At 40.6% G+C, this 72,089-nt stretch overlaps 2 protein-coding genes and 1 non-coding gene across 6 annotated transcripts; all 3 read right to left on the bottom strand.

Annotated features, from left to right (window-relative positions):
• Positions 1-30,957: 30,957 nt before the first annotated feature.
• stk33 (serine/threonine kinase 33) lies at positions 30,958-45,555 on the bottom strand. Its single transcript, XM_040011752.1, has 15 exons — positions 45,464-45,555; positions 41,708-41,840; positions 40,650-40,766; positions 40,037-40,150; positions 39,806-39,910; positions 39,490-39,628; positions 37,326-37,408; positions 36,636-36,723; positions 34,832-34,907; positions 34,640-34,752; positions 34,422-34,507; positions 34,275-34,347; positions 33,774-33,919; positions 33,034-33,129; positions 30,958-32,677 (listed from the first exon to the last, which is right to left on the bottom strand). Exons 2-15 carry the CDS (start codon positions 41,714-41,716, stop codon positions 32,600-32,602), a joined length of 1,323 nt encoding a protein of 440 aa, XP_039867686.1. The 5' UTR covers positions 41,717-41,840; positions 45,464-45,555; the 3' UTR covers positions 30,958-32,599.
• Positions 45,556-50,078: 4,523 nt separating this feature from the next.
• trnag-ccc lies at positions 50,079-50,149 on the bottom strand. The gene has a single exon. It is a non-coding gene; the product is annotated as a tRNA-Gly (tRNA).
• A 2,438-nt stretch (positions 50,150-52,587) lies between these two features.
• trim66 (tripartite motif containing 66) lies at positions 52,588-70,708 on the bottom strand. 4 transcript variants are annotated; one of them, XM_040012154.1, is made up of 21 exons: positions 70,484-70,706; positions 66,644-66,859; positions 66,340-66,396; positions 66,162-66,198; positions 65,274-65,487; positions 63,849-63,978; positions 63,406-63,522; positions 63,183-63,297; positions 62,784-62,930; positions 61,574-61,691; positions 60,530-61,359; positions 59,193-59,231; positions 58,503-58,712; positions 57,554-57,662; positions 57,376-57,457; positions 57,102-57,282; positions 55,678-56,537; positions 55,456-55,579; positions 55,106-55,180; positions 54,301-54,453; positions 52,588-54,187 (listed from the first exon to the last, which is right to left on the bottom strand). In XM_040012154.1, exons 3-21 carry the CDS (start codon positions 66,375-66,377, stop codon positions 53,951-53,953), a joined length of 3,816 nt encoding a protein of 1,271 aa, XP_039868088.1. In that variant the 5' UTR covers positions 66,378-66,396; positions 66,644-66,859; positions 70,484-70,706; the 3' UTR covers positions 52,588-53,950. The 4 variants fall into 4 exon arrangements, with proteins under 4 accessions (XP_039868088.1, XP_039868086.1, XP_039868087.1 ...); XM_040012152.1 differs by lacking the exon at positions 66,644-66,859 and having other exon boundaries at positions 70,484-70,708; XM_040012153.1 differs by lacking the exon at positions 66,644-66,859 and having other exon boundaries at positions 57,557-57,662.
• Positions 70,709-72,089: the final 1,381 nt, after the last annotated feature.

Here is a 72,089-nt window from a genome sequence, read left to right as displayed (position 1 = left end):
AAAGCACTCTCTCAACCACACAACAAAGGCTGTCTGCCAGATGCTGTGAATACCAAAAAACCCCTGCAACACAAAATATATAAATTAATCAGAGTGCAGGTAAATAAATAAATAATGTATATGAGGAGCTAATTAAATGTGTTTATTCCTGTTATCATATGCTGCCCTCATTTCCACCACTTGAAGTCATGAATCATTAAGTGGCTGCTAAATTGGTCTCTGGGGCTGTCCTAGTGGCAGGGGGCGGTCAGATCCTGTCTGGCAGAAGGCAGGTGTGCAGCGGACGGACGGATGGCCTGTGCTCCAGCAGTCCTCGGACAGTGGCGCCTGACAGAGGGGAAGCAGGCATCATGCTGGGAGGTGAGCGGCCAGAGGAGAGCCTGTAGCAGAGCGGCTGACAGGACCGCCCGTCACCACGCTGGCTCCGCTTTGATTAATGAGGGCATTTGAAAGACAATTAGTGGGAGCAGATTTGCCTTCAACTACCTTATCAATCAGAACTCTTTTAATTCAATGTGTAGCACCCTCTGCACCAAAATGAGTGTGTAAGCATTGTGCATCAGGGCAGGAACAGCCTGCCAGTCAACAGGAGGTGGGAGAGGAGAGCCAGAAATACAAATGACAGTTCTCCCAGGACTTTAGAGACATACGAAATGGGGTGGGTTGTTCAGCTTGTAAATGTTCAAGTGAAGGCCAGATTTGTCCTGTACTCTGCTACTTATTTTACCATCACATCTGCAAGAAATCATCACTCATGATTCGACTTCCCTTCTAAAAACCAGTTGGTTATTATAGCTGGTTTTTACATGTAGTGGATTAAATGCTGCTATTTTGTAGGAAACCTGGCATTACAAAGAAATGTGGTATCCTTTTGCCTTTTATTAGCTCTGTTCATGTCACGTCTTTAAGCTAAGTTTTGAAAACCCAAGGTTAAAAATAGTAACAAAAATTAAAGGAACAGTTTAAAAACACATCAGATCTCAATAGGGGAAAAAGGTCATGCTGGATTTCTATACTGATATCGACTGGGTAATGTGTTAAGAATGAAAGGATGCCACATCTTTTCATGGAAATTACATTAATCATTCTACACAAGGCTAAATTCAAAGATGCCTGGAAAATCAAAGTGGGAAAAATGATGCAGCAGACAATTCCATTTTGACGAAATTTCACTGCAGCAACTAACAATGGTACTCAGTAGTTTGTATGGCCCCCACGTGCTTGTATGCATGCCTCATAGCATTGGGGCATATTCCTAATGAGACAACTGCTGTCCTGGTGGATGTCCTCCCGGGGCATTACTGAGCTCTCGAACAGTCTGAGGTGCAACCTGGTGCCTTAGGATGAACTGAAACACAAAGTCCCAGAGGTGCTCTGTTGGATCAAGGTCATACCTAATAGCAACCAGGGTGCCGCTGGCTAGCCTGTAGAGGTTTGTGCCTCCCTTCTTGGAAATGCCGCACCATCGATGACCCACCACCAAACTGGTCGTGCTAAACAATGTTACAGACAACATAATGTTGTCCACGGCTTCTCCAGACCCTTTTCCGTCTATCACAGATGCTCAGGATGAACCTGCTGTTACAGTGGGGCAAAAAAGTATTTAGTCAGCCACCGATTGTGCAAGTTCCCCCACTTAAAATGATGACAGAGGTCAGTAATTTGCACCAGAGGTACACTTCAACTGTGAGAGACAGAATGTGAAAAAAAAATCCATGAATCCACATGGTAGGATTTGTAAAGAATTTATTCGTAAATTAGGGTGGAAAATAAGTATTTGGTCACCTCAAACAAGGAAAATCTCTGGCTCTCACAGACCTGTAACGTCTTCTGTAAGAAGCTTTTCTGTCCCCCACTCGTTACCTGTATGAATGGCACCTGTTTGAACTCATCATCTGTATAAAAGACACCTGTCCACAGCCTCAAACAGTCAGACTCCAAACTCCGCCATGGCCAAGACCAAAGAGCTTTAGAAGGACACCAGGAAAAGTATTGTAGACCTGCACCAGACTGGGAAGAGTGAATCTACAATAGGCAAGCAGCTTGGTGTGAAAAAATCAACTGTGGGAGCAATCATCAGAAAATGGAAGACATACAAGACCACTGATAATCTCCCTCGATCTGGGGCTCCACGTAAGATCTCATCCCGTGGGGTCAAAATGATCATGAGAACGGTGAGCAAAGATCCCAGAACCACACGGGGGGACCTGGTGAATGACCTGCAGAGAGCTGGGACCAAAGTAACAAAGGTCACCATCAGTAACACACTACAACGGCAGGGAATCAAATCCCGCAGTGCCAGACGTGTTCCGCTGCTGAAGCCAGTGCATGTCCAGGCCCGTCTGAAGTTTGCCAGAGAGCACATGGATGATACAGCAGAGGATTGGGAGAATGTCATGTGGTCAGATGAAACCAAAGTAGAACTTTTTGGTATAAACTCAACTCGTCGTGTTTGGAGGAAGAAGAATACTGAGTTGCATCCCAAGAACACCATACCTACTGTGAAGCATGGGGGTGGAAACATTATGCTATGGGGCTGTTTTTCTGCCAAGGGGACAGGACGACTGATCCGTGTTAAGGACAGAATGAATGGGGCCATGTATCGTGAGATTTTGAGCCAAAACCTCCTTCCATCAGTGAGAACTTTGAAGATGAAACGAGGCTGGGTCTTCCAACATGACAATGATCCAAAACACACCGCCCGGGCTACAAAGGAGTGGCTCCGTAAGAAGCATTTGAAAGTCCTGGAGTGGCCTAGCAAGTCTCCAGACCTCAACCCCATAGAAAATCTGTGGCGGGAGTTGAAAGTCCGTGTTGCTCGGCGACAGCCCCAAAACATCACTGCTCTCGAGAAGATCTGCATGGAGGAATGGGCCAAAATACCAGCTACTGTGTGTGCAAACCTGGTAAAGACCTATAGTAAACGTTTGACCTCTGTTATTGCCAACAAAGGTTATGTTACAAAGTACTGAGTTGTATTTTTGTTATTGACCAAATACTTATTTTCCACCCTGATTTACGAATAAATTCTTTACAAATCCTACCATGTGGATTCATGGATTTTTTTTCTCACATTCTGTCTCTCACAGTTGAAGTGTACCTCTGGTGCAAATTACTGACCTCTGTCATCATTTTAGGCGGGGGAACTTGCACAATCGGTGGCTGACTAAATACTTTTTTGCCCCACTGTATCTGTGAAAGACACAGGGCAATAGTGGTGGACCTGAATATTCAGGTATTCTATGGCAAATGCCAACTGAGCTACATGGTGCCAGTCAGTGAGTACAAGGCCCACTAGAGGACACTGGGCCCTCAGGTCACCCTTGTGAAGTCTGTTTGATCAGAGACATTCATACCAGTGGCCTACTTTTAGGCCTTTTAGGCCTTTTAGGCCTCTGGCGGTGCTCACCCTTGTCCTCCTGCTAATGGGTTAGGGTCCTGTTTAGGGTTAAGGGTTCTACGGTCCTGTTTAGCTCTCCTGTGCTTGGAGACACACAAACCTTCTGACACCTGGAGGTTTGTGTATTGCCCCATGCTGCCACAAGTGACAGTGACCCTAGCCAAATATAAAATTACTAAAAAAAAAAAAAGCAGTCAGAAAAGGGCTCCACCTCTAAAATAGTTCATGTTGATGGTTGTCTCATTGTTGCCCTTCTAGTGCACCAACAGCAACATATACTATACTCTGATTAAAAAGGTGTTCCTTTAAATGTTGCGCAGTGTATGTCAGCCAGCACAAATCCACCAACCCTCCAATTGCAGAACCCTCTAATGGTAGAATATGGTATATCATCTTTAGATGGAAGCTAGCAAGCTAACTTTTTTCTGTACTTTATTGTAACAGCAGGTAGAACAGCCACACTGATCATTTTATTCGAATTTAAAGAATTTGGACTGTTTTTAACTCCGAGTGGAGCCTCAGTCTTCCTTTTTGGGAACTGAGGGAGTCTTTGAAAATGGCTAATAGCGTCAAACTGGTTTAATGTTTACAGTGTGGAGAATCAATATAAATGACTATTTAACAAAAAAGCATGATCATTACCTAAACCTAACCAAAGAGGTTTGGTCCCTTAAAATTAGAGAATGAAAAGAAAGCAAACAAAATAAAAGAAATAAGATCACCAAACTGGAAACAAGCATGTAATTTATGCCTTGCCAACCTCCTTGCCTCCTTATATCGACGTAGTTGGACTTTCTAACAGAACTGTTAATGGTCAGCATTCAAAACTACTAAGCTGTGTGGCGAGACATTGATGCCAAAGGGCACCTCGTGAGTAAATCTCTTGACGACAGCAGCCTCAGACGAAACAGCATTTATGTGAAGAATTTGACGCCCTGGGATGAGAACACGTTGATTATTATGATGCTGCTTGTCAACTGAAAACCTATATTTTGTTGACCTATTCATCAACCCCGAGCTCAAAAGACAATTTATAATGTCTGAACCCATATTTCGGAACATGATGTTGACATAATGACTAATGCTGTTTGGTGAGTCTGATTTTAACCCATCATAATTACTTCGTTGTTGCTTTAGAAGAAAGCAGGATGTTTCATTTATATTTGCTGCCATTAGTGAGAGAAATAATGGTCTCAATCAATCTTTTTTACAAGGTTTTCTAATTGTTACGACTTTCTGAAATTAAAAAATCAAACCACTTATGAAACAGTGGCTGCAAAGGACATTATACAGGATATGTTTTTTTCTCCATTTCATGGTGGCTCAGAAGAGAGCTAAACAAATATGTATGCAGACTTCATCTCAATGCTGCAGCATTTCTTTTTATTCTTTAAGCCGTCTTCTTATACAATTACACTTGTCAATCAATTGAAATGAAATTTTTGAACTACTGGAGAAATGATGTAGATCTACCAATGCGCTTAAAAGTCTAAAAGATATGTTTTCATAAAGCTGAAAACAGGCAAGTGAGGAAGTGTCTCTATTGATCCACCTCCCTGTAAATAAAACAGGGGCAATGGGCAAAAAGAAACAAACAACCCTGGCAGAGGGATGGGGAGAAAAAAAAAATCAATAGGTTCCCTCACTGGTGGGTCTTCTCTGGTCAAACTATTCTCTCTGGGTTTGACTTTCTGCAGACAGGAGGAAGCACACAGCCAACATTCTCTTGATTTCCACATTTCTTTTATAATAGGACTTCACTGTGAATGCAGCTCGTGTGCATTTAATCCACACAGCTACCGGAGAAGACTGCAGAATTGTGCGGTTCGGGGTTTATCACACAAATGTTACTGTGAGTTTTCAGAGGGGCTCGTGTGATTCTATGCTTATATTTTAAAGGAGCACGTGACCAATTTCAAATATCAAAATCAGTTTCTGAACAGTGTGATCTGTGAAAATAGTTGTGAAAATGCTTGTTTGAGTTTGAAACAGTTACTCAAACAACTCAGTTGATTATTTTTAGAGTGGGTCAATCATTTAAAGACACTGTGTTGCATTACTGTAAATCTAAGATACTTGGTTGTGTAAAACTCTCTACTAATATTACATAAAAACTGCAGGTAGGGTGAAGATAACATGGTGAAATATATATAGTAAAGCTATCTTAAATAAATACAAACAGTGAACAGACCTCAAAGTAAAATTCTATCGGTCAACCCTTTTTTTTATTGTTAATGATTGATTAAAAAAAGAAACTGCACAGTGTGTGGACTGAACTTTCTCAGCTTCTGGACTGAGGCATGCCAGAAAAAAAGTTTGAGAACCTGGACTAAATTAAAAACTCAAACCCCCGAAAAAGCAGATCAAATTACTTCATCCATCTTTTATTTACAGTCTGTGGATTCCCAAGAACTTTTTCAGTGAACTAAAAAGTTTCTTCAGACCCCATACAGCAAAAACAACGCTGTATATAATGTAAGAGATAGGAGATTTTGTGCTGCTGCTCATTGATATTTAATATTTGCAAATGATGTCACTCAGTCAGTGCATGACAAGACAGATATGCAGGCTAAAAAATTATTGACTTTTTCTTTCTCATGGGTGATGGAAAAAGCAATTGCTGAAAGTCCGTATTCAGCACTGCAAGCCATAAACCCAAAGTGCCTGAGCGTTGTGCTGTCCTCTCCACATGTGACTTTCTGAATACAAGACACTGTGGCAGGTCCTACAAGGGAGAGATGTATGAACTATGCACAGTTTTTCACCTAAACTGAGAAAAGAAGCGCTGTGCAGTCGGTCCTTGGTGTGTCCAGACTAACAACAGATCATTACATTCTTACAAGTGAGGCTCCTCTGGTAAGTGAACTCTGCTGGATCCCTCTTGTGTCTGACCTCTGTAACCCCATCCATCCTTCCATCCAATTTCCAAACAGCTTATAACAACCCCCTAGTTTAGGGTCGCTAGTCTAACCAGGGCTAACACAAACAAACATTCATAATAACATTCACACCTACGTCCAGTTCAGAATTGCCACCACACATTAACCTAACCTCACCTCACCTGGAATTAACCTAACACATATGTATTTGGACTGTGGGAGGAAGCTAAAGTACCTGGAGGGAACCCACACAAACTCCAAACAGAAAAGCCCTCTCACTGCTAAATTTGAACCCAGGACCTTCTTGCTGTGAGGCCAGTACACCTTCCTTGGTTGGTATTATTTTTCCCTCGTAATCCCATCCGGGGGGGGGAGATGATGCTTTATAGTTTTGTGTCACAATCATAACATCATGGATCTAATTGGGGCACAAGATCTTGGTTTATTTGCCATCTCCCTGTCTGTGTTAAATGTGTGAGCTTTGTGCCAACAGATTGTTTTCAGTGATGAATGAAATTATAACCAGATCACATCATAAAGCATCAACAATTAAGCCATGAGTTTAGAGCCTTTGCTGAATATAGAAGAACGCGTGACATCATCTTGACGGGGCAAACGCATTTAATCGTCCTATTTCTGTTATCCCATTTGATGTATTTGGCTGCAGAGTGGGTAAAACCAGGACAGTTGTGGACATTCTCCTCTGCATGCCTCTTTTTCTTGTTCCAGCTTAGTGGGCAATAAGCAATGCTGCCTGTTTCCCATTAGCAGTTTTATTTCACGGGAAATTTGCTTCCTGCTTGCTGTAATTGGTATGTAGGCACCTCCTGATGTGGGCATTAGAATTTTTAATACAATCTTTTACACAGGTGGGAATGTGCATATATTACCCTTTTACTTTACTTCCACAGTATTTGATTGCCATTCACAATTATTTACACTTATATTTTGTGAAACAAACCTGGAGATTATGGCTAATGTTTTTTTTTTTTTGTTCAAACGCTTCACAACGGCGATCCTAATGCTGAAAACTTTTTTTTTCTACAAAAAAGCAGAATGGTTTCAACAAAAGACACCGCTGTTTAAATCTCAGCAAAAGCAGACTTGTAGTAAAAGGCAACACACTGAGACGCTTCTCCCTAAAGACACAGTAACAACAGAATTGGCAACAACAAAAGGGCCGCATACAACATGTTCTTTTAAGATTATTTGTCCGTGTAGCAAGAAAAAAGGAGTTACTTACATCCTGCTAATTAACTCTACTGGCACCCTTTTAATTCATAATATTTCTAAAGGTTTTGGTTACTGCAAATTGATAGTCAATTGTGTGGTTGGAATTCAAGACACATGTGGTACTTAATGGCAAAACTGCAGCAAGTCTTTTATCCAGCAAAGGCCAGAGCTGGGTGCCATAATGATATTCATTTTCAAACAGGAGAACATTCTAATGGGCAATTAAGATGATCAAGCCTGCCAAGATACACGTGAGGAACGGTGTGCCGGTGCCAGTGATTACGTGTCCTCCACCCCTGCCTCCTTCCTCCGCTGGCCCGGGCTTTGTCTTATATGTGTGCATAATAGCAGGAAGGGAAAGAGGGAAAAGGCTCCAAAAGCACAATATAATTGAACTTTCCACATTATTTCTCACTAATATGTGCTGCCACTTGGTCTCATTAGTGGAATGATGTGCTCTGCCATTCTGGAATGAACTCTTTGCCCAAGTAATTAAGGCTCCTAAAGTTTCTAGTCCTTTGTTTAAAGAATTCGTCCTTGTGCTCTCCATGCCCCATCAGCTGCCTAATTAGCAGGGCCTTTGTGTGATTAAAAATTCTCACAGAGATTCCGTTGGATATTTTCCTCTGTTAATGAGTGTTTGTGGACAGCTGGGAATGAGCGCGGGCTCCCTCCTCGTCGGACCTCCTGTGCATTGGGCAGACCTCTGTCAGAGCCCAAGAGTGAGAGCTGTCATTTTCGTAATGGGGATGGAAATTGGTCAAAACCTACCAAGTCCCCCACAGGAATGGAAATGCCTTGAAATATAAATGAGGATGAATATTCATATTTCTTTGACTTCAATAAAAAAAAAAGTGCTGAGTATTAATATACATGTCTGTCAGTTAAGGCAGCACAAGGAACTCGCTGTGCCGTGTCTGCCCATTAACGCAGCCCTTGGCTTCATTTGCTATTATCCTCAGGTTCTTTTTCTCCCTAAAGTTAGGGTCAGCCCCTTCCACTGAGAATTGCACATTGGAGGCTTTCCTTTTGTTACAGTTCTCCCACTTAGTGGAAAGCGAGAGAGAGAGCGAGAGAAGGAAGGCCCTGAAAGAGACAGAAAGACATTTAATGAAGCCCAATCGGAAGTAAAGTAAGCAGGGGTCAAATCCAAATGAAAGGAACAAGCCAGTTATGTGTGCACTTGGAGGACAGCAGAAGTCCAGAGGGAGAAAAAGGGGAGAAAAGCGGCGACACTGAGAGGAACGGGAAGTAGTTCACACCGGTTTAGCTGTCTGGGACAGAAGCACTTCAGCCTCGCAGCCGATTCCCTCCAAGCTGTCTTCATTTGTCTCATGATGGACTCACAATGCAGCGACAAAAGAACGTTGATGTAGTTGTTCATACGATAGCTCATTTCTGCATATATATTTAAATAATCAGCTGAATCTGTTTCACACATTGCCCCCAAAATTTCAAACAAAATTTGAATTTGCACACTTTGAACCACAGTCAGCATATTTTTTAAAAGATCCGTGTAAACACAAACAAGTGTAATGTAACTATACACTTCTCTTGTACTCATAGTGCTACTGTATGATACGACATCTCCTAGAAGAATTTTGATTATTAACCTTTCAATGTGATTTTCAGACTCATTGAGGATGCACAGAAGTGTCCAAAGTGAAGGTTAAAGAGATTAGGTTGATTATCAAATAATAAATCAGCCAGCGATTTTCCGGCCTCACATGATGTATTTGTTGATGTTTGGACCCTGTCTCCCTGCCATCTTATCATATTAAATTTGCATGTTTTTTTGATCTATAAAAGGCCTTTGATGTGTTTACTCCCCTCTCCCCGCATTAACCGCTATTTATGTATACCTGTAGACCTCTCACAGGAATCCTTCCATGGTGAAAAGTTGGGTCCTATTTGGATGGAGTTAAATTTCCTGGATGCATTGAGCTCTGGGTAATTTGTTTGTTTTTAATTAAAATCTAATGTAGCTTTCTCAAGGCCTGGAAACAGTGCAGCTCTGCCCAGTGACTGGGGGATATTTAATAAGCTGCAGTGCTGAAAGTTGTTTCATTAGGTGTGAAAAGGGCTGATAACTCAATAGCCACCAGCCAAACATCCTCTCTGTGTTGGTTTCCTGCCTCTTTAATCTGTTTTTTATTCTGCTTGGCATGCTGTAGCAGTAAAGGGGACTTCACAAAAAGGAAAAGACATTCATCACCATCGGGCCTCCGACAAACCAGGGTGACAGAGCGAGCCAGCTAGTTTGGCTGCGAGAGGAGATGATCAGACTGCAGAGCACCACAGCTACAGCACCTTGTGTGAACTTAGGGATGAAATTGTGTGTTTATGCGCTGTCATTTCATTTGTGCATCGTGTCCTTTGAGTATAATCAATAATTGTCTCACTTTTGAGTTAATAACATCAAAGCCCCATAGCCATCAACAACATGTTCCCCCATCTATTTCCCCTTATTTATTCCATCCTTATCTTTATACACCAACATGTTGTCAAGTAATAATAATATGTGCATAAAGGCTGCAAAATCACTGATATTTAGAGATATTCAGTACAGCGCCCATCACAATCAGTCATCTTTTAACTCTTTACCCCTTGAAAAACTATTAAGAATAACCCTTGAAGCTCTTTTCTGAAATGAGTGGGTTTTGTCATATTTCAGACCTGCTTATTAAACAAAATGACTGGGTTTGCATCAGAAGTTAGTCAGGGTGGGCTCTGCCTGCAGCTGCCTTTGGAAAAAAAATATCCTAATGGTCATCAAACCACATCATTGCTGATATATACTGAGGTGTCAAAACTTGTCATTAATTATTTCACTTCAGTGAGGTTTTCAGGCATTCATTTATTCACAGCTCTCTTTAGGTCGTACCACAGCATTTCAATCAGGTTGAAGCCATTACATTTTTCAGCCATTCTGTTGTAGATTTGCTGTTGTGCCTAGGATCACTGTCCTGTTGCATGACCCAATTTCACCCAAACTGTAGGTGTCATTCAGACAGCCATACATTTATTTTACTTTAAGATTCCTTAGTATAAAGAGGAGTTTATGTTTGCCTGTGGCTTTTAAACAAGCATAAATCGTCACTACTCCACCTCTGTGCTTGACACTTGGAGGTGTCGCGTGTATGACAGAAGCTGGACTCTCAAAGCAAAATTCAATTATACCAAATAAAATACACATATATATAAAAAAAATCTAAACAATGAGTTCATAAACTCCCCGAGCTCCAGAGGCACAAATCAACACAAGATAAACAGGCTAGAGATTGGAGCAGTAAACAGTCTTGTGTCGCAGGCTTGAGACACAGATGATCTGACAAAGGCCAAAGGGAAGACTACAACCATATATACACAGAAAGTAATGAATGTAGAGTGGAAACACTTGGGGAACAAAACACAGCTGAACCAGATCAGAAAATGAAACACGGGGAAGTAACACTGAAAACAATGCACAAGAGACGACAACTGAAAATATAACATGAAGTGAAATGACAGAGACCTAACACAAAGACAAATATTTGGCAAGATACGAGAGATTTGCTGGGACACCCACTCCTGAGAAGATTGTGGTATTTTGTTAACACACACCTGAATGCCCCAGACCACCAGTTTTTATACAGGTGGTCACAGGTATGATCCAAATGTTCTATCATAACATAAACTGTGACAAAGAGTGGTTAAACCAGCAGGAGTGTAACATACACTTTTTATGCAAACAACTGGTACAATAAAATCAGAACAGACAACATCAAAACATCCCAATCCTGCGTACACAGTGTACACGGTCGTCAGTTCTCGTAGAGGAGTTTCTTTGCCATGTTGAGCCATTAAGGTCCTGGGCATTTAATCAATGTGAAAATCTACAGTAGAGGTTTTTTCCCTCTACCTGAAAAATGTTACAGGCCAAGTCTCTTTCTTCGTTCCATACTGAATGTATAACACAGTCCCTAATTTGCTGCCAGAGATCTGTGGCATACTTGAGTGTTCCCCCTCCCTCATGCACTCACTCCTTCAGGGAGGACTTCTGAAGCTTACAGTAATAAGGCGACAAGTATGCCTTCGTGTGTTGAACTACATCAAGCCCACTAATCCTTATAGAGTGATGCCGCCCACTGATTTAGATTGCCATTATGTGTTTCATAAACGTTCCACTCTGAGGTTTTATATTCAAAAAATCTGGGGAGGTGGAGGTGGAATAGACAATGTAAATGGTCCTTTCATTACCATTCATCCCTCCGCATGCCAGAGTTTAAACAGGGCAACATAGATGTGCTCACTCAATGGCTCTGTTCCACCTGAGATGAAAGGCTATTTACATCCAGCGATGATGATGATGATGATGATGGTGATGGTGATGGCGATGGCTGTGGGAGCTGGCATCGTTTCCAAGCGACCGGGTTTCCCAGCTCGCTGTCATTTGCCAGGCTCTAAGAAGCATACTGCTAGAGCTTTGCGGAAACTGTGGCCAACACACCTAATTGACCAGAAGCACTGTGCCTTTAAGTGAAAAGACAAGTAGAACACCTGAAGAAATGAATCTCCTCCTCCTCTGTAGATGTATGTGACCGCACAGAGCAATCCCAGGTCGCCGCTTTATAACTGTGAAGCCCTATAATTGTCTAATTTGAGATACAGTGTAGCTTGATCTGTAAATGTGAAAACCTTGGGAAAGTGGACCACAAGAATAACTGTAAAGCCAGAAGGAAAGTTTTTTATTTCATGCAGCCCTGATAAGTTGATTGCTGATAAGTGTTATTCATTACAGTGAGCAAGCCAATTAAAAAGACAGTTTTATCTAATTTGATAGTTAGACATAATTTGAAAGAATTTAGACTGAAAACTCTCAGTTAATAGTGTGGTTTAATTTAATTTTACACTTTCTTTCCAGAGTATTGGATTAAAAGGATTGAAACTTTGTCTTCCAATTGCACAACTCCATTGGGCTATTTAATTAGCCATTTTGCTGCTCAGACATGTGCATAAAGCAAAACCCCATACTCCATATCCCAGAAAATAAATGAATAATTAAAATAAATGTATGCTTAAAGGCAATTAAAGCAGTAACTGCTTTAGCAGCTACATTAGTACCACTTGTCCCGGAAAGTGTCTGTGAGGAGAGTAAATGCGCACACGCTAGTACTGCCTTGTGGTCTTCTGGGTGGAAAATGGCTCCACAGCAAACTTGAGGTAAGAAAATGGAACAACTGAAACAGGTTCCTCTATTTTTCATGAATAAGGTCACTTATCAGTGAATGTAATGTCACCAAGTTCTCTTCATCAATTCAATAACAGTGTGAAAGTGGAAAAAAAATAGTTGGGTCATTTCTTTGTAATACACCCCTGGGCTTTTTATTATGACTTCATTTCCCGTTGTAATATTGGGACGTCTCTATAATTGTAAAAGTGTAATAGACTCTAATATAATTTCATTTTGAACCCTGAATGGTCTATGCCATCTCTGCTCAATTTGAGTAGAATAATGATTTTTAATGTCCACACATGGCTTCCTGTGACCTTATTCAATCTCTGGGCTGATCAGGAAATATATTGATTCAATTACAGTGCTGATGACAGGCGAACAGAGGAGAGGAGGGAAAAAAGGTCAGCATATATTTGAAAATGTAAATCTTAACAATGTCTTTTAGGTTTGCCGGAGAAAAAAAAAAAAAGCCATTATCAAATGCCATTTGGCTCCAGTGGCATGTAGCCTTCTGCCTTTTTCTCCCACACCGATGGGAATAGTTAGAATATTTAGGATATCCATAGTGGATTTTTCCGTTGTCAGCATGTGAGTTATATTCAGAGCATGTGCCTCTATTTTGCTGTTTGCTGTGATTGTAGTGGAATATAATGATTCGCATTACTTCTTGAGCATTACATGTCCACAACTGGCCTTTTGGAGACTTCCTAATGACCTTGAGGTAATGACTTTACAGTGCTTTTGTATATACCGCACAGCTCTTTTGCTGCATAAGCTTCTCTATAAGTAAGTTAGTTTAGGCTGTCTGCACTCAAACACTGAACAAAACCCTCAAATTCATGCCTTTTCAAATTACATGCACACCACACCAGGCTCTGCTAATTATTTGTTTGGTCATTAAAAACTCATTAAATTTAAACTGTTCATTTGCATACCGCTGTGTGTTGCATCATAAATTATTAATTGTAGATAAATAAATGAATTCAATTAGAAAAGTAAGTAATGTAACATATGCGCCGGCAGAGATCTCGTGTTCGTCTTTCTTATGACATTGAGGGTTTTGTTTTTTTCTCTCTGGCTTCAGATAAACAAAGTGCTGCGGCTCCTTTTTCAATTGTCCGCATCAAAAGCTCGTCATGAAACAAATGAAAAAAGTTATTGTTGAAAGGGAATGACTGAACAAAATGTGAACTCCAGAAAGAAGATTTGAGGCAGTGCTGACGATTGCGGATCACAGCCGCTTTGCCGAGATGAACATGCTAGTAAATTCTTTCAGCAGACAAAAGTGGAAAATATTTTTCTTTTTTTTTTAATGTTTTCTCCGATTAACTCCCCCCTCCTCCTCTGTTGTAACTGTTTGGCTTTGATGAATATGAATAAATTGAGTTTTTCTCTTGCTGACAAATATTTAAGCAAACCAGCCAAAGAAAGGCAATTTTCTTTAACCCAACTCATTACTTCACATCTGTATGTGTTTTGTGGTTGGATCATCTTGTCTCAGGGCTCAAACAATATCCCATCTCATTTTAAACAATTACTCCGCAGCCCAACTCTCGTGCTTTTACTTTGTGTGTGCGTGTGTGTTTTATAACTGCTGCTGTTGCTGTTTGTGCTGTTTCACTTACTTTATATGCCCACTATTTTCCAGTTCCAGGGATTGGTAAATGTTCACCCTTTTTCAAATCACTTCATTAATTAAATGGGATTGGGAAAGGTTCTGAGCTAATGGATTAGACTGGGGCTGGCTGGTTCAGGCCTTTTACCAGAGGTCACATTTCATTTGCTGCCTATGTCAAGCGACCAGCAGCAGGGCCTCAGAGGCAATCTAATCAATGTCTGCGTGCCATAGCCCTTGAATGAATCCATTAAAGTTATGTGGATGCATCCTGCACAGAGGAAAAAAAACGTCTCCAGATACCTCTGATAGAAATTAGCCATGAATTAGGAGAGAGGCTGGGCTCATTCTGGATTCCAGCCAAAGCAGAATTAATAGGCCATCAGAGCCTCTTGTGTGTTAAATCCCATTTGTTCGCCCGTGGTTTATGAAAGTGCCTTCTGCATTGCTCCTGGCTTGGTGAGACCCCCGAACACCCACCACAAAACTTCGCTCATTAAATAAATTTCTGGGAGGAGACGAAGCAGGGAGGGCTGCAGATCAGGGACAGAGCTGCAATCTAGGCCTGTCTTGTTGGAGATGATCATTCTGAGGGGCCCGGCTGAGTCGGGGTTGTGATTGCATTTGGGGTTTGAATGGTTTTAGTCTGCAGCCAGGAATGGAGCTAAGAGGACTTTAGCTGGACACTGGGGGAACAGCAGCCGTGTGGGCTTCTTCTGCACCAACTTTATCTAAGCAGTGTCCACTAATCCCGCAAATTGATCCTCAGTGTTTCTCTGTTTAAGCAGAGGAACAGCTCTGACCAAATCTCTTTGGAAAAGAACGTCTGAAATGCCTAAACCTATCAGAGGGAGAGGTTTCACCACTTCGTGGCACACCATCATTATTTTCTGTATGCCTGAAAACATACTGCATCATATGAGATAATTACTGGACATATTTTACTTAAAGAGTAACAGCTTTTGGCATGTCTGACTCACAAGTCAGAGTGTGCAGATTGTTGCTTATAATGCACTTGCGCATTGTTATCTTCATCCCTGTATGCTTGTTTGTCTGTGCAAGTGTACACACTTCATTTTAATTTCTATAAAAAAATTCAGTTGGACCAAATAACCAACATTATTACAATTCTAACTCAGTCAGACAACTACCATTTCCATCTGTCCGTCTTATCCATTTCAGGGCCGCCGGAGCCTATCCCAGCTGTCATGGGGCAAGAGGCAGGGTACATCCTGGACTACACGCCAGAATGTAGCAGAGCTAACACAGAGAGACAGACAACCATTCACACTCACACTTACACGTCCTTCTTGCTGTGAGGCAACAGCGCAAAACAGAAAATAGAGTTTAGTAGTTTAGCTCTAAGATCCTCCAAATATTGTTACAGGCACAAAATGGGGTGTGATGAGCATTTTTTTTAGCAAATAGCTACCTGCTTTGAAACAATTGCTGACTAATACCAACCAACCAAAGTCCAATCAGCTCTCCACATGCTGAAACGGTGTGCATGACCTAATCGTAACATGAAAATTATGCACGTACACGGCTGTGTGGGACCACAACATATGAATTCAGGATACTTAGATAAAGACAAACAATAAGAGAAGACAGAGTTGTGCAGTGTAAATGTCAGTGTTCATTTTTCAGCATGACAATGGTCTCAAAAACTTTGTTAATATGGTACAAAGCATACTTGGATAGAAGAACACACAATGGAACACAATCAGTCTTAGACTGGCCTTCTCAGAGCCTGGACCTCAACATTATTGAAGCAGTGTGGCATCATCTTAACAGAGAACAAAAGACAGTCAACATCCAAAGAAGAGCTCTGAATGTCCTTCAAGAAGTCTGGAGAACTATTCCTGAAAACTACTTACACAAATTACAAGAAAGTTTGCCTAAAAGAGTTCAGGCTGTGCTGAAGGATGCAGGTGGTGATACAGAATATTAACTTTCAAATTTGTTAGACTTGTTGAAACTCAGTTTTTCCCTTTTACACTGTATTTGCATTTGTATCTTTGCATGTTTCAATAAATCAGTGCATATCTTTGCCATTTTCTTTACAAAATATAAATAAAGGAGAGAAGGCTCGTAAATTTTGCACAATACTGCAGCTATTTCAAAATATTCCGTTTGTGTTACTCAAAAAAGCAAATAAATACAAATTCTTTTTTTTTCATTTTCAGGTTCGCGTGTTAGCTTAATTAGCTAGTTAGCAACAAATAACACCTGCTGGTTACAGATGTCAGATTCACTATCTGAAGCCTATTTTTGTCTGCTGAATAATTACTTAGAATAATAAGTGATAAATCATTTTAAAAACTGTAAACTGCATGTGTGCCATACGAGAATGGAAAGTTAATGAGTGCAGAGCCTCGCAGACAGTCGAGTGGGCAGGATGTTTTCAGTGGCAAGTTAATTACGAGTCTTGTGATGTAGCGTCACAGACGGCAGATGTAGTGATTTGCTGGTAAAAAGCAGGTAATACTAACACGGTTATTGAATGTCATGATGTCACAAAAAAAAGTTGGAAACTTGGAGGTTTTTAAACTGAAAGTTTGGAGTCAAAAATGAAAATAAATAAATAAATGTAGTTCCACGTTCGTCTGAGCCACTGTATGCAACAAAAGGCACACATACTCACCTTGACAACACGGCAATAATCGCCAAATGAACTGTTCCCAAACAAATCAAGCATTCAACCAATATAACATGGAGATGTGCAACTCAGAGGGGACGACTCAAACTGCTGCTGCACAGAGGAGTTTGCATACTGAAGCCACAGGAGAGCCATTACAGCTCAACCGTTCTCTTCACTGCACTGATAAACAACAATTCCCAGAGTCCCCTAGTCCTCCATTGTCCGAATTTACATGAGGTTTGGGGGCTTCGGCACATGTGGGTGATAGAGGTCAGAGCAAGTGTGTATCCACAAACACACGCAACACAAGGTGAACGAAAACTTCCCCTAAAACGCCACTCGATTCAGAAACTTTTAAATTGCTTGGATGCAGAATTACACCTGAATGTACACATATACTGTACTGATACCTATGAATGCGTGCATGAAGCATGCACATGGTGCGTTCATGTACACATGCACACGCATGCCAGTGCAGTTATTTTCATGCTGTTGTAGACACACTATATGCAAATGAGATCTAAAATGGCTCTCATGCTTGCCCTCTTCCTCCGGTGCCAGAGTCACGCATCATTGTCAGCAGCCAGCAAAACAAGATGAAATAAAATTCTAAGCCGTCCTGGCAGTCAAGGACACCATTCCCTCACCGTAATAGCCTGTATCGCCTAGCCACTCCATGTGTAGCTTTTCTTCATTGCTCTGGGCTTTTATTCCTGGCAATAAGCTCTTTATCACTCCTCAACACAATTCATTTAAAACCACCGTCAAGAAGCAATCAAACCTTAAGTAAGAGGATTCAAAGTCAGTGTGTTATTGTTAAGCAAAGTAGCATTACTTCATTTACATAATGCACCCAGACAGAGATGCCAAATAGGTAATAATAAAGAACAGCATGAAGGAAAATAAACAGTTAATATTTGTTCTCGATGATGGGGCCCCAAATTTAAATTCAACACTTCATGCGCCCGTGTTGTTTCCTCTTCTCTTCTTTCTCCGGATTGCCTCCGTCCCTGCCTCTGGAATGGCATTATGTTTAGGTTAGTTGTCTTTCTGCCTTGGACACCTATGATTTAGCAATTCTTGACATATCCATTACGCCACACAGATTGGCTGTTGTCCGTTCCCTGTGTCTCGGAAACCTATAGAAATGACATCTACCCTTCCATTTTTTTCTCAAATGTCCTCGATTCACAGGTGGTGCATTTAGAAAGAAGTGGATTCTAATTTCAGGAGTGTTCTCTTACTATTAACTATAGCTACAGGAGGAACATCAATCTTGACAAGGTCTTTTTGAGCCATGTCTAAAAATGCAATGCCATTTTGTGTTTTTCACCTGCTCGCCACAGTCTGACCGTAGAGGGGCATTTCGATTGCCGGTTTTAAGATTAACTATCTGCTTTATTTTTCTCTCTATAACAGTGTTTGGGAAATGGTTCACATGTCATCACTGTATATCTTTTGTATGTTGATTGCTTAGGTAGAACAACCCATCTCATCTCTCCCAGAGCAGAAAGTCAGTCAATTTTATAACAGGTGCAATCAGTGTCATCATCAGCACCATCATCTTCTTCATCCCTGCAGTGTTTACTTTACTGTGAGCTTCATCTTCCACCTCCAGCACCTCTCTCATTGATGTTTGCTCGTGGATTGATCTTCATCCTCACATATTTGCAGTTCTGTTGAATCCTAATTTTTAAATTCATGACTTTCTACAATAATTGATCAGGTGAAAGAGGAAGTTCATCAAGCAGCAATTGCATCAACCTGTGAAAACAGACACACACACAGCTTAAAGTGTCCTTACTGATAATGCTATAATTTTCCAATTTCTGCCCTTTTTTTTATCTCCATGTACCGTACTGTGCAAAAGTCTTGAGCCACCCTTAATTTATGTTTTGCAAAGAAAATGGGAAAGAGGTGCTAAAATGCAGAAATTGTGCAAACTTTCCTGTAATTTCCTTTAAAGTAATCTTCAGGGATATTTCTCCAGGCTTCTTGAAGGGCATTCAAAGCTCTTCTTTGGATGTTGGCTGACTTTCCTTCTGTTCTCTGTCAAGATGATCCCACACTGCTTGAGCCCCAGGATCTGGGGAGGCCAATCCAAGAATGATAGTGATCCCTTGTGTGTTTTTCTGTCCAGCTATGCTTTTACTGCACAGACAGTTTGTTTGGGATCTTTGTTGTGCTGAAAAATGAACAGTGTTTGCCCAACAAACACTTTCCAGATGGTACTGCATGGTGGAAGCAAATCTGACGGTACTTTTCTGAGTCTATAGTTCTATCAGTTTTGACAGGATCTCCAACACCACGGCTGAAATGCAGCCCTAGACCATGACAGAGCCTCCACCATGTTTTACAGATGGCTGTAGACACTCACTGTCATACCTCTCTCCTGACCTTCTCAGTGCATACGGAGGACAATTTCACATTTGGATTCATCACTCTATGTGAGTAGTTGCCACTGATTTTCACCCTAGTCCTTGTGTAACTGCATACCTCAGCCTGTTCTTTCGATTTCCCTTACTTAAGAATATCTTCTTGATAGCAACTAAGACCATTTCTGATGAGACTTCAGTGAACAGTAGATGGATCTGTTGGAGGACCAGATGTATCTCTCAGATCCTGTTTTAGGCCTTTGCTGGATTTTTTTCCTATTTCTTACGGAAATGACTTCGATAGTACTCCACTTGGCCAGTTTCCTTAAATGTTTTAATGACACACTGGACACAATGCCAAGCTATGCCAAGTTTTGTGGTAATGGATGTTTGGGGTTGCTGGTTGGTGTATATCTGCCAAACTGTGTTATCATTGGCATTTTTGTAGCTTCAACTAAATAAATTGGAATAAATAAGTGTTTTTGAAACAGGTTGCCCAAATACTTTGTAAATACTTTGTCATCCCTTGAGTTGCTTGAATGATTCATAGTTCAGTCTAAAGTGGAACAAACAAAAGAATATGTTCAGGTAAAAATGTCCATGTACAAGGAGTGAAAATGAGTTAAAAAAAAAAAAAAAAAAAAAAAACAGCCAATTTCCAAAGAAAATTTTCAAAAGAGCCTCAGAAAGTCTGAAGAACTATTTCTTAAGATGGTTTCAAAAAGTTATAAGAAGGTCTGTCTCCTTGGAAGCAAAATCTAAAGAGATATATAAAGGGGGTGGCTCAAGACTTTTGCACAGTACTGTGTTAAATGATCCTTTTCCATAAATTTGTCTTCTTGAACGATGACCTTGAGCTTAAAACTTCCACTTCACTGTATTTGTTTCATTTAATTGGATATAATAAGACGGTCCTTCACAAACGCAGAGGTATTTAGAATTAAGTCACAACTTGTGAAGCTGTTTTGATTGAAGTTATTATCCACCTAATAAATTGTGGTGTTTGTTAATCATAGTTATATGTGTGATGGTTTAATTCCATGTCCACTGTCCCCTTGTTCTACTGCTTTCCATTTAATATGGCAACTTCATCACCAGGGAGATTAAAGCTAATGCCTAAAGGAGCACAGCCCAAAATTGAAAAGAATTAACTCTAATTAGCACACTGACAAATGGCTAATACGGTGGCAATTGTTATATTTTTATTATATAACCTGTAATCGTACCCTTGAGAACCTCATTTTAAGTTATGCTGAAATGAGGTTGAGGGTCATTTTAATATAAAAAAATTCATTTTAATTTAGTAAAATTAAAAACGCAGGGTTAAAAAGAAGCATTTCTTCTGTCACAGCTCTACTCTTGCCAGGGTCTTCACCCTTCATGTTGCATCCTTTAGCAAGTGCGGCACAGCACCTAACGATAGGTAAGCCCACCACATCAAGCTCAGCATCATTACACCGACACCACAACCCCAGCAGGCAGTACAGCACATAAAAGACCCTGCAAACGGTCCCGTCAGCCTGTAAACTCAGCTAATTAACAGTAGCTTCATGCTTTTTGTACGTTGCCAGCTCTGCGTGCTTCTTCAAGGCCACAGGATGTAAGCCATGCAACAATCTGCAAGCCAATTGTCACACACCGAAAAAGTGAGACGGGTAGTAGTGAGCAGGGATTTACTGGCTGTGATAGTTATTGAATGGAGTATTTTTTTTTTCGCCTTTGTCACCTGCTGCTTGCCGTTGTCACTGCCCTCGCCAGCGTCTTTCCTCACACAGACAGTAATGAAAATAATAATAATGATAAGAATAGCATCACTTCAATCTCACTTTCAGTGATTACATTGTTCCTCCCGTTTCCGTTTCTGCTTAAATTATATTTAACTTCATCTGCTGTGGTCCGCAAACAGGATTACTGGTACTTATCTGAAATGAAAGTGCATTTTTAACGCAGTTTAATAACGAGAGTGGAAAATCCAGTCCATAGCAATAAAGCTGAAACTAATTCATTTCGATGGCTGTCGGCACAGAGTGTTTCCATTCTTCCTCGCATGCCCATTCTTACTGTTTAAAACTGTAAAAGAAAGGCGGCAGAAGGCCATTTGTGTAATCTGCCGCTGCCTGACACGAACATGGTGATCACAGAGCCACTGAGGAATCTTCATCCAGCTTTTAAGAGGCTCTTCAAAGAGCCACTAAAAGGCTGGCTTAAAAGCAACCGAGATCATCAAACTCTGCAACTTTTCTTAAGAGTCTTGAGCAGAGTGGAGGGTGAAGGGTGTGGACCGGGGGGAATGGAGGGCGGGGGGGGAGGAGAAACTACCGCATGTCCTCGTGCATCTAAAGTGGTCAGCAGTTTGAACCTGTCCGTGCCTCCTGTTCCATTATGGAATAGTAACACAGGGGCCTGTTTGTTCGCCAAACACAATTAACAAGGTTTCTGCTGCACATCAATACTGCTATTTGCATAGGGTATTGATCTGAAGTCCTTATAATCACAAAATGTTAATTGCACCAATTAATTCTCAATCTGTTTGTGCCCTTGTCTGGCCGCCTTGAGCCCTGAAGGTCAGTGTGAAAATGAACTGCTCTTTGATTCTCCTCCAGGAAAAGATTTTTCCCAAGACAACACACTTTGCTACTCTGAAATCAAAAGGCCCTACCATCCTTTATCATTATTATCATTCCATGTGAGTAGCAGCTAATGGGTTTAAAATCTTGTGATCTGATTTGTCCTTTTAAGCAAGGTTTTTCTTGTCTCGTTCATTAACCAGGGCTGGCTCCACTTCTCTGCAGCAGAGCTGTGGCTATTTACACCTCAAAGACACAGTATCCCCTTTATATTGACTAATAAGTCATTTTCTGAGACAATGCATTGCCCATTTGATTCATAGCCCATACACACTGTGTGTGAGTTTCCTCTGTCTCTGGTCCTGCTACACCATGTTATTACATGTTGAAGCATGACCTCCTGGTTTATTGTCTGTTTGAGATGATCAGAATAATAAGTCAGAGCTGTCTATTCGCTTCTCTTCTGTCTGTAATATGTAGGTAGGCCTCGCTCCTTTCTTCTGTGCCACACTCATATTTTTTCTACCTAAACATCACAGCGTATATATCGCTCTAATTATCATTTTAAATGGGGTATACATGCATTTTGCATATACTGTATACATAGTGAAGATAAACAAATGTGAATAATAACACTACACATTTAATATGACTTATTTAAGCCACAGGAACTAATTATATTTTTTGCACTGGCTGTATTTACCAGTATTGATTGCAGTCTCCGTTAATTGCTTTTCCCTCTATCTTGATACAGTCAACAACAAGAACGCAATTATAGGTTTTGCAACGTGTTTCGCTCGCTGATATCTGTACATAACAGTGCACAAGGACCTCTCTTCCAGTCCCCGTCATCCATGCCTGAGCACAGCCAAATGAAAAATGAGCCACCCTGTGTGAAAGATGAATTTCAATCCACTACACCTGTGCCACCCCACCAAATGAAAGGACTGATTGCCTCCAATTGCATATTTAAAATGCTTAATTCCTCCATTAAGGAACCTATTTACATGAATTAGGGACAATTAGCATTTTCAGACCCACTTCAACTTTGTTCGCCCCCATCCATTAACATTTGAAAGTGTCGGCTGCCAGACACAAGAAAGCCCCTCCATCTGATTTGTGCTGACCCCCTATGATGGCTGCCTGAATGGACTTTTTTATCTGTACCACTTCACTAAGGAGGAGGGAGGGGTGAAGAGGATAAACTGGGGGACTATAGTAAGTCACCTCATCGTGGTTAATCAACAAAAGCCAGTGAATGAAAGACAACAAAGTGAAGGGCAAAGGGGTGTCTAATGGAGGGCAGCTAAGGTCCAGGTCTTCAGCATTACACACCTTTTATCTAATAGATACTACATTCATTTAATGCAGTCGAGCTCATGTTTTGTCCCTCTAATAGTGGGTTACACACTGAACAACGGTGGAACGCAGACCGTTGTTCAGTGTGGAAATTATGAAGAAAAAAGTTTCTAAAAGAGAGGAAGATGAATTTTAGTGTGTACACCTCTCAGATTTGTGAAATTACTGAACCTTGTAGCCAAATCCAGTCGACATAATGGAAAATGAGGCCTCTGTGAAGACTGTTTGTGCACAGCCTTGAGTATTTCCATCGGTCAGCAATTACAGCTTGTGATTCAAAGCGCTTACACATCCTTAAGATGAGCTTTTTGATGGAAGAAAAGCTGCCATCCTCTAATGAAGATGACAGAGGCCGCCTTATTCTCCAGAGAATTTATTAGAAGGGGAAAAAAAGTGGGGCGTCGCATCATGTGAGTCACATGTAATGCGTTTTATTGTTGCAAGAGAGGAAGGGAGAGCTTGAAAATACATTAGTATCTCTTTGAGTTGCATAAACCTTTGTGTGTTTGTTTTTGGTTGTGTACTGTATGCACGTGAGAGAGGGAGAAAGCGAGGGAGTATGATTCTGCAGACATGTACGCTATGTTTTTACGGGTTATGGGTGCAGTAAATCATATGATTTGCTCTAAATCAACATCATTTTTATTATAATGTACTTTTTTTTACTACAATGACGAAAGGGGTTTGAAATATCACCTACACGTTATCACATTTAAGCAAAGAACATCTGAAGATTTGGAAATATCGAGTCAATGTCACGTACTTGCATTTAACTTTTCTTATACTGCCGCATACCTCAGGCTTTATGCTACTTTTTGCTTCATTTCATCCATTACTGACTGTTAACCTAACAGGCTAATGCATCATATTGACTACACTCTGTCTCTCTGCTTGTCACACTGGGCATTTGCATATTGAATTGTATCACATGACACAGATGGATGCACTAAATTGGCACAGTCAGCAAGAACAGAGGAGAAATTTCTTCATGAATTACATTTCAAAATGAGCAAAACACCACTAGATCTGCAGCTTTGTCAGGACTTTCTGAGTTTGGGTCAGATAGCAGAGCTCTGTGTGCCACATGGTCAGACCATGTAGGAAGCTAACATACAGGTGGTAGTGCTGAGTATTTCATTCTCGGGGAAAATTGTTTAACGTATACAGTTTGCAAAAGCAGAAAAAGAAATATTCTCCCATTGACCTCAAGTGGTATTAAACCAAGAAAACACCAATGAAGTCCACGATTCACTTTAACCATCTTAAATTCAAACTTGATTAAAAATTCAAATTAAATGTAAAGAGGGAAAGTGCAACAGAAGCAAGCTGAAAAGGCCATCCGTTAACTCCATGGCAGAGTGGAAAGAAGGTTGTTTTCTGCTCTGTAGCTTCCTTAGAAAAATGAATTTCATCTGACCAGAAGTTTTGCTAGCTAGAGGGCTTTGCTCTTGAGCTGAATTTGTACAGTAAAGGGAGTGGGTCGACTTGAACTGGCCTCCTCGCCGGTTCAAATACCACTTTGTACAACAAGAGGTAACGCTGAGATGGCTGACCCTAAGTTTGAAACACTCTGCTCAGCTGCAGGAGTGTCTTTGCAAACACCATGAAGAAATCACACTAGCTGCGGCAGAAGGAGTGAAAGCCTATTCATGCAATCATATGTAAACATCATCACATGCTATGAAATGTACAGCGGGAAACTTTTATGCCCCGGCCACCTGTGTTGCCTTTTTCCTTTAAATCTTGATTGGAGGTGCTGAAGGTGACTAACAATCAGCTTCTGCAGAACATCCGCTGGATTTTTGTGCTCGCTGCAGCTTTAGTCGATAGATTGCATCTTGTATATTCCTTTGCTTGTTACATCCAGTATGACTTCCCGAGGCTGACTGATCTAGCCACATTCAACCTGAATGTTTGAGTACCTCTGTGGGTCGGGTGTCAAACCACATTAAATGGCCTTAAGTTATTCTATGTGAAATTAAACTGTGGACGGCATTGTCGCCTCACAGCAAGAAGGTCGTGGGAATCCACCACTGAATCTATTGAATCCACCAGCTGACTGGGGGTGAGCTCTCTCTGAATACTCTGGCTTTACTCCCCTGGTCCAAACACATGCATGGGGTTAGGTTAACTGGCAATTCTAAATTAGCTGTAGGTGTGAATGTGAGTATGAATGGTTGTCTGTCTCTCTGGGTCAGTCCTGTGATAGAGACTTGTCTAGGCTGTACCCTGGCCCAATTTTTATGGGCCATTAATTGCTGTAGCTGTTTTTTATGTTGATATATATATATATGTTAATTACTGAATCTCAAAAGGTGCACCACATCACCTTCTAGTGCTATATATATATCTGCTCTATCTGTCTATGTCATTCCCAGATTTGATGCATACATCGTGAATATTTGAAGCTGTTCCTGTGGCCTGGGCCAGGTGTTTAGTGTGTGCAGAAATAAAATAAAAAAACAGCAAACCAAATATACTGAGAATCTAGTTTTAAAAAACTAATTACGTGTGGGGTTATTTTACTTATTTTTATTACTGTTTGACCACCGACATCAGATGGAGCCGCCATGTGCCACTCTCATGAAACACCTTGCAGTCCTTCCAATATTTAAGGGCACGCCAAAGGACAGGCAAATACCATCATCTCACTGGATTTAGCAGCCTTATTGTACTCCCTCTGCACAAACTCCTTCTATGATATTTCAAAATTGGTAACTTCCATACTCTCCAGCAATTCATGACAATATAATTCTTCTTCCCTTACACTACACAAAGAGCCCGTGATATATTGATTAGGACTAATATGATCGGTCCTGTTTTATCATCATAAATGGTGCATGAGATAGTGTGCAGATAGCATAAATCTCACTCCTGACAACAGATGCCAGTTTAAGTCCACACTACACAAGTTAATGCTATGATGAACACAGCCTCTTTGAATGCACATATTGTCTGTATTGCTAAGGACAGGTCCTACTCACTATCATAATTGTGCTATTGATTACACATAACTCATTTTGTCTGATTATGATTACAATTTCACATTGACTTTCCGTGTGCGATGAATTCACTTTCCTGGTGTCACTCTTGTTGACTTGTATGATCTATGATTCATCGATACCATCGACTCTCCCAAAGTTCATCCATCCATATGTGACTGGCACACCAGTATTTTACATAAAAAAAAAAGATTGAGGGGAGGCAATCTGCATGTCAGCAAAATGTCACCATAATTGAGCTCGGCTGATGTTATTGTCCCTTAACGAAGTTCTGGCTGTTTTATAAACAGGGCTGGGACAAGAGGCATCAGTCACAAGGGAGACTGTTAACATCACCAAGGACAAGAGCACCTCATAGGGAGGGCCACTCTCCCTCATATCAATTTAAATACATTGATTTATTTATCTATCTTCAAGGTGTGGCTATCTATCTATGCATTGGCTCACTACAGCGATGGCAGATGTGTTTACAGTTTACAGAACAAAAGGAGAACATCTACTATTTACAACAGCAAGAAAGACAGCACACCGAGGCTAATTGGAAAGGGCCTGTCACTGATTATAGACACACTAATGCACACCGTTTGCGTGTGTGTTTGTGCGCGCACGTGTGTACACATTGCCCATCTGTGCCCTGCGTGGGTGCATGGCTATTTGGTCCGCACACACCTGTGTAGCTCTGGCAATTGCTCCGCTGGTGGACACCGCTGTGACAGTGAGCTGCCCTCAGAGGTCTCTGGATATCCAGTGTAAATCCAGCCCAGTGGAGCTGTGAAAAAAGCTAATAATATGTTATTGCAGTCTAGGTCCCCCCGTCGCCTCTCCATCAGAGCACCACTGTCACCTTACACATGGACCACTGTGTGATAATGGACAATAATGCGGAGTAGCTGAGAGTGAGAAGTCCAATCTGCCTCCTAAGTGGTAAAAGGGCTGAGAGGAAAGCACAGCCCATATGCTGCGTGAGCGCTCCTGACTCTGAGGCCGTGTGTCATCTTATCATGAACCTGTGGCCACCCCTTTCCATAAGGCGATCACGCTACCGATTATTATCTTATTTCATCAATCACAAAGGTTCCATCTTAACGAGAGGGGGGACTGCGTGAGATTTCTCAATGCAAAACTCACTAATTACTTCCTCTTTCCCTGAGAAGTAAGGCTAATTAGCGAATACAACTCCTCAGCTTTGTTTTTGTTATTACCATTTCTTTTTTTTCTAGTGATGCAGATACTTAAACCAGCAACACTTAGGACCATTGCCTAATTGTTTCATCATGATGTGTTTATTCATATTTAATGTAGAAGCATTTTCTCCTGCAAAAACACGGTCATTAGCGAGAGCTCTGCAAAGAAATAAATAAGCAGATTTGTTGTGAGAGGGTTTAAATTTCTCAAAGAGAATCTAAAATGATGCTATCAGTTGTGACTTTAGGCATGTTTGCGGCTAGTGAAGCACCGCTGCCCGTAATCCGGTGAGCTATTGTTGTGATTTCTTTGTTTAGAGCAAAGTTTTAAAAAATAACCTTCAGAACATAAATAACAAGTCCGTTTTAAAACCTAAACATATTAAACATGCTTCCTTTGATCAGGCTAGTGTATCTGCTGTTGCTTGCAGTGAACCATTTCCCTTTAGAGGAATGTAAAAAAGCACAGTGGTAGTGCTTTCAGCCAGACTGAGGCCTCTAGTGGCAGCTGAAGGTAACATCCTCGCCAGTAAAACTTCTCTTAAACTTTCAGTATGACTTCATTAGTTAAAGGTTAACGGCAGTTGTTGAATTGGTTAATCTTCTGAACTTTTATAGTCTAGCCTTTTATACCTTGCACCTACAAAATACAACTAATTTTCCCATCACTGTACCTCTTCAATGGGTGCTTTGTGATTAACACACTGCCAGCTGTCACACAAGCATCACAGCCGCATAACTCCTCAGGTTAGAGTGCATTTAAGACAGCAAATTACGGTCTGCCTTTCTAATTGTAATTTATTTAATGCTGTGAGGGCGCAGGGGGCATTTTATTTTCCGTCCGATGATTGAATTTCTGCCTCCTTTCCCGAGTTGTATTTTGGTGCGTGACCATGAGCTTTGTGGTTTTTCAAGCCTCATGGGACCAATTCCTATTATTTACTTGACTGTGACCCTGTAACGTGACCCTTGAAGTCTCTCATTCTCCAGGAGCCTTCTTTTAAATTGCTCATCTAATGGCGACCTGCATTTTTACTGAACTGTAATGAATGTTCCAATTACGCTGAAGGTGATGGAGGCGATTTTCGTATGATGGAAGAGGTGATTGGATCTCCCACACTCCATTTCACTATCTCTCTGCTCTTCAGGCATTCCCACAGACCTGTGGTCACCGCTAGCAGTTGGGAGGAAGCTAAGCCTCCACTTGTGGTAATGCACCCTCTCAGTGCACTGCCAAGCCGTGCACCAATGAGGTGACTACAGAATTAAGTGCTTGAAATAAATGAATTCATTCTGGCAGAAATGTGTCAAATGACCTTTCCGCTGCTCATTACACATGGTCCACATTACACCAGAGAAATGCTCCTGTTGTCTGGGGCTCCTTTGTCCCCCCCCCCCCCCCCCCCATCTGCCTTGTCAAAGGGGAATGGTAATTAATTGAAATCATTTCCATGTGTTAGGTTGTGTGAATCCCTCCTCAAGGTGTGTCAATGGGTCGATAGATATTTGGAGTGTATAGTGGAGTCAGGTGATAAGAACTCCAGTCATACTGTGCTAAATGACTGCCAAAGCTCCATAAAACCAATTCAAGGGCAGATGAGTTTGAGGGCAACAAGTAACAGAAAGAGAGGGGAAAAGGCATTGTCCCCAGCGGACTGTATTCTGACAGCAGACGATGGTCACTATCCACAGAAATTGCAGTGTTTTGGATCATTCAAGGCTGGGCACATATTTCATTTTCCACTCTTTTTTTCCTTCTGATTAAAAGGTTGTTTGTGAGAACCCAAGAGTCTCCTTGGAGGTGGCATCCGCCTGCTTGACTGAATGCGGGGCATTTCACCGAGCTCTGTGCACAAGAGAAGGGAGCTTATCCAAATGCAGAGGCTTGCCTGTCTGCCTGCCAAAGAGAGATGTGGCTTTAAGAGGGCCATACATGGCGTTGATTAGTTTTACTGAGCGGTTATGCAGAGACCAATAAATTAAATATGAATAAATTAAAAATGTACTCTAGCAGAAAATTGCTTGGAAAACAACCACCTCCCCATTAAAATATGTATAGTAATGCCTTTTATGTGAAGTAACTTGGGATTAGATATCACTGTAAATTAACACACCATCCAACCGTAGTGAAGAACTTTTCACTTTTAACAAGGACTTATAAAAGAGGTATTTACTCCAGTGTGTTCAGTAATTAATTTGATATTCAAATGAGCTTACAGTATGCATTATAATTGCAAATATCCCAAATAAGAGTAGTTTTAAAAAGGGGGTAGTGTCAACAAAGATTGATGAGGCATGCTTTGAAATTGCCATCTGTTTCAAATGTTTACTTGACGCCGGCACTTCCCCTCCCCTCTTCTTCTGTGGAAATAGAGGCATCATGGCATCCTCCCGCCATCCGGGCCATATGTATCTGTTATTTTACGAGGGGAGGTACGCTGCGGTGTAATACAGCCGCATCTCCGCACACATCGCAAACACTGAAGGGGATCGAGAACATCGGCATGTGTGATGAGCTCCCGCAGATAACGTCTCTGCAACATTTCCATGACATTGTAGCTGTGTTCCCTCATTACCACAATGTCATAGCAGCATTGTGAGGATGTTGGGTTGGGGTGAGGATGGAAGGGTGTGTGTGTGTGTGTGTGTTGGAGAGTGGGGGGGGGTCAGCAGCAGGTATCGGGCTTCTGCAGATGAGCTGATTAATTAAAGGGAGCTCTATTAAGGTTATTGAAATGAACCCTCCCCTCCTCTCCTGGAGCAACTCCCTCTACACTCCTCAATGGAGAAAGGTGGATGAAGAAGGGGGTGGGGAGGGGTGTTTGAAGAATCCTTGCCTCTTTTGACATTAGCCAGCGTGCACACGTCACACAACTACTCGCCACAAGTGCCTCTTATGCACCCCACCTTTGCAGGAGTGACACTGTTTCCCCCCCAAAAAATGGGGCTTCAGAGTTTTAATCCCTCCAGCCCATCAACCCACCCACTCTTACTTCCATCTGTCGGGAGCACTGCTGGAGGGAAAAGGGGTGGGGGAGGATTGGAGGGAATGAGGGGGGGCATGGGGCGCATCCCTCGTTCCATCCCGACGAATTTTCTAATTTCCTTTGCTTCCATGCTTTGTCCCAAATTCACGCCCCTAACCTATCCACCATACAGCCTCTCATTCTTTCCCCACCTCTCCCACCTCTGTGCTCTGTTGTTTTGGCAAAAGGAGTGAAACTGGAGGCTGCTGTTTGCTTGAAACACCATGACAGTGTTTTAACAACATCTGACTTTAGCAACATAGTTATGACTCTTCCATGTGTCCTTCATGAGTTTCACTCTGTTAGAATTTGTCCCAACCGAAGACACATATAAGCACTCCTATATCTTGCTGTACGTCAAATATCCACACCCCACTGCTGTCCTCTTTTTCTCAACTTATCGCCACAATCATAAGGCAGAACCCAAAAGGAAGTATGTCTCAACATTTTATTTATTTTTCCTCTATGGACCACGCAGATATAAGCATACAACATATTAATTAGTGCCACATCACATGGGTGTCACAGTTTTAATGGGCAGTGGCTCAAGCAATCAATTCTAATTACAGAGCTTCATGCACAAAACTAGGTAGCTTCAGGGACGACACCCTGTGTCAGATTAACTTCAGGGAATTATTTCAGAATCAATTCAACAACTCACTACCAGCTACCATCTGCTGTTCAAAGCAGTGAGTAAACCAAAATCATGTTTTCAGGAATCACCCAGTCCTTTTGGCAAGCAGCTTTAATCAAAAATAATTCACATCTCATTTGCATATCTACTCACTATGTTAGGGAACATCACCTGAGATTACTGTAGAATGTCTGCCTGGATAAAATTTGACTTAAAAAAAAGAGTCCACTCATTCAAGAAAAAGTGCAAACTACATTTACACATACACACTAAAACACAGAGCCTGTGCATGAAAACGGGGCCCCATTGTTGGCACTCATTCACTTCAAGATGCAAATGGGTGGATTTGAAATTCACCCTCTGTGTGTTATGCTTGGATACTTTAATGTTGTATCTATGCTGGGGATTATTCTCTCTGCAGCGGAAAAACCTGTGCTTGAATGGCAGTGCCCTCAAAGTAGCTCCTACTGCTTTCAATGGCCTCCAAACGAGATTAGACCCGTGGCTGCCCCCAGTCCCAATCCTCTGCATTCAGATGGAGCGTAACCAGCCTGTGTGACAGTTTTTCTGTTTTGACACTGAGAGGGTGCAGTCACTGCATATCGGACGTTTTGGAATTGAGAGGTCAGAACAGAAAGAAAGAAAATCCCTATTGCTCACTCTTTTTTTGTTTGTTGTTTTTTAAATAATATCCAGTAATCTGCACGAGTGTTTTCTCTCCTATTTATAAAGCAAATAACCTAAAAGAAAAGTGACAAATTAAAAAAAAAAAAAAAGACAAAAATATATACCTAAACAGTTTACAGCAGCTAAAATGAAGACTTAGGGAAGAGAGAGATGTCAAGATAAAACATCAAAATCTTACCTAACCTTGTTGTTGCTGTAAGCTAAAAGTATCAGTGTTACACATCAGGCTCATTCAGGCTCCACATTTGGCAGCAACTATAGAAATGCATGAGTCTTTATGTTAGCTGTTTGATGTTCTAAAACAATTGGCTATTTAATACAAATAATTTCTCCAGGAGTTTCTCCCCATGTGGGAGATTATCTCAGACGGAGTCTCTTTCTTTTGGCACACGGCAGTCCTGAAGCTGAAACTGAAGCTGAATCAGCTGCAGTGGTTTTCGGCCTCTTTGTACTATTTTCACAGTTATGTGACACTGTGTTTGCTGCTTAGTGTCCGGCCAGCACAAAAAGGCTGCACCATTCCTAGTATTTACATTCACATTACTGTTAAATAAGAGATCTCAATTAAATAACAGAATGAAAAACAAAACAACAAATGTATGTCCAACACAGCCACAAAAGGTCAGGTTTGTTTTTGTTTTTCTCTCTCTCTTCATGTTTTATAATGGGATATGGCTCATTTTTTAGTTTTATTCTAAATGGTTTTCAGTCTTGGAGCTAGCTGGTGGTTTGCAGGGACCAGTTGTACTTTACTGGGGGTAGAAAGTCTCTGGTCGTCTGCCTTACTTGGGTTTGGGGGATTGTTTCTGTCCTGAACTGAGGTCCTTCTTGTCTGTAGGCCTACGCTGCTTTGCACTCGGCTGTGTGGAGAGTTTAACAAGAGCATGAGACTGCAGGCATAAGACTCATATTAATCTTACATAACAGAATTAACAATGACATCCATATAAAAAAAAACAGCTGCATGGCTACACCTTTATTAACATCTTCTAACATCTTTAAGAGGTGAATCTGGCACCATCTAGTGGTAGTTAAACATGAAAGCCAATATGCAGAAATTCAGCTATAAAGAAAACCTTTTTTTTTTATCCAAACGGTAAATCAGTAGACATTTGTAAACTGACATTTTAGATTAGACATGTATGCTGCTGAAAATACACACTAAAGAAAACTTTAAATTAACCAAAAAACATAGGATGTAGGAGGTTCAACAGACCTGTGTGGTTGCTAGCTGTGCTGGGGTGTCAGAGCTGTTTATTTGTTTGTCCTGCTGAAGACTGCCACTGCTTTCTTTAGTCTTTATTCCACCGTCCTATGATAACCACAGGGAAAACACGAAACATGGACTTCATGACCACACATAATGGCCTATAAAGAGGTAGTTTAAAGGAAAATTCAGGTTTGTCTTGTTTCATTTTAAACCTTTGACACACACACACACACAAACACACACACACACTGAGACTCAATTTATGTGAACTATTAGCAGTATTAATTGCTAACAGGAATAAAAAGAAATCAAGACGCTGACGACATTACAGTAACTTTTAAAACTGTGTATGAGTGCTTCTAAAATGTTTTTATATCTAAAAGAAAACATGGAGCTTTTAAGGAACCAGGGAAATTTTTTTAGGTGGGAAATCAGAGTAAAGGAAGCACGTGACAAACACATCACACCAGCCATTATGATATAATACAGATGAAATCTAACAACTCTGTAACTCTGTTGTGCTGATCATAAACCTACAGCGATGACTCAAGATAAAACCCAATAATTGCCAAAAGGGGAAAGTGGGGTGTTTAATAGTGAGTGATACAAAACCTACATTAATCACATATAGCACTTAAGTAGATAATAAGAGACCTTAAGAAACACACATTTGGGGTCCTAAAACACACACATAGGCAATTAATGTGAAAATGTTGAGAGAGCTGTGCTAAAGAGAAACACATTACCAGTTTGGTGGATGTGGAAGATATGTCAGAGCTGCTGTGTCTCATGCAGTTGCTGTTAGTTTCTGCTGAAAATGCCGGGTGGACCGGGACTGAGTCCAGGTTTGCCTCAGAAGTGATGAAGGGTGAAACTTCTGAAGTCTTATTTCCTGTTTTGGAAGTTTTTTAGCAACATCTACATTAGGTAGATTCACATGCCTTTGGTTTATCACTGTCATCTGTTTCTTTATAGTCTATGCTAAATGAAAACAAATGCCTCACATTTAAATATTACATTACTAAGTCAATATCACTGCCTTGGCCTTATTTGGCAACTTTTCCAGATCCATTTGTACTGTGACCTGCGTGTCTGCTCAGTTATATATCAGGAGAACTCAAATATAGTAATCAGCATATTAAACTACAGCTTATCAAATGATAGCAACAGTACTAATAAAGTGATCAAATCAAAATCAAAATGATCAAGTGATGACTTGGAAGATTTAATTTAATCTTCATTATTACTTTCTTCCTGCTCCAGGTACTGACGCATCATCTCCAGCACATTGGGTGGTACAACAGGCATAGTAGAGTCACCCTGTTTGACAAAGCGCACTATAAGAGCTCTTCATGCGACTTATCTGAAGTTCATGAATGCTGAAAGTGCCTTACTGTAATCCAGGGGTTCTCTAGTAGCTGATTAGCAGACATTCGGTATGCGGGGTCCACCTTCAGTAGGCAAGTCAAAAGATTTTTAGCTGTTGAGACAGACTCAAGACGATCAGTGAGTGTTCGTAATACCAACCTGCCCAGTAAAACTGCACATATGAAGCATTTGCGCTGCTACTTTATATTACCATAAGAATGTGATTAAGATCATGAAGTGTTACCTGCATCACTGACTGAGGCCCAGATGGGTTGAGAAAATTTGACTCCAGTGTTCATTATCTTCTTAAGTAGGTTTTTCCTTGTTTTGGAGACAAATGGAGGTTCTCCACACAGTCTACAGGGACACATACCTCAGACATGTGCACTCATGAATCGTGTACATGTATAAAAATAGTATGTGTGCGCCTACTTACAACATATACATAATGACTCCTATGCTCCACACGTCGCACCACTGGGTATAACCTCGACCGCTCATCATTTCAGGGGCTGGAAACAACACAAATGCACAAATGTATGACTTGGTCTGCATGAGCTACAGAAATTTGTGGTGGAAAAACACTTTGTTAAATGATGTTTTTTAGCACCAGCAGCACTGCTGAGCCCCATTTCAATAAGTTAACACTATAATAATGTGTGTGTTATGTTTTGTCACCATATTTGCAAGGACACATACACATGCAAGCTGAGTGACACACAAGGTGAAAGTGCAAAACCACAGTTAGAGGTAGTAATGAGCCATAAAAGTTAGAGATGAATAAATAAATGTGGAAGAGGCTCATCTTTTGAATATATTATTATATATTTTTAATATATAATGATTTATATCTTTTGTAATGTATTTTAAATTATATGCTGGATCTACAAAACATCCTTTGTGCAACCATGAAACACTCCAGAGACATATTTATATGCTGAGAAAGTAACAAAATAACAGAAGGAATTTGCAGGCATATAGCCCAGCACATAATTGAACAATTATACCAAACAGGTGCTAATGAATCAAATCATTAACGTGGCTAAACCAAAACCATTAACTGTAACAGAAACAGCTGTGTAGGAAGGATTAAAGTGGCTGATACCCTGACATAATAAAAAGGTAAGGATTCTGAAACAGTGACAGTTCGAGCTAAAAATCTTTAACCGTGAAACAAAATGAGCACAGCAGGAAGACAGAAGGTGGTCAGCCTGCAATGCTTGGTCTCTCACAGGCCAACATTTTGTGACAAACAGGTTTTTCTGGATGTGTAGTCCAAGATCATCTGTAGAACCACACAGAAACGGTTACGGTTCAAAACAAAGAGGCAAGTCAAGGAAATAGAGTGCAGCAAACATCTGAGGATTTTCCAGAATTGCCGTCATGGAAGACTTCCAGCCAAATAGCCAATCCTCTGATGTAAAGACAAAGCCAAGTTAACTCACGTATGCAGAAAAACAGGAGATGTGGAGTGCAGAAATGGAAGAGCGGGTGCTTTGGGACAAGTCATAGCCTGAAATATTTGGCTCCAAGAGGAGGCGGTTTAGTCGTCTGAGTGTTAACAAGGACCTGAGAAGTCCTGGCATTAAACATCATCAAGAATAAATTTAATTTGTCCCAGACTGAGTACCTCAAACGTACAACCAAAGTTCTAAAGATAAAAATTCTCCTAATATCTTTGATAATAAAAGGAATGAAGGGGCACAATCTCAGAAAACGCTGATCTTAGTATCACAGAGTAAGTCAAGGATTACCAAAGAGGAAGTGGCAGCTGAGGAAGCATAAATTCACTGAAAGACTGGCAATAACTTTATTCCAACTTTTACAAACAGTTAAAGTGAAAATCTGCCTGTACAAGAATCGGTACTTTTTAAAGGCATAGGGACACCACAGTTTGTATCCCGTTAAGTTAAAAGATAAATATTACTTTTGAAAGCATGACCACTTTACTGGTTTTTTCACAAGGACTTATAGCTTTTACACTGCATTGTAGATATAAGTATGTAATAGCATATTTAGTCATAACATTTAACAATATACTTTTTATATAAAAACAAAAACAGCATTTTACAGTCCATTTATGAATTTTGCAGTCTGTATTTAAACTTAAAAATGTCATAAAAATACTTTGGCGCCCTCAGTGGTAGAATCAAAAACAGGAGTGATTTCTGCTACTCTGTTCATCCGCACTGTCATCGTGTTGGTCAACTAGCATGCTGCAGGAGATCCAAATATCTTACCCATATAGATAAGGGTCCCACAGGCGTGTGTCATTATGTTTTCGATCCCGACACCACCTGTCTTCACCGATAATCCAAAGTCTGCCACCTAGGTGGAGAACAGCACTTAGGAAAAAGGTGTCACAAATAAACATGATTCAGTCATGCTGACAAAATCCATATTAGATTCTTTGTTAAAGGTGCTTCAGTAAGGAGCTAGGCAAGTAACATCAATACAAGCCGACACTATACAGAATTTTTCTAGAGGAAAAAAAATTGCAATACTTGCAAAGTTTAAAAAAAAGAAACTACTCTGAAAAACAATTTATGCTCTGCTATGACAAAACTTTCTAACAACATGTACTATAAGTGTGTGTTAGTGTATGTGCAGCCAAAGACAAAGACAATCCTGGCCTTGTTTTAACTCATACACCAGGTATCTGCTTTGTCTGGCTCGCCATCAATACAAGCAACATGCTGTGCTCAGCGTGTCATCTGTTTAAAGACGCAGTTTAGACTCCATTTGTAAAGGTGGACTATAAAGGAAGACCAGGGGGAGACTATCATAATGAGATAGTATTTAAAGCCTTTACTAACTATAGAGGAGACAGTGGGCGAGGAGAAGGCGCCTATTTGAGGCTTTTTCTCAGTGTGGCAGAGAATGGATAAGATGCATTTATGGAAAGCTCTCAGTTTGGTTCAACATTTTACCTTGACATCGATTTTGTCACCATCCTTATCAGGAGAATTTTTCACAAGAATGTTCTCAAGTTTCAAGTCCCTGTGTACAATATCTGTAGGATGTGAAGAAACGGGAAATTTTACACGGACATAAAAGCTTCAAATATTTTTATATATATTTACAGGATTATATTTACAGGATTAGGTGCTGCAATAAATATCTCAATCATTTTTTTTTTAAATTAGAAGTAGACCAGTGGTTGCTTAATGATGAGACCAGTGATAACTATTTAACTTTTCATGAGTCATAGATAAAACATCAATCCCAACATAATTATTGTAATATTACCTGTGCAAAAGGCAGAAACAAAAAGGTGGCTGCATTTTGGAGGTTACCTGCATTTTCTAAGTAGTTAATGCTAGTAAAGCAGGGGGGCAAATGTCCCCAAAGGGGGTTATAAATACTAACTTAACTAAGCAGATTCATGGGCTGGGCCAGTGGAACATGACAAAACCTTTATGTTAATATTTTGACTTCTTGTGTTGAATTATAAGCCAAGAATTGAAGAAGCGAACAAGAGAAAAATACATATGTAGCCTTTCATCAAGGTATAACTTTATGGTCAGTCACTAGAATAAATTACATGTTCCATACATGCTAACACAGTTATGTTTTTCCTGCTTACAGCAGACCAGGCTGAAGGGCCTTGTTAACTTAGCACAGAGAGGGAAGGCAGGAGGAAAAATACAATTTGCCCTGGGCAGTCCTATTCAGTGCACTATTTGAAGCAACCAATTATACAATGCAACAGTGCTGATGGTGTGTGAAAGGTAAGTTAGAACAAATGATGTGCCCAAAACAAACACCTGAAAATGTTTTTTTTCTTTTGTCTATTTAACATTTTTTTGGTATGGTAATTATTTTTCTTTAAAGTGCTTTCTGTCACCTGAACTCTCAATTTCTTTTTTCAGTTACGTAACAATTATACACACACTAAAACAGAAGTACCAGTTGTTAAATACTCTACTTAGTTCTGCTTTTTTTCTAGTTACTTAATGAAATACTAGTGCAAAGAAATTAATTTCGAACTATAAACTACACAATATAAGGTTTGGTGCATTTCATTCCATTAAGGAATAAGAACAATAAGAAACAATACAGTTCACAGATCCACACAGCAAGCAACTACCAGTGATGCGGGAACCAGAGACCACTGCTGAGGTGAAGTGGGCAGCTTATTTGTTAAAATTTTCTCAGCTTCAAAGCGAGTGATTGAGGAGACTACCAATAAGACAGAAGCATACCACTGACTGACATATGAGGGGTAATTCATTCGAGCAGGCAGTGGGCAATTACTTTTTCCAAGGGGCAACATGAGAAACTGGGACTGTTTTGGACAGTCGCACCAATAAGATGAACTAAACTCTGCTCAATATTAACTTTAAATCTTCAGAAGCTTATTGGCGTGGCCCACCCCAACAGTCCCAGTTTCTCATGTGGCCCATGGGGAGCAATAATTGCCCACCCCTGCACTAGAGTGTTTCCTAGACAATCAGAGCCTGGTATGTCCGCTAGCGACAAGCGAATCGCTTCCTGTGTGGACGCCCCTTAATGTGCCGATGGTACTGACAAAGGTCAGAAAAAATGTGATCTACAAATTTAAGCCAAGTTATGCAACTTGTCATTTGACAAAGAAAGGTTTCTGGAGAGCTCATTCAAGCACTTTCTCATTACTATCATTAATAAAAATGAAGCCGAAGAACACCACCACAAAAGGACTTTCCATGTGAAAAACTCCTGTTAATTAGTATTGTTCCCTAGTTTGTTCTACATTAGTCATTAGCCACATGAAATGATGCCTCATTACCAAGAACTGTCCTAAATTACCTCTAACCTCAGATTTTACCAAAGGGGAAACAGCATTTCCAAATAAATGGTTTAATTAAAATGTTTATTTCCTGGCAGCTGGGCATTACTGCCATTTTATCAAAATAAGACACCTTGCTACAGTGACTGAAAGCCCTAATGGCAAGGAATATCACATCATTGAGGGCAAAAACAATTTGAATACAATAATGGCATTATAGCACCAGTATAAATTAACTGAAGCACAATTCATTCAAAACACAGGCTGAACTACATTTTCGACAGTATAATTAGCATAGATTAGATCAATCTAGAAAATGACGTTACCTCTTTTATGAAGGTGCACAACAGCATCAGCTAAACTACAGATTATATCCCTCGTCTCGTCCTCTGTGAAGAACTTTTTCCGCTGCAACAGCTCCCTCAGATCACCCCCTTTGCACAGCTCAGTAACCAAATAAATCATCTAGAAACGAGAAGATAAATGCATCTTACTATACAGTCAATTTGTGTGTTCATCAGTAATATTTATGCAGAGCGGCATGCAGTAATAGACACAGTGATATGTTACATGCATTACATTCACCCACTCACTTAATTATGCTAATTTTGAGTTTGTGATTTAAAGGATAGCAACGCTTACCGTGGTCGAGCGGTAGACTGCCTCAAGATGTATTATGTGCGCATGATTCATTTGTTTGAGAAGGTTTATTTCGTTATCCACCATTTCTACTTTCGAACTTCCTGCCTAATGCAACAGAAAGTCAAATCACAGCTGGATTTGTTACCCTCCAAAAATAAACTTCCCTTATTAGTGCAACTTTTTAAACACATTAAAAAACAGGCTTCCTCGAGGGATGCCAAACACACTCACCGGTGGTCTGCAAAACGTCTTAATGGCCCATTTTGTCTGTGTCTTTATGTGGGTGGCTTCATAAACAACTCCAAAGGCACCTTGACCCAATTTATTTTCAAATTTATAAATTTCCTATGGGCACAAAAATACGAGAAAACATTAATACATTTGTAATATCCATCTGTTCACCGTCAGTCATATACAACAGAGGATTTCCCCCGAGCAGGTGTTGAAGACCTCAGGATCATTTCACTGTTGTTTTTCAAAAACATTATGTCCTAACTTAAGACCTGAATTGCAAAGTTGCGAAGCCCTCTGAAGGAAAAAAAAAAAACCACACCAGTCTCTGGAGCCGCAGAATATAGTATTTTTAATCAAGTTACAAATGATTAAGTTGCTGCTGCAGTTCGCTCAATCTCAGGTCTAATTAACTTGATTGTTATCTGTGTGCACGCAAGACTGAGCACTGGCTGCTTTGGATTTAGAAAAGTGAGCAGTGAAATTAACCAATGAAGGAGGCTATACAGCAGCAAAGTGGAGTTTGGTTTTCTAATGCTGCACATAGTGTGTAAAACAGACGTCATCAAAGACTAGACTTTGTCAGTGGGATCGTGTTACAGGATCAACATACCCTGATGTCTCCATCATTTTTCAGCCGTATATCTAGCACATTCCTCTCCGACGTGCATCTACTGGTCCGCACAGACTTCAGGTTCATATCTAGTCCACTAACATCTCCTTTTGTCATCTACAGAAGGAAGGAGAAGGCAGTCATAATCTTTCTTGAATTGGCATGTGTATAAAAGAAATTCAGTCTTAACTGACGAGTAGCTGTAATCCTTTGGCTAATCATTTTTTTTTAAAATACTAATATCTGTCAAATTTGTCAAATATTGGTATTACAGCAGGTTTTTCTAAAAAAAATTTTAAAAAAAGCAAAGTGATTTTTATATTGTTTTATCTTAAAATCCCAACATCATAACAAGATTATTTTTCATCTTCTAGTCAGTCAAGAAAAGTAATAGCTTTCCTTCATGATCCAGTTTGCCATCATTCCTAATCATTACAGCCCAATCAATCCTTGGCAACCATGTTTCTAAACCCTAAGGCATTACATGTGTCGTGGTAAGAAGGCTTAAAAATAAGGAAATGCTGAGAGACACATAAATATTCTCCAACGCAAGAAATTATCACTGCTAGTTTCAAGCAAGTGTCAACGATTACGTTTATTTTTTTAAGCTTCATCTACTAATGCTGTAGACATTTTTAAAAGTTTCCTAATGACTTTAATTCCAAAAGTCTGGTGTTCAAATAGTGTACAGAATTACTAAAACTTTACTTCTCCCAGTCTAAGTTGTCGCCTTTTTTTCTGGTTTATGGTTTATGACCAAACTCTTGTCTCTGTCTGAGCCCATATTCACTTTAAGCACAATTTACCCAGCTTGAAAAACAGTCTCTAAAGCCAAATTAAATGTAAAGCAATTATCAAGTGATGACTGGGAGCGATGAAGTGGATCCACCACACGCACAGCAATTAATTATTAACAAGGAAGTGGTGTCTTTAACCTCTTCACTCTGATGCATTATTTTAGCCCTGACAGGGCTCTCATAACAGGCCTGTCTCTCCCATTTTCTCCTGTCTATTTTCCAATCAAAATGATTGTGACAGCCTCTGGAAATTCCAGTCACCTCAATCATAGCTCATTTGTGGAGACAGCAGCATGTGATGAGTGTATCACTGAGGACTTGAGGAGACTGGAGGAGGGTCTCAGCTCCTCAGGTATCTCCCAGACAGAGGTGACTGGTCCTTGGCCCCAGATCTCTGATACAAAGGAAATAGGATATCAAGTTCATGTTCAGGTTAGGGTGAGAGGTCTGACCTTAAAAGGGTCACAGACACAGGTCTTGAATTGCTTTAAGCCTTGTGTGCCTATCTAGAATATCTATACCTGTGATTCTAACAATTCAATTGAAATGCATGACTTACTTAAATCTGTTTGTTTTTTTAAACTTAAAGTCAAAAACAATTCTACTCTTCTTGTGCCCCACCACAAACCCAAAGTAAGGGCCTTAAAGGAGCAAAGAAAAGAACCGAAGAGAATTAAAGTAAAGACAAGCACTGTACCGCCACCTCTCCCATCAAGATTTTTTTTAAATGTAAAACATAAATGCATCTGACAAAAGCTACAAATTGCCTCCATTGAGGAAATTCACTGAGAGGTTGTGCTCTTTAGTCAAACAGCCACTGACAACACTGAAGAATTGCTAATGGAGTGGCAAAGACATGGTCATTTAGTGACTTGCAAAGCATGGCCACTTGTGTTTGTTGCATGACCAAATTGCTGGAAATACAATTGGGATTTGAACCACTCTGCAGTGGTGGGGAAGAAGTGTGCCCCTGTGCCACCTGTGTACCTAAAATGTTTTCCATTAAGGCTACGTCTTCCTTCCACCCCTACATCAGTACTTACAAAATGCGAAATTTTGAAACCTCCCTGAAGGCTAGACTCCTTATTTTCCTTTTCTTGACTTGATTAAGAAAGTGCTGGAGTACCACCAAAATCTATGTATGGATCTTCTTTCCAATCTCTATAGCACTGACCCAAGAAAATACACATAATTATTAACTAGAGCCAGTGAGGAAGGAATTGCAGTGATGGCACAAATAACAAGTCTGTTTTCAACCACAGACACACTGACGGGTGAGCAAACATCAGTACACCCTTTTATATTGAATTTGGTCTCATCTCCAGGTTCAGGAGGTAGTAATTAGAGCCCCAGGTCAAGCCCCTACTTGTCCCACCTCTCCATCATTCTGTCAGACAGCAATTTCAGCTTATTTACATACCGGTAACTAACTAAATGTACAAATGTTTTCCAAATATAAGCATGCTATAACAAGCAAAGAGAAAAGACACATAAGGGTTCATTTAAAACCTTTTCCTACTTTTCTCTACTTAAAACAGCTCTTCTTTCATTTATTCGTGATCATGTACATGTAGTTTTTCTAACCCATCAGTGTCAATCATATGAAGCAAGGACTCTGCTGAACATAAAAAGCAAGAATAGCCCCTTGCTGTGGGAAATGATATACATAATGATTTTTGTGATCTTATAGACTAAACAACAGATTTAGTTATCTATTAACTGTAGTCAGTCAATACTGGAAATAGTTGGTATAGATTAGCTGCAGCATACTAAAGGTTGATGAGATTGCATGTAAGTGAAAAATGTTGGTAAGCACACAGAAAAACACTTAGCCCTCTCTGTTTGCCCAGACCAATAACATATTACACATTTCAATTATTGTTTGAGGCCTTTAGAAGTTCATGTTTCTTTAATTGCATAAACTGTAGGAATAAGTTGGACTCAAGCTCTGCGGGACTGCCTCTAGCTGTAACGAGCAGCTGCTTAAATATCGCCTGAAAATCAAACAAAAACAAAATCTTCCTAACTGCAATTAAAATGTACACTGCCATCCGTTTTGCTCGGGCCCCAATATTACATTTTACTCATGTGAAACTTAATCATTTATTGACAGCTTGGCTTTGATGACAAATGATAAACTTCACAGTCCTAATGAAGCGTGGAATTACATTACCTGATGAGGCAAGAAATTGCATGTTTAGAATGCGAATATCCCATCTACTAAGTTATGGAGTGAATCCTAATATTATGCAGAGATAATCAAAGCTTCTGGTCTAAATGCACTACACCAACAACATTAAGCCATTAAAGCACACACCAGACTAACTAAAGAGCAGTAAAATTACACTGTACCTGGCAGCTGATGGACAACAAGACTGACAAATAAAATGGAGGTGCAACTAAGTTGCTGCTCCCACACTGCAAACAAGAAATGCATGCAGCTTTCCTATAAACAAATCATTTTAAAGCCCCCCCCCCCCCAAAAAAAAAATCCTGCTGTGTTCAATGGTCATGTTTGATAAGTGTCTATTGGCAAGAAAACACGCTTTGCCAAAAGGAAGCAAAAGATCAAATTCTGCCATTTGCTCAGGGCTCTCCACATGTTGCTAGGAGATAAGGGCCAACAAATTCAAATTTTCTCATTGGTTTAATCCTGGTTAAAGCTAATCTCTGCCCTTGCTGGGTTCAGCCTTGGGAAGCTAGGGTGGCAGACGTGTAGGAAAATGTAGGCCAGTGCAGAAACAAGAACACCTCAAATTTACATCGATGAGAAGCCGGAGAAAAGTCACATTCATATTGGAATACACAAATGGCCCCACCTGTCAAATACTAATGTCATAACAGCTTCTACAGTATTCATCTGTTTCAAAAAAAAAAAAAGCAGTGGGCCTCTTTATGGCCAAATAAAGTTTTAGGACACTTAAAACTACTCCCTTTTACACAGACTGTTTCACATAAGTCAATATGACAACAATAGTACACAAGTGTTATTAATCACATCATTTAAAGCTTTTCTTATTAGTAGCATCTATGTTTCATGTCACCTGCTAAAAAAGTGCTAGCATTTAAATTGTTGTTTGACCGATTAGAATTCAGCAGGTCATTTACATGGATAATGCCGAGTAGAAACTGCAAAGTGACTTTATATATCCAGCTTTAAAAAAAAGTCTTTTTTTAAAGAGAGATCTGACCAAAAGGGCAGCAGAAATTTCAACAAATATAACATAAAAGTTCTATAAAGATATTTTAAGCAGCCCTTGATACTTACAAAACATGGCATTTCGTTATTTTATATGGAACCCATTCATAAATGCTGTTTACTACTACTAATTACCAATATAAGCAGACATTAGACATTTAAAAAAAACACACAGAAACGTTTGTAATCACTTTTTGGCACACAATACTATTTCATGTCAAAATGGCTGCAGTTAAAAGGGAATACCGGGTGGTTTAAAATAAGAGGACAATGTTAAGAGCCGAGAAACATAGTCACTATAACCGCACGAAACACGCATTCAACATCGACTACTCTAAAGTATTGAATAACCGGGTCATTAAAATGAATGTTAAATTATTGTCCTGCTCGGTGTGTAACCTCTGTCATTATACTGCCAGTTAATCTAACACAGAGCCTCAATCCTAACACTTGACGCTTGTAACCAGATGTGCTAGTTAGATAATAACGATAGCTAGTTGAAATCTACAATAACAATAATTATAATAATAATAATAACTGTGATATCCCAGAAACGGCAGGGAGACATTCGGTATCTAGTAATGTAAAAAATCAGCTACTCCTCGCATAAAAACAGCGCAGAAAGCTTTAAAAAAGTGACTTTTTTTAATAAGGTAACGTCTCCCACGGTTACACGTTGTCATGGCAACGCAACGTGAGGTTGCAAAAACGTTTCCTCTTGAGAAGACAGCGTTAAATAAAGGCGACCCCACTCATACACGCACGGCTGTACCGTGTGTACAGTGTTGCGGCTGTAAAATTCACCAAAAGTTTCTTACCTGTTGGAATGAGACATTTTTCATTCAGCAGGTTGGGCTTCACGCGAAAACTTTTTTTTTTTTTTTGGCGAACGACTACGGGAAGCCAAGAGGGACATAAAGGGAGTTAAAACTCCACTGAGTGAATAGCGAATGCTTCAGGGGCTTGTAGTAGTATATTTTTTTTTACCTGATGCTTAAAGAGAACCCTATTAATAATGAACCTGACAGAACAAAAGAACAATTCATACCCGGATATTTAAGCATAAGGAGACATGTTTTTTCTTTGCGGCATCTTGAATTTTTCTTGGTTCTTAGTCTCCATCTAGTGGACACATGGAGAGCTTGTCTGGTGAGTTTGAGTTTTAGATTCATTTTGGAATAATTATTCAGGGATGGGCAATTAATGTTTCCCAGGGTGCCGCATGAGAAACTGGAACTGTTATAGAGGGCCGCACCAATAGGCTTATAAAGAAATAAAATTGAGCAGAACTGAGTTCGGTGTATTGGTGTGGCCCCTTGGGAAAATGATCTCACATTATGTTTATCATTTTAGATAAGTAAGAAAACATTTATATTAATTATTGTTTAGAGTAAGATCCTAAAAGACACAAGTGGTGAGTAAAGCAAACTTTAGACAAACTTCTTTTTCTTACACTCTGAGACTTGTTAACTCAGTCAGATGTTAACAGGAGCACAACAACCTGACACTAGTGCAGCCTTGCAACCACAATGTGGTTTCTACACTAATATATAGAGCCAGAGTTCCTGTCACATCAGAAAAAAAAGAAAGATCTACTCCAAACTCAGAGCTATAGTCATGTTTTATTTTTTGACATTTCCTTTGGTGTCTGTTGATTTTCATTTGACTCTTTTAAATGTTATTTGAAGGTTGTTTGTTTGTGTTAATTTCCTTTTACACTGAAATCTCAAATGGCTTCGTGAGACTCATAATTTGTAGTTGTGCTGGATCCAGGTTCACCCATTTTATCTTGCATTTAGAAATATAAGAATGTTGATGTAATGCAGCTATTTTCTACCCACAGAAATCATGTATTTGAGAGGATATCGCTACAAGAAGTTAGAAAATAATAGTGTGTATACCCCTAACATCCAGCTGTAATACAAACCAAGATAGGGAATCATAGTTCTATCACATACTGTTCCTGTTTGGAAATAATAATTAAAAATGTAAATTTTACTGAAATTTAACAAACTAATTTAACAACTACATTTAAAATGTCATTTGAAATGTTTGAATAAAGCTGGTATTCTGAAATGCTTAGCAGATTAGTTCCACATATCTGGTGATGAGTGCAAAAGGCTTGAAGTATCCAATAAGCAGTTTTGTGTGGTAACATGTAATTAGTAACCACTGACTTCCTTCGTTAGGCAGACTTCTGCCTTTTATCTAAGGCATTATTGATCATTTTGGCCATGGACTTGGAGCCACTGTATTCTCTACAGTCTACACAGTGCTTAAGGACCATCACATGATAAATGAGCTTTGTAAAAAGCTTGGATATCTCCAACTAATTCTCTGCTCCAAACACCTCCTCGAAGTGGCAGCACTCTTTCTGAGCCTGTGCATATCTGCTGAGCGGTCCTGCTCGCTGCTCACTAAGAAGACTGGAACGCCCATTAATGTGCCACAGAAGAATAAAGCAGTTACACAGTAACCAGCGACCCAAGCACTTAAGGTGACTGAGTAAGTCCACATTCACAGTTTTGTTTTATTTTTTTACTGCTTCTATGATGTTTAAAATGTGTAATATACTGAACTGCTGCAAACTTACAAAATAATTCAGTAAAATAAAATCCCCAGTATGTTTACTTTATCCATTTACAATTTACATAAACATGCAAGGAAGCACACAGAGGTTATTTGATTTACCCAGTTAATGGAATGCTTTAAGATCCAGTGTGAGTCAGAAGTGTCTTCATCCCTGTGCTCCTGCTCAGATTTATTCTTTCTGGCCACAAACATAAGTGAACTTTGTGCAGGGAATCTCCAAATCAGTGTGTTGGAATGCAGACCATAGCTGACATGATACCACATGGATCCTCACACTGATGGGCTGATTTAAGAAATGGGGCTCATTAGTTCATGAAAGTAAGTCATCCAGCTCAGCTTCAGTAACAGCTAACACCAACAACTACATGTATGGTCACTGACCCAGTGCTGCTTTCCCCTTGGGCCTCAATGATCTGCCACAGGGCACTCCTGGCATACAGGAAGGACATTTGGTCACTTCACAGGCTCCCTCAGGATACACCTGCAGCTTCCTCTTTGACACATCAAAGATCAAATGCAGTATATCATCTACCAACTGATCAGACTACAAAAACGATGAATTTTTAGAAGCATGGATTTCTTTATTGTCCACAAACTGCAAAAATTGTGAAAATTGCTGAGAAACTCAGTAAATCATTTGGCAAAGTGACTGGATGAAAACTGTCTCCCAGTGACCATTGTTTTATAGTATAATCTAGAACAAAAACAAGTCGAAAATATGAGTGTTTGTTTTAAAAGTAATCAAATCTTAGCCAGTAGCATAAATACAAGTGGAGGGTGAAGCAAAGTAAATGAAAAAGCTCTCTGAGAGGCAGTGAACACAGCATGATGCCAGCTTAGTCAAATTATGGAACAAAGATTACTATATTTACTGTGCATGGTTTCTCAGAGAGGGCAAACAAGCTAATTAATTTAGGCCAGAAGAGAAGAAGATTGAAATTTTATACCCTTCTGCAAACCATCATTCTATTACAGCCTGTAAGATAAACACTGAGTGGTGGTAAAATGTGCACATCGCTGATTCCAAACCCATATGAAACAGACTGTAAAGGAGGTTTTCTTGAGTCACATTAAACTGATATAGTGTATTTAGTTTAGGGCCAACAGAAACAATAAGGAAAACCCATGAGAGTCATATATTATATATCTTTGTATGCTATAACAGTATTACTGGTTTAATGAGTATATCAACATAACGACAATGGAAGCACACTCTCCAATAAAATGTTGGAGAATCACCGCAGAACAGCTGGGGAGAATACGATGGTAAGAGAAAGGGAGTCAGTATTTCCCTGCTTCACAAGGCCTGTGACTCTAAATGTGGCACGGTTGTTGGAAAATTGTTGCCTGTTCTAATGAGTCAAACTTCTGCTGTGACGGTTGAGTCAGAAGCAACATGAAAGCACGCGTCTGTCCTGTCTTAAAAAGTGTGAGGACACACTTTGGCCATCTTAGAACTAGTTTTAAACAGCACATCATACATGGGTATTGTTGCTGACCATGTATAGTGTATACATCTATTAAAGTCTGCTTCCAGCTGGATAACACACCATCTCACATAGCTTAACTCAAATCAAGCTGGTTTCTTGAATATAACAGTGGGTACACCGTGCTCAAGTGGCCTCCACAGTTGCCATACTTCAGTCCAATAGAGTACCTTTGGGATGTGGTGCATCGAGAGATTCGCATCATGGACGTGCAGCTGACAAATGAGCAGCAACTGCATGATGCTGTCATGTCAGCCTGGACCAACATCTCTGAGGAATGTTTGAGCATTTTTAACAGTATGATATCTCATTGTAAAACAAAAAGAAGAAGAAGAAGAAGTAGAAGAAATAGCTCAATGCTTACTGACTGTTTCCTATTCTTTTTCTAGAATAGAATGACGGCAGCTGTTTTTGTGGTCAAAAACATGAATGTCATTTCTTGTTAGCTGAAGGTGAGACTCTTTCTGTTAATTCCAGAGAGGGTTAATAATTCTCACATCACTGTGCTCTAAAGTATTTAGAGTATTTATATTTCATTACATACATTTAATCTGTGATGGGAAGCATAGCAGATAGATTAGATAAATGCACAAACATGTAGTAATTTTCCAGAAAAGAAAAGTTGAGATCGGTGTTTGCTCATCTGCTTTTCCAGCCCCGTTGTTCCTCAGCGGAGCCAACTTGATGATGTTACAAGAGCTAAGTGAGCTGTTAAAACTGTCCCTCATCCTCTCTCCAGTGTACACAGCCTATCACTGTGCCAGCTGCTCAGACATGCTGTGAGTTGTCTCGCAAACACCGGTGTCCCCTGTGAAAACTCAGTGAAAATCTCTACCACTCTTCAGTTAGTGCTAAAATTTAAGGATTTGGCAGAAAAGTCACGCAACACAATACTGACAAGCAGCCTAAAACAAAGGCAGGACATTTATACCTCTAAGATTATTATGCACAACAGATGATTTGATAAATGTGCTTGTGTCACACAATAAAACCACATCTAATTATGCTTCATCCCATTCAGAAACATCTATCATCACCTTTCGTGAAGCGCCTTTTTACCCCTTACCCCACTTTGTGAACACATTACCTCAACGAAAACGTAGGATTTTTACATTAATACCATAGGTGCTACTAAAAAGCTCACACCAGTTCAAATCTCAGTGACCTCGACCTTAAGTTTTCCAAAACTCTTGTCAATGCACATACACACACAGACACATCAGGGGAAGCTTAGAGTTCGATATCTTACCAAAGGATACTTCAGCATGAGGAGAAGGAGTCGAGAACTGATCGACCTTATTTTCCAATTGGTACGCAACTCACTCTGCCAAGTGAGCTACCGCCACCCTTAAAATGCATCGCCCGGGAATCGAACCCAGCTCGCAAGAATGGGAATCTTGCATGATACCACTACACCAGCGATGCTCGAGACTCCTTAAGGTGGATGTGAGGTCTGTGCAATTGTCAGCTCTGAATTTCAGAGTTCTCATAAACAGAATCTATGGCTAACACACACACAGGCACGTTACCAAGACTATAAAATGCCAGCAGATGTTTCCAGGTGTAACGTGCCAGTTAACCTCAGCAAGGCACACAATTTAGATCCCCTCTCTGCCCCCTGCAGCACTAAAAGACTCCAAACTTCCCTGCGTCACTTTCCAGCTCGTGTTTTTCTCTCACTGCATTTCTGTCTGCCCTTTTCATTGTTCACCAAAGGTCACAGAAGTGTCTCATTATTATCATGTGATGTTTTACGTGAAGACTGAAGACTGAAAGGTCACAAGCCTTGTTCACAAATAAAACATAGCAAGAGGCCTCCTGACCAAAATAGTGTACATATAACAATTATTGCTGTGTGTGTGTGTTGGTTAAAAATAAAAAAAAACAGACTGATCTCGAGAGGAGGATAAGCAGTGTAATGTAAAAACAGAATTTTCTTCTTTGTTCTTAAAGCACAGGCTTTTTGCAGCAAACTACAAAAGTCACAGAAGTCAAACTGCAACTTGCACCAAGAGGGGGGTTGTTATTTTATTTTTACAATGCTAACACTTTAATGCATCACCAGGGGGCTTCTGTTAAATGTCCTTCTCTCTCCAGGAAACCCTTAAAATCCCTACGATGAATCTCGCCTTCCATTGTCTGATTAAAACTAAAACAAATATCCTGATGCAGAAAACCCTACGTTAAGTGAATTCTATGACACTTAGAACTCTTGAACTTCTACTTTTAAGGATTGTTTTGTTTTGTTTTTAACTTTTAAAAAAAAATTTTTTTACATGCAATTAAAACATCGCAACTTTTTTTTCTCCACAGTTTGTGTGACGCGAGGCAGGAGCCAGCAATGTCTCCTGGGCCACGTCGAAGGGTTACATCACGTCTGTGCTGCCGAAAGAGTCCAGCAAGTTACTTCTCCCTCTGTCTCTTTAATGCTCTCCAGACAATCAGATTCATTATTACATGTTATGTGTTCTGATGGTGTTCTGTTTGAAGTGGCCATGAAAGAGCCTTTTAAGAACCGTGCAGACTAGGTGGGCGGTGCTGTCTGCATGACTCACTTCTACATACATCAGGGCAAAGAAGCGATGGGTTTTAAGAAGCATTTCATTATATAAAACTAAAAGATAAAACTTCAAATGATGCATGCTAACTGATTTATGACTCGGGAATATTCAAAACAAATGTGAAAAGAAACTCGTAAAACTCATGGTGATGTGCATTTTGCCCTGCTCGCAGGCTTCCAGGAGCTACTAACCTTTAGACTGATTGCTTTCTTACATTTGACAGATTGAACTGAAGGTTTGGGTTACAATCATAGGTACATGCCGATGATAGTGGCTGCTTTGAGAAAAAAAAACTACTTCAGAGCAAAAAGACTGTCAAATCTCAAGGAAACAAGTGTGACTAATTACACAATTTTTAGTTCTTTAGTCTCATCTGATTAATTCTTAAAACTTCTGTCCGCTCACAAAAAAAATCTCTCTCTACTTTATGTTGCATCAAAGCAGTTTGAGAGATTATTCAACCAAATATATTTTTTTAAATGTCACGAAGGTTTTAGAAGTAATAAAAGAGTCTTTTCTGAATATTTCTGCAGTTTCGGCTGTGTAATTCTGAGCACTCTTACCACCCTTCCACACACCATTAATGAAGCTATAAAACACCCATAACCTCAGACTGTATGTGACATGGCAGTGACAGGATTTTGATATAACGTTAACATTTCTTCGTTTTGATCCAGCATTTAACCTGCTTTGCAGTTTGTAATGTGTCCCTGTATACGTCTTTTCTCCCCATTCCCCTTCCTTAAGAACCACTTCTTGACAGTCACCCTTCCACTGAGACTGTTTCAGATGAGTCAGGTCTCGTGTCTGGATTTTTTCTTAACAACACGGCTTTCATCTGCTGTAGATTTTTTTTCCCCTCCACTTTCCCATTTTTTGGAAATCACCTTGCTGTTGCTTTTTTATGCCTTTTAAATTGCATTATTGTTTGCTTTTATAGCTCAAACTAAATAAAATTAGGGGGAAATGTGTTTTTCTGACAGGCTGCTAGTAACAAAGTGCTTAAATATACAATTTAAATGGGTTTTTTGCTAAGTTATCTGTTATGTGTAGACACAACACTGATTAACCCTTGAGTTAGGTGCTTTTTTATGCTTAAATGATTCATAGGTCAGTTTTAAGTGGCTTAGCAAACATGCAAAATGAGGAGAAAAGCGGCCAGTGTCCAAAAAAAGAACTATTTCTCAAGACCACCATAAAAGTTACAAGAAAGTCAGGCTCCTTGGAAGCAAAATATAAAGAAATGACAGGGGACTCCAGACTTTTCTGCAGTACTGTATCTTAAATAAGAATGCTAACATGTTTGTTTGTTTTTCATGAATGCTTTTTATTGATATTAATATTTGTGCATTTATAATTACAGTTACAAAAAAGGAAAAAAGAAAACATTTCTCTTGAAACAGTGACAGCAACTATGGCAGTTTTCCCTTACGCCTATTAGATCTACTGATGTCAAAAGGAATAGCATTACATATACTATACATTCGCTACTTTTGTACATCCATCGCCATGAGTCACACAAAGCGTATATTAAGCTGCAGGAACCAAGTACAGCATAGTTAAAAACAGGAAATGCGCTACAGCGGGGTTTTTTTATAAAATTATGCATTTCCTTTCGACAGTAATTCTCTACACACAGCAGCAAGTACATTTTTATACTCATCAGTAATCAAAGATAACAACACCTTAGACTTTCAGTAAGCCTGAGACATCCTGATAAGAGAAGAGTGGAAGATTTTGCTCCAAGAGAAATAATATGCAATATACATACACAAACTTATCTGCTAGCTAAATGTGAAATTTTACATTTCATGAACTGTTTGCTCCAGATATTAAATTCTCCAATAATAAAAATGCCCCGGTGAGCTCTAACAGTGCTTACGGTGCCCACGATCTCTCACATCCTGTCTTCCTCTAATCTAAACAATTTGCTGCTGCTTTTCAAAAAAAAGCTACTGACACACAATAATCAAACGTATGTTAATTGCCTGCAATCATTCATATAGTAAAATAAAAGTTTATACAGTGACACGTGTATAAATGATTTGGAAACTCGTGAATATGGTAAGTACAGAATTTACCGACAAAGTTTCAGAGTACTGCGTATAATCAGGGCTATGATGACCTGAAAAAGTCCACTTAATAAAGATGCAAAGTGCGATTAATAAGCATCCAACTACAGCATCCTCTGTACAAAAAAGCATGTGATGAAAGATATATAAGGTATTTTATGTTAGCAGAAAATAGCAAGCAGTGCAGTGTATCAGGAGCATATGCTTAGCAGGCAAAATATGACATGATAAAGGAAGTATTACAGCATCACCTCACTACATGGCTGTAGAAGCAACAAACCGAGATCCACAGAGGTATGACAGCGTAACCTATACAATGTGACCTTCACTTATTTCCATTTTCGCACTCAGCCCCTCCGATGAGTTGCATGGATAATAATGACTCCTGCATTAGTTACTACTCTCAATCCTATTTTCGCATGTTTAGCTGCCATCAGATGGCAGTACTGTCATATCACTGCAAACCACAAGGTTGGCTTGCTTTTAGAAACACTGGTGCATTCCCTCTGGCTGCTAAATGAAAAAAAAAAACAGCATATTTATAAACAGAAATAACATGTTTTCTGCCATGGTTGCGCACTATTAAGCTCTAATTAGAAATGATGCCTCCTCGACTTGAGAGACTGCCTCCTCTTCCTCTTCCTGTGGCACTGCTCTCTTCTCTCTGGCCAGGGGAAGCCACTCTCAGTGGTCCTGTAAGCCTCGTCGTACTCATCGCTGTCTGAATCCACCTCAGCCATGGGGAAGACTCTGCCTGGGAAAACTTCCTTCAGGTTGGAGGTGAAGAAGGCCTCGAGGCTGCGGCCTGCTTGGGCCACCTCAGAGTCAGGCTGCAATGACGGGGGGGGGGCAGTAATTATAGTAAAGTAGTGACCAGTGATGATGTCGAGACTGATTAACCATATATACACAGAAACAAGCAGAATTTAGACTTTTAACTTACGTAATTGAACTTTGCACAGTTGCGGAACATGAGATACATGTCGGCCACAAACTCATCAGGTGAGCTGTAACACTGGGTATTCCCCTTGCTCAGCTTGGCCCTGATCACAGACAGGTCCATTGGCCTCTTGATGATCTGGTAGTAATGGCGTGCCTGTGTGAGAAAGCAGTGGCATTTAAGACTCTTATATTATCCCCCCAGCCACTTTGGTTCTCTAAAACCAATTCCAATTTAATTATCTCAGGAGCACTCTGCTCTTCAAAATGCATCACATTAATGTTGCATGAGCTCCATTATGTATCATCGTGACAGACGTGCTTCTACCTGTGCACAGGGTGCATGCTTGCATCGCAGTCTTAAACTAAGTTAGATACTCAAGACCCATGTTACCTTTGATAGCATATGGTAACATGGAGGTGACCTGTTTCTCTGTTGAAGTTTTGTTTATGGGTTACAAAACAGCTTAAACACAATGCACAATGAAATGTTGCATAAATAGACAAGTGTAAGCTGATTTAGGCATGAATGACAATTATAGAATGCCTCAAATATCATATAAAATGAGCTTTGTAAATACTTTATGAAGAAGAAAATGTATTCAGCACAATTTTAAGGCTCTAAGGATTCACTCACTTTGGCAAAAACCGAATGTGAGCAGAGCTGTGTTACATATAAAACCCATGAGGGAAACTTTAGACTGGTAGTAAAACTCTTAACTACTATGTGTCTGTAAGTATAATGAAAACATAAATATATTCTGCAAAAATAAATTAACTTTACTGTAAGAAAATGTTGATTAGCTTACGAGTGGACTGACGGGCTCTTGGAATGGCGCACTCAGGATGTTACTGAGGATCAGAAGTGTCAGCCGCTCACATTTCTGCAAAGATTCAACCAAACATGAATGAAAACTGGCGCGACAGAAAGAGAAGGATCACAGTTAAAGAAAAACTAAAAAAAACATTAGTTATTGCCACATACATTTTTTATAGCCATTTTGATAAGTACGTAAACACTCGTTAGTCATGATATTTATGGAGATTTTTTTAGCATTTAGATGAACCCCCTCGGGTAATATGAGTGACAGCTGTGTTACCCTCTATAACATATCAAATTGACTGCTGTAAATAAGTTTGTTCTTATGAATTGACCTACTTTCTGGTCACATGGAGATAGCAAATTTGCTGATGCATTTTCTCCAGATGCTCTCTCATTGTCACCGTTGTATTCGACATCTGGCTGTAGAACATCTCTGCACAGGGTGCACACCCAGTCACCTCTGAATGAGGGAAGACACATTAGGTTAGCAGTACCAGCTTTATGTAAACTGTTTGACAGGAGGTGTGAGGATTGTGCTGAAATTTCACGTGAGCTTACGAGGGGAAGGTCGGCAAAGGGGGGATATGGCAAGAGAGGTGGAAGACTTTTGGACAGCGATCACAGCATAGCAGGTCTCCTCCGATCAGACAAACGGCACAAAAATCCTCACTCTCCAACTCTGTGCCGTCTTGCTCAGTCTGGACTTCCTCTGTGTCTCCGGGAACAACGGGATTTGCAATCAGGAGCGGCCTCTGACCTGGACCGATCTCCTCATCCAGGTCAGAGCGAAGCGGTTGCGGGTCATCGGTGGTCAGCTCGGGTTCAGAGTCTACGTCGAGCTCAGATGCCACGGAGCCCTGAGAGTCTGGAGGCTGATCGGAGACCACGTCAGAATCAGTCTCGCCCTGAAAAGTGGGGTCGTATACAGGCTGGATGTCGGACTCCGTTTCAGCATCACCTGATTCTGTATCTGCATCCAACCCTCGGCCGTCTGGTCCCGCATCTGATTCTGGATCTGCCTCATACTCCAGACTTGGCTCTGAGTCGCCACACAGCCCCATCTCTGCAGACTTCTGCTCAGCTCTACACTCCAGTTCAGCCTCAGATGAAGACGGTGCATTCGGGTCAGAATCTGGTGATGCATCTGAGTCAAGCTGTGGGTCTGAATCAGCCTGAGAGATGACTGCTTCCTCTGACACTGACCTGGGATCAGAGTCAGAATCCAGATCCAGTTCATAGAAACTTGGTGCCACATATTCAGAGTCAGCGGAGAGCAGTGTGGATTCTTTACGAGGAACAGGTACCCCTATGTTGCTGTCGCTGCAGTCTGACTGTGCGGTGGACTCATTACAAGTTTGTTGCTGTGGTGCTGCAAGCACGCGGGTGGCCCCACTAGTCTCAGATTCTCCTGTTATTCCCTGTGTTTACAAGAGAAGAGAAAGGAAGGGATTTTTTTCATATTACAGTTTAATCTCTTAAAACCCTCATGCATAAATACTACAGAGGACAGCAGCTAGCCAGGGTCATCCTAAATTACCCCTAAAGCTTACTAGCCAACACACTTTAGCCATAACCAAGTAAAAAAATGAAATAAATGGTGTGGTGACAGCTAATTATATGCCTGCTATGGTGCTTTTAACCCTTTAAACCCTAACCTAATTTACCCTTTAAACCAGGGGTGGGCAACTCCAGGCCTCAAGGGCAGTGTCCTACAGGTTTTATGTGTATCCTTGATCTAACACAGCTGATTTAAATGGCTAAATTACCTCCTGAACATGTCGTGAAGTTCTCCAGAGGCCTGGTAATGAACTAATCATTTGATTCAGGTGTGTTGACCCAGGGTGAGATCTACAACCTGCAGGACACTGGCCCACGAGGCTTGGAGTTGCCCACCCTTGCTAAAAATGCTAACCGTGATGGGTTAGGGTTTAAAGGGTTAAAACATCTCCCTTCTTGTTTTGAATGAAACAAATGCACCACACCTGGGGCATGACATCCTGCCAGGTTTTCTGCTGAGGGAGGGTTTCGCTCTTATCCGTCCCACTGGCAGGTAGGGGGTCACTCTGTCTTCGTCCGTGTGGTGGGAGCTGAGACACGAGTATTTTGAGACGCTCGAGGCAAATGACTGGAACCCTGGGCCTTGCAGAGTCGTTCTGAACATCACTATTAATTTAGAGGGATGTAAAAATAGGTTAACAAGCTGTTTTCATGATTTGTGCATGGACTGATCTTTCATTTTTTTAAGACAATACATACCTGCTGTTGCTGTTACTTGAGAAGCTGCATTTCTTGTTGGCATCAAAACCAATCTCTTCATTTACGTAAGTGATGGGGTGATCTAAAAAGTACAAAGAAAGTCAAGCAGTTGAAAATGTGTGAGTTTTTTTTTTTTTAATTGACTATGTAAGAAAAAAAATCTCAGAGTGTTTTCAACCACCTGGCTCTGTCTTATAGGACATTAAAGGAGGTTCAGTTGAAGTTTCCTTGGCCACACAGAGCACCCCATCTGATGCTCTCCTCTGTCTGGGATCCAGCACGTAATACTGAAATCAGAATAAGCATTAAGTAAAACTCTTTTAGTCACCAACTCCAGCAGCAAAATATGCTGTTAAACCAAATAATGGCTCCTGCAGGTTTCTACAAGCACGCGATTTTTCAAATGACAGAAACTGTCAAAAATGATTGGAAAAATGGGCTCCTCATTCCCTCGCTTATCTCGTGAGAAAACTGTTCAACTAAACGCCTCACAGATTTTATTATTTTTTCCTTTTTTACAAGAGCACTGCACAGATTTAGTGTCGCACTCTCTGTCAGACGTTGGGAATTTAACTATTAAAACTGATTTAGCAGAACCATCGTTTTGTATTCTTTCTCCCTCGCTCATTTTCATTCTCTCGCCTTATCAAATTGAGCACCTCCAATATATGCATAGCACCAGATCAGAGGTGTGGGTGCACCGTGCCTAGAGCGGCTGATTTCGCCTAAGCTGCTAGGCTCAAGCAGAGATGAGAAGTGGGCTTTACCCGTGCACAAGTGTGCTAAGCTCACTTCTTTCTAACTCTGCATTCCTTTTATCCTGCTCTTTCTGCACCTCCAGAAGGCTTTGCTCTTTCTTCACATGGCAGATGAATTCTTAAAAGCGCTTGAAAAACAGCAACCTAGTGACAACTGAGCATCTTAGTCCATCGATGCAAAGTGGATCTTGGTATTGTTTTCGCCTCTAGTTAGTTTTGTAGTTACAGTTTTTATTGTGGAACTGTGTATCACCAGAGATGACAGTGCTGAACACACATGTGGCGAGTGCACCTCCTAACTGTGATCAGTCCTATTCTCTCTGACAGCTCAGCCTCCCCACGTGCAATCATATTCTGATGCGGGGTTACCTTATTTGCAGCTCCCGCTTCTAGGCTACGAGCCCATCCTGTGGGCCTTTCGGCGTAAGGGCTGGCGGACGGGGCTGCCAGTTCTGTCGGGATGCTCTGGGAGCGCCTCTTCCTCCTCGAGCACACCGAGCCAGTGCTCAGCCTGCTGCTATGCTGCACATCAGACACACACTCGTGGGCTGTCACTGTCACCTCCAGGGATGTGGATCTCTGTCAAAAAACATAAATATATCCACACACACAACTGAGCTGGGGTTTCAAGCAGCCTTGCATGCACAGGTGCACCTGTTCATGCCATTAAAAACTGAAAGGAGACACAAAAAAAAAGTGGATGGACACACACGGGCACACACCAAATGAACAAAAACATCACTCAGAGCCTATTCAGAGAACACCTCAATCCTTACAAACATGTTGAATATATTAGTGTTATTGTTGGAGCAATGAAAGCTTTGGATATCACACCAATTATCATATGTAAATTCAACCCGAGAGCTACAGTGTGGCCCTTTGATTAAGCCACCACTCTCACAGTTTCTCTCATATATTACAGTTTACTGATCCAAGTCTTCCACAAGGTTTTTTCAACACTTTGGCTTGTGTCTCTTTTTCCGGTACACCATCACACATTTTCAGGCCAGGCCGACACCAAGCACATGCTCCTTAGTATCATGCGATTAAAACACTCACCTGATCTATGCCCCCTGGGAAACGTATGCAGGATTCAGGCTGTAGAGGAAAATAGACTATAATCCTTCTCTCTGGAATCACGGAGGGGTATGGGAATTTATCTCAGTGCAAACCAGAGCTAAAAAACTGGCAGCTCACACTATTCCCTCAGCGACTCATTAATGACAGGTTAAGTACACAAATGACTGTGCCCAAGTGGCTTTATATCACTTTCAGATGCTGTGACTTGAAAATGTAAAAATAACATATCTTTGTGGTAGTAATCACCCATCTTGAGAATTTTTAAAGAAGGGCGATTATGCGGCTGCTAAAACCTCTGGCATCACGAGTGATTATGATGAACAGCGAGCTCCTGGATTTAAGCATGCATTGAAGTGCTCGGCTATAATTGTCAGAGCAGCTCTTTTGTTTTCCCATCATCCCTTCTTTTTGAAAGCAAGAGCAGCTTTCTGTTGCGCCATCTGTTTTTGAGGCTAGCTGTCAGCTGTGGGAAGTGATCGTTCTGGCATTAATATAAAGTGTTGCTTTTGGTTTCAATTGTTAATGGATATTAATTAAAACTGAATGCCGCCTCAAACGCTCCAACACTCGTCTTCATGTCAATATTTTAAAAATATACAATAGCCCTTTCAAAACGCGTAAATCGCGGCTCTCCGAGCTTTTCATTTGACTTAAACGTCCCGTCATTAAGCAATTTCTAATGCAGGCTTTGGTGCCTTTGTGTAAGCAAGTGTTTGAACGTCTTTGTTTTCACAGGAAATAGGCTTGACCAAACAGTAGCGGGTTCTGAGAGGCACATATAAACAGCTTTGTGTGGTTTACCATAGCAGGGTTAAAAACTTCGCTTGAGCCTCTAGAAACTTTGCAGAACCACGTGTGAAGTGAAAAACCGAAGGCTGAGGTGCACAAAAATCCCACCGCATGGCTCGCTTTCATCTGAGGGCCAACTGTCAAACAATGTTCGCAACTCTGCTGCTTTTAAGAAGCTTTATGAAGCTGGATTTAAGCAGAATTTTGTTGTTACAACGAGGAGCGTACAAGAAGCACACTGTACATAAAACGCTATTTTTAGCTGATCGGCTATTCTCAAGGTGTCGCCATGTTTGATTTGGCAGATTTTTATGTTGGTCGCCCTTCCTGACACGACAGCAAAGAGATTTCTGTTTCATTTGTATAATCTTTTGCTTTAACACACATTTTTTGTTTGTTGTCTTTTTCATCTTGTTTTTTTAATATATTGTAGCTTCAGCTCTTTTTTTAATGCATGTGCATATGGGTATATATTATATTGCAATATCCTCTGTTGGTGAGGTTCCATTTTTAGCTTAATTTCTCACCCTGGCATCTCTGTGGTCTTTGACGGTCAGTGCAGAGTTGGTCCTCTGTTGCTCTTTTCTCACACCTGATAAACACAGCAGCAGCTGCTGCTGTTGCTGCTGTTGGACAGGACTCTGCACCCTCCTGCCCTGTTGTAGCTCTTGATCCAACATCTCCCTCCTTTCAGCAACCGCTATTTGTCCACAGGTCTCCTCCACATGATGCGTTTCCACCCGGCTCTCTTCACTCATTGGATCCCTTTCCAGAGCCGTGTAGCTGAGCTCCTGTTGCAGAGATCTGCTGGATAGCTTCCCCCGACGCCGGTTTGGTCTCCCACGCTCTGCACTTAGCCGAGCCTGGGTATTTGGAAGAACTTCTTTGCGGTGTTGATGATGAGAAAGATAGGACTTAGACTGAGAGTGTGGTTGTGAGTCAGCAGCTTGTGGCTGAGATGCAGATGCTCGGCTGCGGCTGAGCTGATTGTGCCTTCTGTTTGGGACAGGTGATGCAGGTGGAGGACGCTGCAAGGAACTCTCCTGGTCCCAGAACCTCTGGATCTGCTGGTTCTGGTGCTGGGAAGCAGAAATATGAGCCGGCTGAGCACAGCTGGAGTTATAAAGTGTGGTGTCCAGCTGGCTTTTGTCCAGACTGGGAAGATCTGGCTGCGAATGAATGCCATGAAGGCAACACATCTGAGGCTCACAGCAGGCTTGGTACCCACAGCCCGGCTCTCGTCCTCTGTGAAACACTGGTGGCAGAGTCAAGCAGGTAATGGGCTGGGGTCTCATAATACTGGAGCAGGCCAACCCTGGGGGATAAGCGCAGTTTCCCCCCTCAACAGTCAGCTGACCTGCAGAGTAACAGAGTCACAGTGAGAGCCCGGTTTCAGAGATAGTATTTCACATGTCATGCATCAAAAATAATGCTGATTAATTATCAAACAGATATACATAGTTACGGTTCCTTTTGTGCCTACTTAACTTATATTTTTTGAGTGAGGAGGTTTCTCCTAGAAAAACATGTTCTTAAAAAAAGTCTTCTTGCATTAACGGATTGATTTTTACCTAAACAGGAAATTTGTTTCGTCCAGTAACTAGCATCCCAGTTGAATTTTATCTTCACAGGACTCCAAGAATCTGAGTGGTGTGACGCCTCAAGCAGCTGCTGCATCTGGAGTGAAATCTGCAGGAAAGGAAATATGAAAAAGATGAAAGATCAATTTTATTCATTTAGGGTCAAATCACAACAACGGTCACCTCAAGGCACTTTAGATTGTAAAGACCATTATATGATAGCGAGGAAACCCCAACAATCAGACAACCCGCTGTGAGCAAGAACTCGGTGACAGTGGGAAGAAAAAACTCCCTTTTAACAGGAAGAAAACTGAATGCCCCCTGATTATGCATTTCCTTTGTTCCTTTCACTAAAAATATGTCATTCAGTTTTTTATAATGAACTAAATCAACACAAGGGATAAAACATGCTTGTTAAAGTGGACTTCATATAACGGTTTTTATGATAGGGCAAGAGGTGGACTACACTCAAGACAGATTTCCAGCTGATTCACATCCATGAGCTGATTTAGAGGCACCAGTTAACCCAAAGAGTATGCTTTTGGACTGGGACAAATGCAAAAAAGTGATGCGGTGGGCAGCTTGAGGTCCACGCACAAGGCCCCAAGCTGCCCACTACACCACTACGTGACAAAAGAGTCAGTGGACAGATGTGTCTCCATACAAATCATGAGACCAGAAAGACAAATGGATGCAAAGTAAGTTTAAAAGAACACTTAAGTGGTTTAGTTTGGACTTCCACAAAGAGGCCTTCCATCCATGGGCGAATCTCCCAAAACAGTGGATCCTGCACTGCTTATCTTGCAGCTTTTCTATTTTTAAACCCCACCTAACGGGTAAATGTCAAACTCCAGGCTGCCAGTACAGAGCACACGGAGCCTTCTTTCTTTCTCATGCTGAACTAAAGCCAGCAACACAACTTCAGTAATTTTCTCAGGCTGCTCCTTCAAAAACACAGGGGGCACTGTACAGCACAGCACAGACCGAGCAGTAATCTCTAGCAAACTGACCTTCAAGTACAACTGGAGTTCCCCTTTAAATGTAAATGTGTGGCTTCTTTTTCAAAGATGATAAAAAGAGACTTCACACTTGTTGTTCTACTTTACAAGAAATTAATTATCACCTCTCTCACAGGACCGGACTTTGTGTGTGTGCGTGTGCATGTGCGGGACGACGTCTGTTAACTGTCTCATATGCATACCAGAGCTCTGCTGAAGAGCACCGGGCTTGTGCAGTGATGGGTCATAGCCCAGGTGATGAACTTCTGAATATGGTCCAGCTGGCCACATATCTCTATTGCCCCTTGCAGCTGGTCCTCCAGACGCTGCTGGAAGCCCTCTGCAATCTTCTGTAGAAAATTAAAAAAAACAAAACAAATGTAAACATGAAGTTTTGTGTCCTTACTTGCAGAAGGCAAGCCTTGTGATTGGACTGCAGGTTAATCAACAGACAGCTTTTGACAGATGTAGGTGCTGGGATGTCGGTTTAAGCAGCTGCGACAGCTTATCACGAGCTAGCGACGGCATCGTGGCAGTTACAGATTCTTTGCGTGTAGATTCGTGGCCGGCAAGATGATTAGATGGAAAGAGAAAGTAATTACCTCCAGTTGCTCTATTAATAGGTTGGCTCGTTTGTTAAGCTCGTTCATCATAATCATCTTTGCCATTTTAATCTGGTTCTCTGCCTTCCTGTGTGCAATCTTCACTCCGTGAAGCCTGGAAAGACAGAAAGGGGGCAAATGTCTCAGTCCCTCCCTAACCCACCATTTGTGGGCAAAGTTGCTCAGAAATTGGACTTTAATGACAGTGTGGGTGAAAACCAACCTCTCCTCTATTTGTTTAGCGCTGTTCTCCACTGCAGACCTCTTCTCCTCCACCTGAACCATCAGACTCTCAAACAGCCACTGCTGATCCTGTAGGGCCTTTCCGATCTGCACCACCCTAAACACATGACAGATCACAGCATCCACCAGAAAGTTCACTAATTTATTCTTTGAGCATGACGAACACCAGAATTGAATTTGTTTCCCCCGAGGACAAGACATTATGCAGGTGACCTTCGCAGCACCTCCTGCTTTCTAACATCACAGAAAACAAAAAGGTATGAATACTTAATGAATGTTAGGCTGGCCAAGGGTAGTGTATGCAGATATAGATGATAAAACTGACAAGGCAGTTAAAGAGTGTTACTGCTCACAGGAAGTTTTTTTTAACCTGTGGTTAGCCCTTCTCGGCAGTGTCCTTGTGTTGTGCATCTGAGGACTGACCTGTGGTTTTTGTGAGAGGACAGGTGACAGCTGCTACAGCACAGAAGGTCACATGACTCGCAAAAAAGCTCCAAGGGCTCCTGTCTGTGAGAGTGGCACATGAGGAGGGACCAAGGATACGACCCCGGGCCTGAACGACATACAGAGAGAGGAGGGGGAGGGGGGCAGAGCAGCAGTCAACAGGCAGTTCACAGTCAGGCCCACAGTACGCAGCATTAAAGTAAACGCATTAGAAGAAAAGAAAGACTTGCAGTGTCATCAGCCTGTTTGCTCAAAGTTTGCTCAAATGGCATGCAGGATCACATGACAGCCTCTAACTGTCTTCTTGATAAGTTATGAACACTTTTTATTATTCCAAAGTGTCTTTTAATGTCATCAGTATAGGACAGATATGCTGATGTGAAATACTTAAAGAGCTGTAAATCCTTAGAAATCGCCTCTAAAGTGCCATGCTGACCAGACCAAGCCTCAGTTCTTTAAGTTGTTTATTCTCCTGCTAGCTAATGGGCTGAATATAAATTCTACTTGTACCTTATACCTGGATTCTTTTATTTTTTTTAAATGTTGAAAATAAAAGTCAGTCAGTGCACTTACTGTTGCATTAAACATACATGAAAAGAAACTGAAGAAAACTGTTACCAGTTTTGTTGACAAGCATTATTAAAGCTGACCTAGTGCTACACTTTAACACCAAAATAATGACAGCATACAGTTGTGGCACCCGAAGGAAGCTGAGGTTGCAATGGTATGTGTTAAAGAGTGTTTAGTGACAAAGATGTCAGTGTTTCAGCTGCTGTCCAACTGGCTTTTGAAGTACCATTAGCAACATCTCACTTTTAATACACACACTCTAAAGTGCTTCTCACCTGTACCTCTCTCGCTATATAAGAAGCTTTTGGCGCACAGAAAATCCATCTAACATTAGCTGGATAATGCTAATAAACGTACCCTACTGCTCTCTGGTGGCCGGCTCACCTCAGCCAACCCCCCTCCTGCCTGCAGATCATCAGAGATCTCTGTGGTAGAGAGCTGAGCATCACCTTGTGTGCATCAGCCTGATCTGACTGACCACATCCTGTCTATCAGCGCTGTCACACGGTTTTTCTCACAAGTACACAAACCAAATGCTAACCCTCCCACATCACAATAATGCTGTCTGGGACGTGCTCATTATGATTTGACAACTTGTGCAAAAGCAGCTGGCAACAAAGCTGCCAAACATACGCAATGGGCTTAAAATAGCAAAACACTAATATTAGCAAAAATGAAATCATCCGAGCACTGAGACACGTGTTAAAGACAGGTGCATAGAAATACATGCAGCTATCATGCATTAATCATTGCAAAGAGACACCAGCCCTGCTAACTATATAATAATGTGTCATACAAGGTCTGTAAAGCCAACAAATCAAACTAATGTCTTGCCTTGTCCAGTAGGAGGCAGGGAGCTGGAGCCCCTCTGGTGCAGTTCTGGGAACTGGGTGGCACTGGGCCTCTGTTGCTGGTGTGATTCCATGTACTGGGAAGTGTTGGGGGTTCTCAGATGCTGGTGCACATCTGTGCACTGGTAACACAACCACTTGTTGCAGAGCGTACACAGACTCTGTGCAAGAGTCGGCTCTGTGCACTCTGAGCAGCTCTGAAAGAGAAACTTTGCCTTAAGTCATACAATGAATACACAAACACATGACAATGTGTTAAAAAGATGGGGTGGCACATGTCAGAAAAAATTGTGCTGCTGCTTCATTTAAGGTGGAATCACACTTTAAGGAGCTGTTATGCGTTTGCATGCTTGCAAATGCCTCCGAGAGTCTTTGTAGAGCGACTCGTGTGGATAAACATAAGTACCCAACCAAGAGTTTATCTAACACAATAAAATATCTAACACTGAAATCTAAAAAAGCTGGTTTTCATCAATAAAATGTTCAAATGCTCTCTCTTGTTTACGTCGTCTTTAGTTTCAAAATAAAAGCACAGAACCTATAAGAACAAAGCACTTTCACTTTTATTAATTTATCCTTGCTGGGACATTTGTCATCTATAGTTGATCCTGCCTAATTTTGGAGCCGTGAACAGCACCTCTGGGATAAAATCCGCTTTTGAAAATCTAGTCCAGAGACAACAGTAGGAGTATTCCAAACATCTAACAAGACTTTTGGGTTGAGAAGAGGGCAACACAAACATAAGAAACATGCCAGCTTTATACAGAAAGTGCACGGTGCATAAAATGCCACATGAAAGAAATATAATTTCCTGTTGTGTCAAAAAAGAAATTAAAGATAGGAAACAAGATTAAAAAATGCGACAACTTACCTTCTCCATTTCCGTGCTTTGCGAGGGGATGTGTTGCCTTCTCAGCGGGAGGGAGTGAAGAGGAGAGGGAGAAAGAGAGAGAGAACTGCCTGACGCCTCAGCAGCAGAAACACTGAGGCTTCTACCTGAGGCAGGAAGCAGTGTACACCGAGAGGTGGCCCCAAAGGAGGCGGCTTACATGACAGGCTCACTGTGCTCTCTCCTCCCCCAGATCATCCAAGTGTAGGACCCCTCACTGCAGACGAGGAGAGAAGTGTCATGTTCATATTCATTCACTGCTCGCTGGTGCAGCCAACAAAAAAAAAGGGAGGGAAAATCTAATCCTTTTTCTTAAATAAGCCTGTGCATAATAATTGGGAATTAGGGAGATAACATAATTATTTTTTGTAGGGCAAAATATCCCCGGAAGCCTTTCCAAATTAAAGGAAGGAAGACCAAGTGACCTACAATGAGCAGGGAAGGAGAAATTGTAATGCAAGCACCTTTAGGTTCTTTGCAGCAGGCAGGATTAGGTGATGCAAGGCTGAGGTTTTGTCAGCCTAAGTTGAGCTGGGCTAGGATGGGCCAGCTGTGGCCTTCTTCCCTTCGTCAGCACGAGGAGGGGACAAGTCCCAGAGGGGCTACACTCTAACGTAGCTCACGGAAACGGGGTCAGGCTCTGATGGGACTAGGATGCACTCCTGCTATTCCTTCTAAAACTACAAAATCAATCAGGACGTTAAAATGAACAGAGCACTGTAAAATGAAAGTAAAGAAGTACAGATGTGAACACAGAAAAGATAAATATAAATATAACACTTGCATGTCTTTCAAAGATACAGTTGCAAGATAGTGTAAAAGCCGAGAAACGAAACCAAAGAAGAGGTTACTGCTTAAACCAACCAAAACTTAAAATAGTTCCACATCAAATACCCAGAAGCTTTGAATTAAACCAATGTGGCATCTGGACCTATGAGAAAATCTGCCTAACAACAACCCTTTACAGTCTGACCTAAAAATCTGACAACTTTCTCATCCTTGGATACTTCAGCGGGGGAGCTCAGAGCAATCCCATTCCCCATTGTGAACTCAAAGACCCAATTTGAAACACAATTAGCCAGTCGTGGTGCACCCTGTGTCTCGTTCACTCAGCTCTGTAGCATTTTCAAACTGCGCACTCGCTTTCTCTGCAACCTGCACAGCGTTTATCGCTCACGTTGAAACCTCCCGCCAGCTTCCCTGCTCTGCTAAGCTGGCACTAGATACGCATACCATCTCCGGAGACGTCACAATTATAGAAACCTGCGCTATGATCTCTCCCTTGAAAGCACCTCCCGAGTAACATCTATTAACACTGAGGTGATGAGGTCACAGAGAAAGCGGGATTATCTTCAACCACTCTGAAATTATCATGCTGTTTTACTATTCCTCCCCTCAAACAACTCACTGTTACCAAATCCATGAACAGGAAAGAAACGTCTTCACTTTTCACTCACCAGATGTTAATCAAGCACAAAGTCTTCCTTCACAAAAGGCATCACATGTGACAAAAACATCCCGACCTTCTAACTCAATTTAATTTAAAGATAGAAACAAGTCTTAAACACATATTTTCCACATCATGTTTATCTTTTGAATGTGGGCTAGTTGAACCGGTATAGCTGATAGGCTATAAAATAACATGACATTTATTTTCAGTGTTATTTATTTTAAAGGGGTGTTTATAATTTTTTTGTCACCAGGGGGCGGAATAAGCAGGCAGACGAACAACTCTCACATATTATTGCTCTTTAGCTGCAAAGGCTACCTCCTTAATAAACTACTTTCCACATATGCCAACAACACAATTTAATATTCAAATGTAATATTACTGACATCGGTTCAGCCTCAGCATGTAAGCCATAAATCCAAAAACACTGAACTAGCAAAAGACTCATAAAGCTGCACAGTAAAAATTCCCAGTTCGTCATTACACTGGCAATACTGTTGATATTACGGGTAGTCTGTAATTAAGTGTTCTGTGCAAAACTCCTGAACCACCCCTCAAGGGGTGAACCTGTGTTGTGTTTACATAACAGGCAACTTAGCAAAGAACCAACAAGGTGATTCTCAAACAGCTATTAGCCGAAAAATTGGCAAAAACCATAAAATCTACAGCAGATGAACAGTATCTGAAAGTCATGTCCTTAAGAAACAGGAAAATATCCAGCAAAGCAAAGCCTCATCAGAAATGAGCTCAGTAGAAGCATGTCATTTTTAAGAAAGGAAAACAGGGAGAAATGAATGAGGTATACCAAATTATACAAAACTGTGCTGAAAATCAGTGGCAACAGGTCTTATGGAGTGATGAAATTTGAAATTTATAGTCCAAATATTGTCAATAGGCATAGTGGAGATCAAGAGAGACATACTACAGTGAGTGTCTACAGTCATCTGTAAAACACAGTGAAGGCTCTGTCAGATTTGATGGGATTATGAATGCAGAAAAGTACCATCAGATTTTAAACCACCATGCAGTACCATCTGATTGGCAACAGCTTTGTAGCTCAGGATGACAATGATCCAAAAAAGCAAACCCTTTGAATGCAGTAAGAGCATACCTGGATAGAAAAACATACAACTGAACACTGTCAGTCATGGACTGGCCTCCCCAGAGCCCGGGCCTCAACATTTTTGAAGCAGTGTGAGATCATCTTGACAGAGAATGAAACAAAAGGCAGCCAACATCCAAAGAGAAGCTTTGAATCTTCAATCCTTATGAAACCTGGAAAACTATTCCTGAACACTAAAGGAATTGTAATTACACTAAATTACAAGAAATCGTCCCTAAGAGAGTTCAGACTGTGTTGAAAAAGAAAGGTGGTCATGCCAAATATTGACTTTCAAGCTTGTTGAAATTGTAAAAGCTCAGATTTTTGCTTTTTTTTGCATGTGTTTCAATAAATCATTGCACCTATTTCCCATTTTCCTACCAAAATATAAAGAAAGGAAGGGTAGCTCGAGAATTTTGCACAGCACGATAGGTTAACCACTGCATTTCATTTATAGTAATACATGCTACAACATTAATATATAATAATATATATGCAAAACATAAAATAATATTTTATTAAAATTTGTTAACTAACAGGGTGCTGCAGCTACTCTGCAGCACTAAGGATGCTGGGAGCTGCGGTCCTCTAGCAGGCTTCTCAAATGCTAATTTGGATTTACATTAAACTACATTTCTTTACACTGAAGCAAAAGAAAACATTTGAAATTAAACTTCACTGAAAAAAGTATAATATTAATATAATATTCATAGCAAAACTTACAGAATAAGGAGCTCAATTCACGCAATAAATAAGAGGAAAAACATATCGAGAAGTTCATCACAGCCGGTGGCCTCTAAAACGAAATTGGCCTATATGAAATCCAGAGCCGTGCAGAAGTTATTTTATGTGAGTCAAGTCACAGGACATGCCACAAACTAAACAAACAAAAAGTTTCTGCACACCACTAAGTCATGGGATGTATAATTGTGAAAGAATCAATTTTTTACCCTCTTTATCTTATCGAGGCGTTAAAAAATTAGTTTTAGCTTAATAATAAATACAAGTTCATCAAATTATTGCAATGAATACCTGTTTAGTGTTTAGGTTACATTATGACTGAACTGTAAACAATGTAAAACAGCACATCCGTATCTGAATAGCACCCAACCCTTGTGGGAAACTTACATTAAGCGTGAACAGTAATGTGTAGTTTTTGTATTAGCCCACTGCATAAGGCTGTGGGAATTCGGGATTTCCTGTGATTTTCCTTCTGGCGTATTACGCGTTCGGCTACCTGTTCCATCTGTTTATGGATGTGCTGTCAGCACCTTATTAAAGCTTCTTCAAATAACAACAACAAGCACGTCAGAGACATCGCAGAGTACCTGCCCCTTCATCCACAGCCTGCCTCTGCATCAGCAGCCAGCGCATCACTGAGCGTGATATTATTTTTTAGAAAGTGCGCATGAGATTCCGCCCCTATCATGGCATCATGGTGCAATCCACAACACAGAGAAGGACAGCACGCAAACACAAAGTAAACACACGGATACTTTCCACCACTAAGCATCTACAAACTGTGCCTGTGTACAAATTAAATCCCCTCACGAAGCGCACGGCTCGTGCAAAACATCCTGTCAGGTAAACATCAGTGCGCGCGCGTGTGAGGATGTCACAGTGTTGTTTTTGGTCCGGAGGAAACGAGACTGTCTGCCGAGAAACTCCGCTTCTGTCAGCCTGCCCATCACATCTTGTGCCCTGCGTCTGCACAAAGAGAGTTTATCCTTTCTTTTTCTTTTTTTCTTTTACCTTGACCCGAGCATCTCCGAGTGTTGATCCCCCCTTCGGATGTCGCTCTTTGGCCCGGACAAAATTTTGGAGATTCCAAGTCTCGCAGTTAATCGTGAGATTTTATAGTCCTGCAATACTTCTGACGTTTCTCAAGGCTGAAGTGTGACACTTGGCGAGAAGACTGCAAGTTTACAATTAGAGCCCACCGTCACTGAGCGATACAAAATATTAACGTGTAATACCTTTCGAAACTTAAATGCAAAATTATGTATTTTAAACACGTAATTACAAAATTACAAACAAATCAACAACGTGACCAAAATTTAAAACTCCACATTTTTCTGAAAACGGGAATCGTGTGTCAATTTCTGAGTAAAAAAAAAAAGTGCAACAGTGATAAAATATTACGCATTTTATCGCCGAGTTATTACTGCAGCATCATTTCAGCTGTTAAATTTCAGATTAGCTGAAATTCATAGTTTAATTGTGTTTGGTCTCTGAAGCGTTTTGTAATTATGTTTTTTTTAAAATGTTGTGCATTATCATTATAAAACATGATAGCGTTTTATATTCAAGCAAGCATCTGAAAATCATAGATGACTTTAGTGCCTGACTAAATGTACAGAAATTCAGCGGACATGTGAATGGTTCATTTAAAATCTCAACACTCAAATCAAACATCAACATCAGGAACATGTATGACTTTAAAAGTCATCTAGTTAAAATAAAATAAAGATATGGAATACTTTATTATTAAAGCAGTGAAAACATTCAAATATTTCTTTTTTAAATCAGTCAAGCGAGTGAAGCCGTCGTTCATAATGGTCACAAATAGAACAGCTTAAAGAAGTAGCAGGTATATTCCCAATTTAAGGCATCACTCTACACACTCATCCTTTCCTGGTCTTGAATTATTGATACTATAATCTGCAGGACCAGTTTTATTGCAGCCACTTGGCCAGTTTACCCCATTTGCCCTGCTGCTGTGGGCAATGTAGCAGCACATATCCTTGGTGTCCGCAAGTTAAAGTACAGCCATAATTTTAGCAGTATGTTGGTGGTTTTAGGACCTTATACTTTTACTTAATTTTTAAATTAGATACTTTTCTTGAGTATGTCTTTATGCCACTTTAGCTTCAATCAATTTAAAAGGAAATTATTGCACCTTTTACTTTTTTCCTAGACATATTTCAGATGAATATTAGGAAAAATATGTTTAAAAATAAAAATATGTTTAAATAACAGAGCCACCAACCTAAGAGTTGGATTCAGCTGCAACATTTAACTTCCTGACACCGTGTTGTTACATGAAGATATTTTGGGTTTCATTCTGTTTATTAAGTGTTGCATGTTGTGTTAAGCAGCCTTGACTTTATTGTGCTACGCTGTAAAAGAAAACCAATATCCTCATATGAGGAGATACTTCTTCTTTTTTCTTTTTACGTAAACTTCCTGTTCAAAGAGGAAGTTTGGTTTACATGGTAAACACAGGTTCTAATCACAAATAACTAGAAGAAATCAAAATACAATCTCAGGTCTCAGGAATTTAAAGTGGTAAGAAACTGTAATGTCAGTTTGACTGGGGGATTTTAAAACTCCCAGTTATTACACCTATGAATGATAA

The sequence above is a fragment of the Simochromis diagramma genome, unplaced genomic scaffold (genome assembly GCF_900408965.1).
Source record: "Simochromis diagramma unplaced genomic scaffold, fSimDia1.1 OVJJ01000603.1, whole genome shotgun sequence".
NCBI classification, from domain to species: domain Eukaryota; kingdom Metazoa; phylum Chordata; class Actinopteri; order Cichliformes; family Cichlidae; genus Simochromis; species Simochromis diagramma.
This window is presented reverse-complemented; position numbering and strand designations above follow the sequence as displayed.

What these genes read in the sequence shown, in the direction of transcription:
- trim66 (XM_040012152.1), bottom strand. An exon ending in GAGCACAGTGAGCCTGTCAT is followed by an intron (nt 66,199 to 66,339) that starts GTAAGCCGCCTC and finishes CCCGCTGAGAAG; the next exon opens with GCAACACATCCCCTCGCAAA. An exon ending in GCTAAACAAATAGAGGAGAG is followed by an intron (nt 63,298 to 63,405) that starts GTTGGTTTTCAC and finishes CTGTCTTTCCAG; the next exon opens with GCTTCACGGAGTGAAGATTG.
- stk33 (XM_040011752.1), bottom strand. An exon ending in AAAATGATGGAGACATCAGG is followed by an intron (nt 40,151 to 40,649) that starts GTATGTTGATCC and finishes TTGTGCCCATAG; the next exon opens with GAAATTTATAAATTTGAAAA. An exon ending in TGGGACCCTTATCTATATGG is followed by an intron (nt 34,908 to 36,635) that starts GTAAGATATTTG and finishes TGTTGTTTCCAG; the next exon opens with CCCCTGAAATGATGAGCGGT.